General features: G+C 51.7%; 6 gene segments (V, D, J or C); all 6 read left to right on the plus strand.

Annotated features, from left to right (window-relative positions):
* The first annotated feature begins 2,639 nt into the window (after window positions 1-2,639).
* Window positions 2,640-3,215, plus strand: LOC128846223 (Ig heavy chain V region 3-like). The segment is given in 2 exon segments: window positions 2,640-2,685; window positions 2,779-3,215. Coding segments are annotated over 2 exon segments (483 nt in total).
* An 11,248-nt stretch (window positions 3,216-14,463) lies between these two features.
* On the plus strand, window positions 14,464-15,104 carry LOC128846224 (Ig heavy chain V region 3-like). The segment is given in 2 exon segments: window positions 14,464-14,571; window positions 14,665-15,104. Coding segments are annotated over 2 exon segments (486 nt in total).
* A 4,740-nt stretch (window positions 15,105-19,844) lies between these two features.
* LOC128846225 (Ig heavy chain V region 3-like) lies at window positions 19,845-20,418 on the plus strand. The segment is given in 2 exon segments: window positions 19,845-19,955; window positions 20,093-20,418. Coding segments are annotated over 2 exon segments (372 nt in total).
* A 4,375-nt stretch (window positions 20,419-24,793) lies between these two features.
* On the plus strand, window positions 24,794-26,704 carry LOC128846226 (Ig heavy chain V region 3-like). The segment is given in 3 exon segments: window positions 24,794-24,903; window positions 24,997-25,369; window positions 26,458-26,704. Coding segments are annotated over 3 exon segments (666 nt in total).
* A 14,797-nt stretch (window positions 26,705-41,501) lies between these two features.
* LOC128846227 (immunoglobulin heavy variable 4-59-like) lies at window positions 41,502-42,255 on the plus strand. The segment is given in 2 exon segments: window positions 41,502-41,595; window positions 41,687-42,255. Coding segments are annotated over 2 exon segments (615 nt in total).
* Window positions 42,256-46,846: 4,591 nt separating this feature from the next.
* On the plus strand, window positions 46,847-47,324 carry LOC128846702 (Ig heavy chain V region 914-like). The segment is given in 2 exon segments: window positions 46,847-46,907; window positions 47,002-47,324. Coding segments are annotated over 2 exon segments (369 nt in total).
* The last annotated feature ends 24,224 nt before the right edge of the window (window positions 47,325-71,548 follow it).

The following is a 71,548-nucleotide window of genomic DNA, read 5'->3' on the forward strand; positions in this document are numbered from 1 at the left end:
GTCTATGCCAAAGGTTACCAGCTTTTCTGCTGACTTACTCTTAACCTATTATACTTTTAGCTATATAGCAGATCTGACCAGACTTTATAGGCCCCGTAGGCTTCTTGCATTTCAGCAAAACTTATTATTAGGAATCACATGCCTCAACACAGCCTAAATTCAAAGGAATTAATACTGATAAAATATAAGAGTGAAATGGATTCATTCAGAAAAAAAAACATATTATTTGATACGGCTGGCTGGATTAGTAGGATATAATAGCTTGCAAAATAATCCTATGGGCTACACAGTTGGGTGGGATATGGCTCTGTTTTCATGCCCGCTCCTACACCTTTGATTAAGGACAGTTTGGGGTCCCCACCCTAGTGCTGACATCAGCCAATGTGCAGAGTGGGGGGAGAATTCCATGGAGTCAGGTGAGTAGAGACACAGCAAGAATAACCCGACTGATGAGTGTCCCCAGGGCACAAACAACCAACATTTTCAACCTGAACCATCAGGACCAGCTCTAGAGAGACAGAAAAGCGGCGCCATTGCACAAACAATTCCCCGAGCCGAGAAGAAGCGGCTCGAATGGACACCAGTGTTATTCCCCATGTCTCTGCTTCCCAGCACAAGGGGGAGTTTGGGAAGAAATACAAACATGTGTCCAAAGGCCATTCCTGTCCCATGGGCACAGAGTGCCTGACTGCCCCACTGCTTTCAGACATGCCACAGGAAATACATTATTTCAATAGCATAAAAGCCAATGAATTCTCCTTTGTTCTCTCGCCTTACAAACGGACCAGCTGTGTCCAATGGCCAGCGTGCCCCGTGTAGGGGACCCATATTGCTGCACCTGCCTGGAGGTGCTGACCGCCCAGCTTCTCAACATCAAACTCAGGGACACTAAATAACTAGTTCCTTTTAAACAGCTGATCCTGTGTGCATGGTAGGAAAGTTGGTGTTGCAATGACAGAGGCCCCGGTATTGTATGCTAAGGATGATATATGAGTTGACCAGGGCTTTGATCAAGTATCAGGTGCCGTGTGAAAGATACAGTCACTCGATCCTTGCTAGACACTCTAGTCCGTCACTCTCCTCCGGGAGCTCGGAGCTGGGATCTGGAGTCCATTCGCAGTTGAATTGATCAGTCTCTTAGGAAAACGGGAAGATGCAAATGCGGCTACTCACCTCCCCTGCTCTAAACAATCCTGGTTCCCAATCCTGCTGGAAAGGTGTAACGAGTGGGGTTCCGCAGGGGTCTGTTTTGGGACCGGCTCTGTTCAATATCTTCATCAACGACTTAGATATTGGCATAGAAAGTACGCTTATTAAGTTTGCGGATGATACCAAACTGGGAGGGATTGCAACTACTTTGGAGGACAGGGTCATAATTCAAAATGATCTGGACAAATTGGAGAAATGGGCTGAGGTAAACAGGATGAAGTTTAACAAAGACAAATGCAAAGTGCTCCACTTAGGAAGGAAAAATCAATTTCACACATACAGAATGGGAAGAGACTGTCTAGGAAGGAGTACGGCAGAAAGGGATCTAGGGGTTATAGTGGACCACAAGCTAAATATGAGTCAACAGTGTGATGCTGTTGCAAAAAAAGCAAACATGATTCTGGGATGCATTAACAGGTGTGTTGTGAGCAAGACACGAGAAGTCATTCTTCCGCTCTACTCTGCTCTGGTTAGGCCTCAGCTGGAGTATTGTGTCCAGTTCTGGGCGCCGTATTTTAAAAAAGATGTGGAGAAATTGGAAAGGGTCCAAAGAAGAGCAACAAGAATGATTAAAGGTCTTGAGAACATGACCTATGAAGGAAGGCTGAAAGAACTGGGTTTGTTTAGTTTGGAAAAGAGAAGACTGAGAGGGGACATGATAGCAGTTTTCAGGTATCTAAAAGGGTGTCATAAGGAGGAGGGAGAGAACTTGTTCACCTTAGCCTCTAAGGATAGAACCAGAAACAATGGGTTTAAACTGCAGCAAGGGAGGTCTAGGTTGGACATTAGGAAAAAGTTCCTAACTGTCAGGGTGGTTAAACACTGGAACAAATTGCCTAGGGAGGTTGTGGAATCTCCGTCTCTGGAGATATTTAAGAGTAGGTTAGATAAATGTCTATCAGGGATGGTCTAGACAGTATTTGGTCCTGCCATGCGGGCAGGGGACTGGACTCGATGACCTCTCGAGGTCCCTTCCAGTCCTATAATCTATGAATCTATGAAAACCCCTCATTCCCTGGATCTTGAAGCTCTGGCACTGAGAAGCCACAGCCTTGTGGGTTCAAGCAGTCAAGTCGTTATTTACCCTGGGCCTTTCCCCAAATACAAAAACCAGGGGTCACCAGATTAAATTAATAGGGGTCCGAAAGTCTAATGAGGATCCTAATGCCCTGTGCCCGTCGCTGCACAGACACACAGGACGGGACAGTCTGACTCCTGCACCCAGAGCCCTGGGGCGAGTCAGTCAGATCACTGGCAGCAGGAGTGTGTGTCTCTTATAAGAACGGAAATATGCAAATGAGGTAGACATTTTCTTGTTTAAATCTGTGTCTTTCTGCCCAGGCTGCACCCGGAGACACAATCCGCAGCCCCTGGGTCTGTGCAGTGACCAGCCAGTCCCCTGAGAAATTTCCCCTCCAGCACCAGGGAAAATGGGATTTTTGCTCCTTGTAATTTTCGCTGTAGCAGCTTTGGAAGGTATTTTCCTCCTCTGAAGAACTGACAGAGTCAGAAGAATATTGTGTTACCGCTGTTTTTATACTGCTATTAATGGTCTGTCTTTATCCCCAGGTGTCCGGTCCCAGGCTCTGGTGAAGTCCGGAGGGGATGTGAAAAAGCCCGGAGACTCTCTCCGCCTCTCCTGCAAAGCCTCCGGGTTCACCTTCAGCAGCTACTACATGGATTGGGTCCGACAGGCTCCCGGGAAGGGACTGGAATGGGTCGCTGATATAAATCCCAGTTTGGGTATTGTATACCTTGATTCAGTGAAAGGCCGATTCACCATCTCCAGGGATAATCCCAAGAGTGAGCTGTATCTGCAAATGACCGGCCTGAAACCCGAGGACACCGCCCGCTATTACTGTGCGAGAGACACAGTGAAACGAAGCCAATTTGTGATCATACAAAAACCCAGGCTGCGGAATCGCCCTTCTCCCGGCAGCCGCATGCGGGCAGCAGTGACACACACGCTGCTCTGGGCTCAGACAGGAGACCAGACAACCTGGTGAATGTAACACAAACCTCCTGTCAGTTTTAACCCTTCCGTTCCCAGGTAATGTCTCTGTAACCTGCCCAGAGCCCAGCTGGGCCTGTGGTACAGAGATACCTCGCTTCATCTGTGAACCCCAATCCAGAGTGAGTCTGGTTCTGAGTCGCTCTCCCCTCGCAGACCTGGCACGTTGGCTCTCCTGGGACCCGTCTGGGTGTCAGATTCACGGGACAGCTCTAGGGGACAGGCGCATTGCTGGATTGATCCAGTGCCCATCAGAAAGAACAAGATTCATCCTCTTGCCCTCATTGGGTTTGCATCAGACCCAACGGATGGAGCGAATTCCTCATGGGGCCAAATCCTCAGCTAGTGTAAAGTCACTGCAACTGCTTCCACTAGACTCAAGTTACTCCGGATTTACACTAACTGGGGATCTGGGTGTAACTGTGCCTTGGTGGGTGACAACTGAGAATATCAAATTCAGGACAAACTGCTGAGAAATAGGACAAATACACCCTAAATCTGGTAGTTATTATCCCATAAGATATACCAAATTAGCAACAAAGGTAAACTGCTGTTTCACCACACTGGCTAACAAGAAGTCAGAAAAGCAGTTTCCTTAGGTTTTCCAGTCCTTGTATCACCACCAAAACCACTAGACTTAAAGATGAGTTGTTCTTTTAAAGAGTTTCATCTAATAAAATCCAGATAACGTCACACCCCCAAAACAAAATTGATTCAAGGGATGTCCCAGGCACTGCTGAATGCAGGATTGGATCTTCCCATTCTTCGTTCTGTATTACTACCGCTTCTAACCCAATAGTAGAAGTGTCAGTGTATAACAGAAATCATAGAATAATCGAATATTAGGGTTGGATGAGACCTCAGGAGGTCATGTAGTCCAATCCTCTGCTCAAAGCAGGACCAACACCAACTAAATCATCCCAGCCAGGGCTTTGTCAAGCCTGACCTTAAAAACCTCCAAGGAAGGAGATTCCACTGCCTCCCTAGGTAACCCATTCCAGTGCTTCACCACTCTCCTAGTGAAATAGTTTTTCCTAATATCTAACCTAGACCTCCCCCACTGCAACTTGAGACCATTGCTCCTTGTTCTGTCATCTGCCACCACTGAGAACAGCTGAGATCCATCCTCTTTGGAACCCCCCTTCAGGTAGTTGAAGGCTGCTATCAAATCCCCCCTCATTCTTCTCTTCTGCAGACTAAACAATCCCAGTTCCCTCAGCCTCTCCTCATAAGCAGGGGCAGCTCCAGGCACCAGCGCAGTAAGCGTGTGCCTGGGGCGGGAAGCCAAGGGGGGGGGGAGGCGGCCTGTCAGTCGCTGTGAGGGTTAAATGCATAAATAAATACCCCCTTCAAAATATTCATTTTCTGGTTTTAATAATAACACAAAACAGGGTTCAGTAAGAGAAAGAGAGAGGGGCTGCAGAGTCCGCTTCTCCTGTCAACCACCAGGGGGAAGCAATGAGCAAATAGCACACCACAGCCTTGGGGACAAGACTAAAAGGGGCATTGGAGGTTGGAAAACAGCATTTTCCAAACCTGTACCACAGTAACTGCTCCTTTGCACATAGGACCCGCAGGTGCACTTTGACTCCGCCTCGCTTGTAAAGTGTCCGGGTTCCACTTCAGTGCTGGGTCCGTCAGGCTCCTGGGTAGCATCTGGAGTGTTATTTTTTAAAACCTTGGCCCATATGCACACTAAGCAAATTTATATTTCCGTGATAAAGGCCAAAAAGTTCTCTGCTAAGAGAATAAAAACAACAAGGGGTCCAGTAGCACCTTAAAGACTCACAGATTTATTTGGGCATAAACTTTCATGGGTAAAAAACCCACTTCTTCAGTGAAAGCTTATGCCCAAATAAATCTGTGAGTCTTTAAGGTGCTATGGGATTTCTCTTGTTTTTGTCTAGACAAACTAACACGGCTACCCCTCTGATACTTGTAACTCTGCTAAGGATGTTATTTTAACAATTTACCATCTTGCTGATCAATTTATCAGGCTGTGTGTTATGGACACAGTCACTCAGCCAGAGACGGATCTCTGGATAAATCACTCTCCTATTTGAGCTCTGAGTTGGGGATTTCAAGTCAAGCAGGGGATGAATTTATCAGCCCCTTACAAAAAGCCAGCGTATGCAAATGCGGTGACTTAGCTCCCTGCCTAAAACCCTGCCATGTGAAAGTATAATCAGGGTCTCACCTGGATGTTCCCGGCGCTGCACAAACACGCAGTGAAGAGTGGCAGGGGTAGGCAACCTATGGCACGTGTGTGCAGGCGGGATGGGAGCTGGTTTTCAGTGGCACTCATACTGCCCAGGTCCTGCCCACCAGTTCGGGGAGCTTTGCATTTTAATTTAATTTTAAATGAAGCTTCTTAAACATTTTAAAAACATACAACTTTACATACAACAATAGTTTAGTTCTGTATTATAAACTTATAGAAAGAAACCTTCTAAAAACGTTAAAATGTATGACTGGCACGCAAAGCCTTAAATCAGAGTGAATACATGAAGACTCGCACATCACTTCTGAAAGGTTGGCGACCCCGAAGGAGACTCCTATCAGAGACTCAATGACAGTAATTCAGACCATTAAGGGAGGTGTTTGTATCTCTTATAAGGAGTGGGATATGCAAATAGGGGTGGCAGGTTCCTGTTTAAATCTCTCGCTCAGTCTCCCCACGCTGCATCCGGAGAGACAATCCACAGCCCCCTGTGTCTGGGCAGAGACCAGCCAATTCCCCGAGATGTTTCCCCTCCAACATCCAAGAAAATGAGACTTTGGCTCCACTTACTTTTCATTGTAGCGGCTCTGTCAGGTATTTTCTCCCCCTGAGCACATTGGACATGCTGGCGGATGTGATATTATTGGCATGAATGTAGTTATATTGTAAACATGATTTTATTTCTTTCTTTGTTTTTTATTTATTTTATTCCTGTTAATTGATGGAGAATGTATTTAACCTGACTGGTTCCTTCCCTGTTCCCTCTTTTCCCTCCTCCCCCCTCTCTCCAGGGGCCCGGTCACAGGTTGTTCTGACCCAATCAGGTCCCGAAGTGAAGAAGCCCGGAGAATCCACCCAGCTGAAATGCGCCGTGAGTGGGTTTGTTCCTAATGACCGGTGGATGGATTGGGTCAGGCAGCTGCCGGGAAAGGGCCTGGAGTGGCTGGTCCACTATCGCCAATCTTCAGTCACGAATTACTACTCCCCCTCCATCAAGGGGCGATTCACAGCCTCCAAGGACAGCGCCAACTTCTACCTGCAAATGACAGGCCTGAAACCCGAGGACACGGCCGTTTATTACTGCACGAGACACACAGTGAGGAGAAGCCAGTCTGAGCTCAGACAAAAACCTCCCCCTGCAGAGACCGGGGAGGGCAGCTCTGTTCCACAGCACGGAGAACAGGCACAAAGGATCTCCCCTTACGGACACCGCACAGAGCTGTACGAGGAGACAGAGGCTCTGCTGACTCCATCTCCCCCGGGGAGCGCAGGGAGCAGATGCCCAGAGTGTATTTCACGGAGCAGGAGGAAAGAACAGGTGCATCCGCCCTCGCGCTGTGAATGCCCCCAGTGACCCACCAGAGCTTTCTGATCAGATACTCCTCAGTTTACGGGTCTCTCCTTCTCCTACTGAAGTCAATGGAGACGCTGAGCCCTTAGCGAAGAGCAGTGGGAATGTGGAGCCCTGAGGGAGGATTATGGACTGGAAGGTGTGTGGGGGAGGGTGTCAGTGATCTATCGCTTTTGTACTGAGACTGATAATTCTCTGTGGTTGAACTTCACCCCTTTTTAGAGGCGCCAGCAGAAGGTCATCTCCAGCTACCGAGCCCCACCTAAGCCTCCTGTAGAATTTATCCACTGGCGGAGCCTTATGCTGCCCTTCTGCACAGGGATGGTTTTTATCCCATCTCCAGAGCTCTGACCCTTCTCCTCAGACCAAGCTACAGTGACTTCAAAATTATTTCCAGCAATGTAGCCAAAAAACCAGAAATATTCCAAAGCACCTTTGCAAAGTCTGTTTCCGCACTCAGTGACCAGGTTACCCTGAGAACAGAATGGTTCTATAATGTAACTCGCTCCTAAATGATAACACCAACAACAACATTAAAGAGGGCATGGGGGAAGAGAGGCAAAAATCCAAAGCCAGGTGCTTCCAAAGGAATGAACAGAAACAGGTAATCATCAAGTCATCCATCCACTATCTCCCACTTCTGGCAAAACAGAGACTAGGGACACCATCTCTGCCCAACCTGGGGAATAGCCATTGATGGACCTATCCTCCATGAATTTATCTAGGGGTTTTGGACCCTGTTATATTCTTGGCCTTCACAACATCTTCTGAGAAAGGTAGAATATTTCTACCTAGACTCCTGCTGTTACCACTACAGACTTCTTCCCTTGTATAGCTAAGGAGATAAACCAGGAATCTTTACTCTCAGTTAGCCTGAGATAATCACTGTTACCTTTGAGCAGCCACCAGAAACCTGGGACCCTAAGAATTGCCAGCCCCAATACTCTCCCAAGGGCCCACCTAGCTCAACCCTCTGTCTCCCAGAGGGGCCAGCACTCGCTATTTTATAAGGAAGCAGCCCAATATTTGGAAATTAATAACTCACCTGCTCAAAAGGAGAAGATTTCTCATAATCCGCCTCTTTCCGAGATTCATCTCACTCTGAAAGGAGGGGAGTTTATCTCCTTCCCAAAATTGCTCAGCACACCAGCTTGAAGTTCTAACTCTTCCCTGTTTTAACCAGAACAATAACTTTGTGCACTAGCAGAGTCTACATGGGGCATTTAAACCACAATGGGCTGCTGCGCTCTGCAGGTTACAGCCCTGTGGTACACACTGCCACACTATGGAGACAAGACCTGGGGCTGCAAAGTGCATACTCACAGGCAGAAATATAGGTACCCAGGGAACTTTTACTGCAAAATCTGAGGTGCAAAGTGAGTTCAGTTGTCAACAGAATTCAGGGACAGCTGGGGTGGGGTTTCAATCCCATTTTAGGCCTGGTTGTGGGATTGCGGTTTCTAATGTGGTCATTAGGCTCCTAAATCTGTTGGTGAATCTATCCCTTGGTATTTAGGGGGCTTAGGGAGGAGAAGAAGATGATGGATTTCCTGTTAAAAGACTGATGTCCTAAATATCTTACAGAGTCTCCTACTGCTTCATTTAGAGACCTGTGTGGTTATGTCTCTCTACAGAGAAATGAATTAATTAGGCCTCAAATTTCAAAGATGCTGTCAAGGCTGCTTCCCCACTCTGAACTTTAGGGTATAGATGTGGGGGCCTGCATGAAAACTTCTAAGCTTAACTACCAGCTTAGATCTGGTCCGCTGCCACCACTCCCAATGTGCTAATTCCCTTCCCTGGGTAGCCTTGAGAGACTCTTCACCAATTCCCTAGTGAATACAGATCCAAACCCCTTGGATCTTAAAACAAGGAGAAATTAACCATCTCCCTCCTCTCTCCCACCAACTCCTGGTGGATCAAGATCCAAACCCCTTGTATCTAAAAACAAGGAAAATCAATCAGGTTTTCACAAAGAAGGCTTTTAATTAAAGAAAAAGATAAAAATCATCTATGTAAAATCAGGATGGAAAATAACTTTACAGGGTAATCAAACTTCAAGAGCCCAGAGGACCCCCCTTTAGCCTTAGGTTCAAAGTTACAGCAAACAGAGGTAAACACCCTAGTAAAATGTACATTTACAAGTTGAGAAAACAAAGATAAAAACTAACACGCCTTGCCTGGCTATTTACTTACAAGTTTGAAATATGAGAGACTTGTTCAGAAAGATTTGGAGAGCATGGATTGATGTCTGGTCCCTCTCAGTCCCAAGAGCAAACCACCACCAAAACAAAGAGCACAAACAAAAGCCTTCCCCCCACCAAGATTTGAAAGTATCTTGTCCCCTTATTGGTCCTTTGGGTCAGGTGTCAGCCAGGTTACCTGAGCTTCTGAACCCTTTATGGGTAAAAGGATTTTGGAGTCTCTGGGCAGGAGGGATTTTATAGTATTGTACACAGGAGGGCTGTTACCCTTCCCTTTATAGTTATGACAGATGCCTTAGGGAGTTAAGAGCTCCTTTCCACCATACCAAGAAGGACTCTCACTACAGGACCTCTTCTACTTAAACACCCACTACAAACAAACAAACAAACAAACAAACAAACAAACAGAAATCTGGAAAAAAACAAATAAAAAAACAGAAGAGACCTGAAGGGAGCCCATGGCATGAAGCAGGGGCCTTAACGCTCTAAGTTTTGGTCCCAAGAGGTGGTGAAGCCAAGTGGCTTACCTTAGTGAGAGTCTGACCCTCTAGGGCCTGACACACTGAAGGGGTCCTCCCAGTGACTGTTCCAGAGCTGTTCGAGAGCACCCTATCTATGGATTCGTGCCCCTTTTGCCAATCTTATACTATGTGAAGATTTATTAAATAGGAAAAGGAAACAAGAGAGTTCTTTACAAGGTTAATGCAGGTAAAAATATACATAAATGAGTTACATTCTTCAGTTTCTCAAAGTAATAGAGCAATTTATAATAAGGAACTTCTATACGTCCTATACGGCTAACCCAGACTAAGCAGTTGGGGATCACTTGCTTATGCCTAACCCCCCTCCCCCACCACCCCCAGTCCAAGCAGTGTAGAGATAACCAGTTCCTTCTTGCTGGGGGTTTCTATTCCCTCCCCACCCCCACCATATGCTCTGAACAGCAAGCTCAAGGGATGAAAGGAATTTGCATGTCTTATCTTCATTGGGGGGCAGAGCAGAAAAAACAAGTATTTTGTTCTCTTTAATGTTCCACAATAGACCGTCTGGCAGTGATGGACACTTCCTGTTGGGAAGGAGGTAACACTTTCTCTTGATCTTCAGCTTATCACTCTAATTAATGTGTCTCTCCTGTCTGGTGATTCACAGTCACAGAGGCTCAGAATACAACCACTCAAACATTACTTTACTCTGTGAGATATATTTGTTACAAGTGACATTAATGCGCGCAGCAACTCACAAGCATTCAATAAAGCCTAAACACTAAACACATTCTTATCATTCTGATACCTAATTTAGCAATACTAGCACACAGGTGAGACAGACCATTCCAATGTTTGTCAGTGTTCAATTTCGACATGGGGACCTTGGTATAAGCTGGCACCTTTTCTGTCGGTGTGATAGATAGATAGATAGATTAGATAGATGGGGTGGATGGGGATAGATAGATAGATAGATAGATAGATAGATAGATAGATAGATAGATAGATAGCTGAAATTGCACCCTACAGCCATAGTTCCAAAACCCTCTTGAAAGAGCCCATCGGCTTTCACACACCTCTGACCCTGGTACACAGAGATTGTCAGCTGTCTCTGCCCTGCTTTCTAGCCAAAGTTGCCCGGAAAGCCTGATCCCAAGCCTATAATGGAGGCTTTAGGGTGAGTACAACAGACACTGGACCAGACACTACAGTCATAGATATGCATTTCAGGCGGTTGTTCATTTCTCTCTTAGGCAAATGTTTATTCAGGAGCCCAACGCAGGTTGTTAGTTGAAGAAATACAGAACGAATCTGACTCATCACGGAGCCCTAGGGAGGGTAATTCACATGGTTGATGGAAGGAGTCTGACTCTTATAAGGAAGGGGATATGCAAATCGAGGAGACAGTTTCCTGTTTAAATCTGTCCCTCTCTGCTGAGACTGCACTCGGAGAAACAATCTGCAGCCCCCGGGGTCTCTGCAGTTGCCAGCCAGTCCCCCTAAGAAGTTTCCCCTCCAAAACCAGAGGAAATGAGACTTTGATTCCATTTAGTTTTTATTTTTTCCAGGTTTTGGAGGTATTTTTGTCCCCTGAGTAATTTGCTATTACTGTGCAAGGCAAGTATCAGAGGAGTAGCCGTGTTAGTCTGAATCTGTAAAAAGCAACAGAGGGTCCTGTGGCACCTTTGAGACTAACAGAAGTACTGGGAGCATAAGCTTTCGTGGGTAAGAACCTCACTTCTTCAGATGTGCGAGGCAAGACACACAGGAGGGGAAGCCGGTCTGAGCTGAGCTCAGACAAAAGGGGAAGGGATTTCCTAGGGGTGGCGCTCTGGTTCCACAGTAATGAGAACGGACACAAAGTATCTCCCCTTATGGACACCGCACACAGCTGCAATAGGAGAGAGGCTGACTCCATCCCTCCTGGGGAGCGCAGGGAGCAGATGCCCAGGGTGGATTTCAGCAGAGCAGGAAGAAAGAACAGGTGGCTCCGCCCTCGCTCTGTGGATGCCCCCAGTGACTCTCTGATCGGACACACTCCAGGTTAAGGCTTCCCCCTTCTCCCAGTGAGGTCTGTGGAGAAGCTGAGCCCTTAGTGCAGGGCAGGGGGCGTGTGGAGCCCGGAGTGAGGGTTGTTTGACAGGCTGGGGGGTCACTAATCGCTCAGTGATCTCCCCCCTCAGCCCATTGATCATTCTCTGGATAAAAATCCACCCTTTTGTAGAGGAGGCAGCACAAGCGTCTATGCACCTCCTGAGTGGCACCGAAGCATTTTAGTTGTTTAACATTATTTGAGGGTCTGATGCCCAGATCCATATTCCCACAACAATCCAAAGGAAACATGTCTGTGAGTTCCATGCTCCGTGGTGGGAAGAGGAAGGCCAAAGTGGGTATGAATCCAAACAGAAATATGAATGGGAAGGGGAATCGAAATGGAAGTATCCAGGGGGTATTAATTTGAATATGGATATGAATGGGGATATGAAGTGGAGTATAAATGGGACTACAAAGGGAAATAGGAACAGTATGTCTGTGCATTAATATTTTTCATTTCCACTCCGTTAAAAGTGTCATTAGGAGAGTATGATACTGACACGCCCCCTCACACTAGAACTCTCCCCTCCCCTTTACACCTCCCCCCACTACCCCCCATGGCCACGCTCACCTCATAGAGACCCCTACGTTACTACCTATTTTCCTTCTCTCTGCACCTACCTACCATGGCTACCCACAGCCTCCCTCACCCCACAGAGACCGAAAATGCTGGGTGCACTCTCTGCCTTCTATACCGGACATACTGTGGGGTTCAGTTACTGTCATCACCCCATAGAGACCCGCTCACCCTGGCCTGTTCCCCTCCCTGCTACCGCTAATCCAGGCTCCCTCTTCATTCGAATAGTGGTGACCTCTGGACATCTCTCCCTCCCTGGGGATTGGATCCCACATATCAATGTGCTACAGCAACTCCTGACAGCAATATGCAAAGCCCAGGAATCTTGGATCCTCCCCTCAAAATACCCAACCCCACAGCCACGCCCCCCACACAAAGTCCAGGATCCGGTTTAGGAATTACACTTCAGCTCAACCCACCCGAGACCCACTCCTGAACTGCCCATCACTGTTATCCCCATTATACACAGGCATTGCACTGGCCTGCCTCTAAGCTGCAAGTTCCCACCATCAACCCGAACCCAGAGAAGCCAGGTAATGAGGAGTTAAGGGTGAAGAACCCCCCAGGCTTTTCTAACCACACTGAAATTCTCCCCTGTCAGTGACATTCTGTGACCCGCCCCACCCCCGAGACATTCTGCCCTCAGCACATTCACCGCCCTGGTGCTGGGCATCCAGCTGTGAACTCTGGCCTCAGACTTTCCTCCGAGCACTTGTGACCTGACCCCAGTCCCTGACCCCACAGAACCACCGCCCCACGGTGTATGGGGAGTGCGGGCTTCAGAGCGGAATCTCCCACCAGCTCTTATGACTAGAACAGATTTTGTATGGGGCCCTAAATCCCCAGGTGAAGAATTCTAGTTATTCAAGGGAAGTGTTTATTTCTCCCATATACAAATGTATAAGGAGCAGTCTGACCCCTCTCTGAGCCAGTGTATTAGTCATTTACATCTCGGAGGAGAGGAGTTTGTGTCTCTTATAAGGAGTGGGACAGGCCAGTGGTTCTCAGCCGGGGGAAGCAGAGGTCTTCCTGGGGATGCATCAGCTCCTCCAGACATTTGCCTAGTTTTACAACTGGCTCCATAACAAGCACTAGCCAAGTCAGTACTCACTGTATGTGTGTATATATATCTCCTCATCATATGTTCCATTCTATATGCATCCGAAGAAGTGGGCTGTAGTCCACGAAAGCTTATGCTCTAATAAATTTGTTAGTCTCTAAGGTGCCACAAGTACTCCTGTTCTTCTTTTTGCGGATACAGACTAACACGGCTGTTACTCTGAAACTTGTCAGTACTCACTGAAACTTCATACGGACAATGACTTGTTTCTACTGCTCTATAGGCTGAAATTTAGTACAATATTTATATTCTAATCGATTTATTTTCTAATGATATGATAAAAATGAGAAAGGCAGCAATTTCTCGGTAATGTGCTGTGACACTTCTGTATTTTGATCTCTGATTTTTAAACACACGGTTTTTACGTGAGGTGAAACTTGGGGTATGCCAGACAAATCAGACTCCTGATGCAGGACAGTCTGGAAAGGTTGACAGCCACTGAACTAGGCCATTTTCCTGTCTCTATTACTAGCCAGAACCAATTGCAAGAAATCCTGGACACGCCGCTCTCGGCCCACTAATCCCAGGCAGGCTCCACTGCAAAACTTAACTCTGTCCTCAGACTACCCTCTCCCCAACTTATCCTACCTGCACCCACAGGCAGCCCCCTGACCTGGCCCAAAGCATGAGCCAGGCTTGCTCACATCACGTTCCTAGTGTAATGGATCATTTCAATGTAGCCGGTCACTGCTGGGAAGGGAAAGGGGCTTCCGTCCCAAATCCCTCCCAGCGCCCTGGGAAATCTTCCCTCTCCAGCGGGTGGCCCAGCCCAATGGATCCCTGGGACACGACCCCTCCCCAGACACTGACTCCCTCGACCGGACGTTACCTGGCCCTTATCTGCCTGGAACGGGGCTCCAGATCTGAGTACCCCCAATCCCCAATATCACCTCACAATATCCAGGCCCTCAGTTCCTGGGTGAGGAAATACAGTCACTGCATGGAGATGGTCATTCCTCCCATGTGTCCAAAAGTGTCAGGAGACCCCAGTGCCCTGTGCCCGGCGCTGCACAGACACACAGGACGGGACAGTCTGACTCCTGCACCCGGAGCCCTAGGGCGAGTCAGTCAGATCACTGGCAGCAGGAGTGTGTGTCTCTTATAAAGCGGGGACATGCAAATGAGGGAGACAGTTTCCTGTTTAAATCTGTGCCTCTCCCTGTCCAGGCTGCACCCGGAGACACAATCCGCAGCCCCTGGGTCTGTGCAGTGACCAGCTAGTGCCCTGAGAACTTTCCCCTCCAGCACCCGGGAAAATGGGATTTTTGCTCCTTGTAATTTTTGCTGTAGCAGCTTTGGAAGGTATTTTCCTCTTCTGAAGAACTGGCAGAGTTAGAAGGATATTGTGTTACTGCTGTTTTTATACCGATATTAATGGCCTGTCTTTATTCCCAGGTGTCCAGTCCCAGGTGCTGGTGGAGTCCGGAGGGGACGTGAAAAAGCCCGGAGACTCTCTCCGCCTCTCCTGCAAAGCCTCCGGCTTCACCTTCAGCAGCTACTGGATGCACTGGGTCCGTCAGGCTCCTGGCAAGGGACTGGAATGGGTCACTGCAATAAACACTGGTGGGAGTAGTACATACTACCTTGATTCAGTGAAAGGCCGATTCACCATCTCCAGGGATGATTCCAAGAGTGAGCTGTATCTGCAAATGACCGGCCTGAAGCCCGAGGACACCGCCCGCTATTACTGTGCGAGAGACACAGTGAAACGAAACCGATTTGTGATCATACAAAAACCCAGGCTGCGGAATCGCCCTTCTCCCGGCAGCCGCGCGGGGGCAGCAGTGACACACACACCGCTCCGGGCTCAGACAGGAGACCAGGCAACTGTGTGAATGTAACACAAACCTCCCATCAGTGTTAACCCTTCCATTCCCGGGCAATGTGTCTCCCCTTCCTGCCCAGAGCCCCACTGGGCCTGCGGTGCGGAGATCCCTCGCTTCATCAGTGAACCCCAATCCGGAGTGAGTCCTGTTCTGAGTCGCTCTCCCCTCGCAGACCTGGCACGTTGGCTCTCCCGGGTCCTGTCTCTGTGTTAGACTCACAGGACAGCGTCTGTCAGTGTAAAGGGGACAAGCGCATTGGGGTTTGCGTCTGACCCAATGGATGGAGCAAATTGCTCCTGGGGCAAAATCCTCCGCTAGTGTAAAGTCACCGCAATGGCTTCCGCTAGACTCGAGTTACTCCGGATTTACACCAGGGAGGCTCTGGCCCTTTCAGCAAACTGGGACGTTTATCGCATTAATGCAGTGGAAGGTGATTAGTTCATTATAACCGATGTGGGGCTCCTCACCGTGGCATCTCCGCCCTTCACAAGCGGTTATTGCCTTTATCCCCACAACACTGTCCCTTATCCCCCCTTATCCCATGGGCCGCAGAGGGCTGCAGATCCATAGACAATGCCCCACTGGGCGCAGGAATAGGAAGTGTCACCAGGCCAGGAGTAAAGTCAGGTTTTATGTATATAATCCCCAGACAATATTCCATTGAGTTGCCCATCGCTCCATAGTGCGTGTGATCTCTGGTCAAGTATCAGGCAATGTATTAAAGAGAGACCCTCACAGCCTTTGCTAGATTCTCTGGCCACCCACCAGAACCCAGCACTCCACACACCTACCCAGGCCCCACACACTCCCTGCTTCCAGCTTAACCCCCTTCGGGTCAATCCAGTACATGCAAAGCTGACACCTCCCACGTCCTGGTTACATACTGACAGTAGCACCTCAGACAAAAGACCTGACTCACTGGGGCTCCCTTCCCGTCCCACCACGATGCTCTTTGCATTAGGAAACTTCATTTGACCGACTGGACGCTCACGTCGATTTTTGGAACGTACAGTTGAACTACACTTTGAGGACAGAGTCATCCCTGCTCTAACTCAAGGGACGGGCTGTGATGAAGTGGGGGGGTTCTTGTTTTCGGTGGGGTTTCAATGGTTCGCATGCGGAGGGGGTGGGACTCAGTTTCCCTGGGTGTTACTGGTTTAACGAGGTGAGGGGAGAGGGCGTTTGTTGGTACAGAGGATCGGAGAGGGAACGTGGGACCCCAGCCAATGGCCTGGAGGATGGATACCCCAGCGACCGGTGACCTGAGACCCCGACTGGAGACCCAGCTGAGGAGATGCAGCCGGTTCTGGTCAGTGGGAGAACAATGGGCTGCAGAGTGAGGACCCAGTGACCTAACCAGCCGGTTCCAGCCAGAGGACAGAAGCAAGGAGAGGAGGCCCCAGTTTACAACCCTGTTTCCCTGGAGAGAAGACAATGGACAGAGGCAGGGCCTGGGGCCGGTGATCTCAGAGGCCCAGCTGGGAGCAGGGGGGCTCTGGGCTGGAGAGGGGGAGCAGGCAGAGCCCACCTGGATGCAGAGAGACTGGGATGTGCTGGGCTGTGGGAGGCCAGGCCTGAGGCCCTGAGAGTTTCCTGTGCTGTGTTCAACTCTCAATAAATCCTCCTGTTTTACGCTGGCTGGGAGTCACTCCAGTCTAGAGAACAGGGTTGCATCATCCCCTTCGGGGGGTGAAGGCCCCAAAGGGTCCAGAGCGAGTGGACTCCCTGAGGGGGCCCACGGCGAGAAACAGGTGTGCTAATGCTCAGAGAGGTGCGGCTCCAGGAGGTGGAGGGGCCTGACCCTGGGAGAGAGTGGACCCCCGAGAAGAGCTGTCTCACTGAAAGGGGCACCCCCCACAGACCGCACGGGGCCACGACTGGGCGCGATCTGTGAGTTCGTGACACTGGCCCAGGAAGTTGATTTGACACAAATGAAACATCATACAACTCCTCTGACACCTAAGGAATGTAAGAGCAAAGTGGGTGCAAATCATTCCTCCCTCCTCTTTGTACAGATGGGAATGGCCTCAGAAGGTTCACATCAAGGCAGAGTCGGGCCCCAGACATTTTTAATTTAATTATTCATTATTCATATCACTTTTCACCAATTGCTTTCCTCTCCAGGGCGTCTTCTGGCAGATTGTCCTGACCCAATCTGATCCAGCAGTGAAAAAGTCTGACATGGATGTAATGTGAACCTCTACATCATGCCTTGGATCCAAAAGGCTTCCGGGAAGAAGTGGGAGTGGACGCTTTACTATCATACTTCCTTTACCAACAGCTTCTGGCCTAAAACCCCAAGGGGTGGAGGGCATGGGACGGACTCACAACCTCCAAAGACAGCTCCACCTCTATTTACACAAGCAGCCTAAAGGAAATGTACACAGAAAAGTTAGCTCTCTCTCTCTCTCTCTGACACACACATGCAATATTCTTCCTGAAAGGCAGAGACTTTATAGTACTTTATTACTGTTCAGAATCCAGACCCCTAACACACAAGAACCAAAGACAGAGAGAGACAAAGCAGGCTGCTCCCGAAGGGAGAGAGGCACAACCCATCCCCATCCTGACCTACCATGGCTCTTTGCGAAGAGACTGTTAAAAATCCAGATCACAAGCTTCCCTCCGGAGCCCAACAGCCTGCATGCAGGAGAAGGAAACTCCTTTCAAACTGAAAGTGATGGCTTCAAACGTTAAAGCAGTTCTCAATAAACCACAATGGACTATTGACACTTCTGCCTCCAAGGCTACTAAACATTATGTGATTCTATTTATTCTGCCCCCCTCCATTAACATTATCACATAACTCCTATCCGCCCATCTATTAAGGCTACAGTTTAAGGTATAGACTTTAGGGTTACGGCAAGACTTCAGGCCTCCGGGTAGGATTAAAATTAGCTCTAGGTTTAGGGATAGAGTTAAGATTTATGGATACAAATAGGGTTAGGATTTAGAGACAGAGAATAAATTTGAGGTTCAGGTTACAGTTAAAGGTTAATGTGACAGTTCATGTTTAATATTAGGGCCAAATTTAGGATTATGGTTTGCTTATACATTTAAGGTTGGGGTTAGAGTAAATGTTAAAGATTACGGTTATTTGTTACCCTTAGAAATAGGGTTACAGTACAAATTTAGATTTGTGTTCAGTTAAGAGTTAAATTGTGGGTTTGGTTTTATCTTTATCGTTATGTTTTAGGTCGGGCTTTAGTGTTAGTTTCAAGATAGTGATGGGGGGGGGTGAGTGTTAAAAGTCAGGGTTAGATTTACACTGAGGGTTAGAATTGCCTTTGGGGATGAAGTCAGGATTTAGTGATAGAACTAGGTATTCCTTTAGCTCTCAGGTTGAGATCAATATAAAGGTTAAGGTTCAGGTTTATGCTTAGGGTTAGTGTTAAATATGGGAGTTAGGGAGAGGAGAAAGAAGATGCCAACTGGACTCCTTATAGTCCAATAGGAAGCTCTAATCCAGTGGTGCTAGGACCCCGACTAGGAGAGGGGGGTACCCCAGAGATAAATTGCTTGCCCTTCTCTCAGCCACACACAAAGAAACTGAGTTTGTTCTAGGAAATAATTGGAGTCTCTTACCAGAAGGGAGATATGCAAATAGGGTGAGAATTTCCTGTTTGAAGCTAAAACAACAAAAAGTCCTTGTGGCACTTTAGAGACTGACAAATTTATTTGGGCAGAAGCTTTTGTGGGCTATAGTTCACTTCATCAGATGGATGGAGTGGAAAATACTGTAAGCAGGTATAAATACACAGCAGATGAAAAGATGGGAGTTGCCTTACCAAGTGGGGGGTCAGTGCTGGTGAGGCCAATTCAATCAAGGTGAATGTGGCCCATCCCCAACAGTTGACAAGAAGGGGTGACTATCAACAGAGGGAAATTTATTTTTTGTAGTGACTCAGCCACTCCCAGTCTTTATTCAGGTCTAATCTGATGGTGTCAAGTTTGCAGATTAATTCCAGTTCTGCAGTTTCTCATTGAAATCTGTTTTTGAAGTTTTTTGTTGAAGAATGGCGACTTTTCAGTCTGTTATTGAGTGTCCAGGGAGATTGAAGTGCTCTCCTATTGGTTTTTGAATGTTACAATTCTTGATGTCTGATTTGTGTTCATTTATTCTTTACTTTACTTTGCTGAGCTTTGGACAAGCCCGACAGAAGGACAATCGTTCTGGGGTCAGAGCCTAACAGGTGTGAATTCTGGAAGCTCCACAGATCCCAAGGCTGCTACCCCGACTGACGATAGCTGGTGGTCTGGCCCATTCATTCAAACAGATTAAAACATTGGTAACAGAAGGGATCTAGTGATACAATGAGATGAGGACCAGGCAGCCACCCAGTTGAAATGGAAAGTCTGATTTAACAGGTATTCTTATCTATACATGTACGGATTTTTTCAGTACCCAACAACAATCAATCAGCACTAAGCAAAATGGAATAAATAAGAACCTTTTACTGTTATCAACATGCAGTTCTCAGTTATTGATTATTGATAGCATACCAACAACCAAGACTGGATTTCTGAAAAATCCAAAGAGGCCCCCTCTATATGATTTGGGAATGGGTTTTTAAGAATGAAGCTCCCTGCCAAAGATACCCTTTTCTCAAATGTCACTGACATCTAGAGAGCAGGCAAGACATTTGTGCCTCTTATAAGGAGGGGAATATGCAAATGGAGGCATCAGTTTCCTGCTTAAATCTCTCTCTCTCTTTCTGCCCAGGAGGCACCCAGAGAGACAATCCGCAGCCCCCTGTGTCTGTGCAGTTACCAGCCAGTCTCCCTGAGAATTTCCCCCTCAAACACCAGGGAAAATGAGACTTTGGCTCCATTTACTTTTCCTTGCGGCTGCTCTGGAAGGTATTTTCTCTGCACAAATCCACTGCAGAAGCAGGAGACTATCACTGCTTTTCTGCAATGATATTAACATAGATTGCAAAGTGCGATTACTTATTTTATTCCCCCTCATTCTTCCCTCCTCCCCTCTCCTTACGCAGGGGCCCGGTCACAGGTTGTTCTGACCCAGTCCGGTCCAGAAATGAAGAAGCCCGGAGAATCCACTCAGTTGAAATGCGCCGTAAGCGGGTTCACTGTCTCCGGCTATTACATGGCGTGGGTCAGACAGGAGCTGGGAAAGGAGCTGGAGTGGCTGGTCAGCTATTACACACCTTCATCTACAAATTACTACTCTGACAGCATCAAGGGGCGATTCACAGCCTCCAAGGACAGCTCCAATTTCTACCTGCAAATGACCAGCCTGAAAGCAGAGGACACCGCCGTGTATTACTGCGCGAGGACACACAGTGAGGGAGAAACCACCTGAGCTCAGACAAAAACCTCCCCCTGCAGAGCCTGGGGAAGGGATTTCCTGGGGGAGGCGCTCTCGCTCCGCAGCAATGAGAACAGACCAAAGTGTCTCCCCTTGTTGGCACTGCACAGTGACTCTGCTGACTCCATCTCCCCCTGGGGAGCGCAGGGAGCAGACGCCCAGGGTGGATTTCAGTGGAGCAGGGAGGAGCAGGTGCGTCCGCCCTCGCTCTGTGGACACCCGCAGTGACTCCCTGGGGCTTTCTGATCAGACACGCTCCAGTTTCAGGCTCCCTCATTCTCCCACTGAAGTCACTGGAGAAGCTGAGCCCTTAGCGAAGAGCAGTGAGAACGCTGAGCCCGGAGTGCGGATTATGGGCTGGAAGGTCTGGCCAATAAACTAGAAGTGACCTTCCCCGGCAGCCCATTGATAAACCTCTGTGTGAAATTCTCCCTTTGTAAAGGGGCATCCCAAGGGCCTGTCCAGCTACTGAGCGCCAGGGGTGACTTTTCTCCTGCCCCTGCAGTACTGACCCTTCTCCTCTGACTGAGGAGTTTGACTCCAAAATCCTTTCCAACAATACAGCCCCCAACAGAACATTTCCCGAATCATCTTTGCACAGTTTGTCTCCGTCCTAATTTTCCAGATTCCCATGAACAAGGAATGGTTCAGTGATGTACCTGGCTCCTAGGTTATACCATTGACACCAACATCAAAATGAGGGATGGGGCAGAAACAGACAGACAGACAGACTGTCTCCAGTCAGTAATTTCATGGTTGCCAATCTCCGGCGGGCAGAAGAAATAGCAGAAGGGAACATTCCGTGTTACAGCTGGACTCTGGAATCCACCTGCCGTGAGACTTAACAACGCGACGCTGCGTCACACACTGGATGCACTGGGTCCGTCAGGCCCCCGGGAAGGGGCTGGAGTGGGTCGCCCGTATCAGCTGCGGCAGTGGGAGCAGCACATACTGCGGCGATGCAGTCACAGCGCGATTCACCATCTCCAGGGAGAATCCCAACACCCTGCTGTATCTGCAACTGACCGGCCTGAGAGCCGAGGACACCACCCGGTATCACTGCGCGAGAGACACACCCTGCACACTGAGGGGAAGCCGGTCTGAGCTCAGACAAAAAACTCCCGTGGCGGTAACCAGAGAAAGTCCCAGCTGGTTTGATGCTGACAGGCCGCGCGCTGGGAGCTCACAGGAGACAGTAATTTCCTCCCTTTGAAATGGGTAAAATGAACCCGGCTGTTCAGTCAGATCTAGATCTACAGGAGGCGGAGATACTGGGAACAGGGTGTCCCGCACTGGGTGTGGGGGGGTGTGACGTTATGCAGTCTATATGGTTTTATAAAAACTTGATAATAAGTCAATATAATGTAACTGAGATGGTTTTAGAGAAAATACGGTAATAAGTGAATGTAAGTAACTGGGATATGCCTCATGCAAAAGGTCTCTTGTAAGGTATCATTACAAAGCTTATAATCTACTGAGTGTGATCATCTGATTTGTATAAATGTACCACTCTTGTATCTAAAACTAGAAATATAAAATGTAACTCTGAGGGCCTATTGTAATTATGTAAAGTGTGGACCATTAATGATGGTTTGGAATCTTGATGACTCCCATTGTCTGCAGATGGCTGTATTTACCTGTGAGTCTTCCTGTATATGTGTGTGCTGGCAAGTGAGTAATGAAGTCTTGCAGTGACATGTGATCATGTCACCTGAACTGGAATCCATCTTTAACCTGGTGCTTTTCCAGTGAGGGGGGGTGGAAACCCAGAGAGACAAAGAGTTCCCGCCTTATGCAAAAGATATATAAAGGGAGGAAGAGAACAGAGAGAGAGAGGAGCCATCATGAAGAATCCCCTAGCTACCACCTGAGCTGCAACAAGAGCTGTACCAGGGGAAAGGATTGTGCCCAGGCCTGGAAGGTGTCCAGTCTGAGAAAAACTTACTGAAGCCTCTCTGAGGGTGAGATTATCTGTATTTAGTTTGATTAGGCATAGATTTGCGCATTTTATTTTATTTTGCTTGGTGACTTACTTTGTTCTGTCTGTTACTACTTTGAACCACTTAAATCCTACTGTCTGTATTTAATAAAATCACTTTTTATTTAGTAATTTACTCAGAGTATGTATTAATACCTGGGGGAGCAAACAACTGTGCATATCTCTCTATCAGTGTTATAGAGGGCGAACAATTTATGAATTTGCCCTGCATAAGCTTTATGCAGGGCAAAACGGATTTATCTGGGTTTAGATCCCATTGGGAGTTGGGCATCTGAGTGCTAAAGACAAGCACGCTACTGCGAGCTGTTTTCAGGTAAACTTGCAGCTTTGGGACAAGTGATTCGGACCCTGGGTCTGTGTCTGGAGCCAGACGGGAGTGTCTGGCTCAGCAAGACAGGGTGCTGGAGTCCTGAGCTGGCAGGAAAAACAGAAGCAGGGGTAGTCTTTGCACATCGGGTGGCAGCTCCCAAGGGGGTTTCTGTGATCCAACCCGTCACAGGGGGATTCACTCGGTCCCAATTATTCTATTACACGCATTGATATGGGTTAAAAGGAATTATTATCTGCCAAAGAAAAATCCAAATAGTCCCATGTTCACCTCTCAGTTCCCGTGTGGGGATAGAAAGCAGGAGAGGTGAAAACACAAACCCCGGCAGCGATAAAAGGGAAAAAGGCTGTTCCCCAAATCCCTGTTGGTCAATGCCATAGAGCTGTGCAGTGTCTGTTTATAGATTTATTTGACTCCCTGCCCTGTAGATTGTCTCCCTTCTATTAGCCTCGTCACTGAACTGGTCTCCAGCCAGTCTGAGAGCCTAGGACCATGGCGCATTATGGAGCCAGCCACCCACCCACCATCATCCTCTGAGTGTCCTTCAGTGAAACTGTCTATGGAACATTCCCCGAGAACATTCTCTCTCTCTCTCTCTCTCTCTCTCTCTCTCTCTCTCTCTCTCTCTCTCTCTCCAGTGTGTGGGAATGAGTGTGGGGCTATGAAAGGGAACATGAGTGGTAATGGGAGTGGAGATCTGTGTTTCAGCGTCAATGCTGATACTTGTCTGAAAGTCAGTGGGAACGGAAATGTTGTTGTTGTTTTGTTTGTTGTTATCCCTCAATATTACATCCTGGGGATGGTTTAAAACACGTAGCGTTCATAACACACAAGTTCTTTAAACACAACCAGGAGAAAGCTTCTGTCTACACTTTATTGTTTATTAATAATTAATTAAGTAAATGATCTGGACGATGATGCTTAACGGTTATAGATTTGGTGCTCGTTGTGGTCCTAGCCCCTAGGGTCTCCAGAAGCTGGGAATGGGCGACAGGGGATGGGTCACTTGGTGATTCCCTGTTCTGTTCATTCCCTCTGGGGCACCTGGCACTGGCCACTGTTGGGAGACAGGACACTGGGCTAGACGGACCTTTGGTCTGACCCAGTCTGGCCATTCTTATCTTCTTAATAATAGTGTAGGCTCCCATAGTCCTAGGCATGGTACAAACACAGACCATAAAACCTCTCTCAGTCCCACCGAGTTTACAACCCGAGTGTAAATGGGAAGTGGAGTGTGACTGGGAACAGGAATATAAACACCAATATAAATATCAGCCGTGCAGAATAATCTTCCTTCACTGTTGCCTGAATCCCCCCTCGACTCTCCCCTAAAGAAAAGCTCCCAGACACGTCCCTCTCGGCCCACCAATGTCAGGGAGGCTCCATTGCAAAGCCTTAACTCCGTCCTCAGACTCCCCCCCACCCCGCGAGCTTCTCCCACCTGCACCCACAGGCGGGCCCCAGACCTGGTCCAAAGCACGAGCCAGGCTCACTCAGATCACATTCCTAGTGTCATAGATCATTTCAATGTAGCTGGTCACTGCTGGGAAGGGAAAGGGGCTTCTGCCCAAATCCCTCCCAGCGACATGGGAAATCTTCCCTCTCCAGCGGGTGGCGCAGCCCAATGGATCCCTGGGACACGACCCCTCCCCAGACACTGACCCCCCTGACCGACGTTGCATGGCCCTTGTGCACGTGGAATGGGGCTCCAGAGCTGAGTCCCCCCAGTCCCCAATATCACCTCACAATAGCCAGGCCCTCAGTTCCTGGGTGAGGAAATACAGTCACTGCAGGGAGCTGTTCATTCCTCCCAGGGGTCCGAAAGTGTCAGGAGGACCCAGCGCCCTGTGCCCGGCGCTGCACAGACACACAGGACGGGACAGTCTGACTCCTGCACCCGGAGCCCTAGGGTGAGTCAGTCAGATCACTGGCAGCAGGAGTGTGGGTCTCTTATAAAGCGGGGACATGCAAATGAGGGAGACACTTTCCTGTTTAAATCAGTGCCTCTCTCTGCCAGGCTGTACCCGGAGACACAATCCACAGCCCCTGGGTCTGTGCAGTTATCAGCCAGTCCCCTGAGAACTTTCCCCTCCAGCACCAGGGAAAATGGGATTTTTGCTTCTTCTAATTTTCACTGTAGCAGCTTTGGAAGGTATTTTCCTCCTCTGAATAACTGGCAGAGTTAGAAGAATATTGTGTTACCGCTGTTTTTATACCGATATTAATGGCCTGTCTTTATTCTCAGGTGTCCAGTCCCAGGTGCAGCTGGTGGAGTCCGGAGGGGATGTGAAAAAGCCCGGAGACTCTCTCCGCCTCTCCTGCAAAGCCTCTGGGTTCACCTTCAGCAGTGCCTACATGAGCTGGGTCCGACAGGCTCCTGGCAAGGGACTGGAATGGGTCGCTGCTATATACCCCGCTGGGAGTACATATTACCCTGATTCAGTGAAAGGCCGATTCACCATCTCCAGGGATAATTCCAAGAGTGAGCTGTATCTGCAAATGACTGGCCTGAAGCCCGAGGACACCGCTCGCTATTACTGTGCGAGAGACACAGTGAGGGGAAGCTGGTCTGAGCTCAGACAAAAACCTCTCCCTGCAGTAATCAGAGAAGCAGTTTGGTGTTGGGGGCGCCCAAGGCCTGTCAGTGAAAATGAGATCAGTTCTGGGAAAGGGACTAGCAACAACAAACCCTTTTATTGCTATTATCATTCCTCTTCTTTGATTTTACGCAAGGGGAAGGAATTTATATAGAACATTCATAGTTGGGTCCCTTCCTCTTTCTTTCCTCTCCAGGGGACAAATTCTGAGCCCCCACACAACCTCCCCGGGATAGGTGAAAACACAAACTCTGGAAGCTATAAATGGGACCGAATCCCTATTCGTCGATGCTATAGAGCTGTGTGGGGTATGTTTAAGATGTTATACATGTATTCGACTCCCTGCCCTGTACATTGTCTCACTCCGATTAACCTCATCAATGAACTGGTCTCCAGGCAGCCTGAGAGCCTATCACCATGCATGGTGCATTATGGATTCAACTATCCATCCCTACCGTCTGAGCATCACTCAATAATACCGTCTGTTTAACATTCCCTTGCCAAATATCTGTTTCCCCATACACCCCCTCTATCTGTCATCTATCAACAGTTATCCTTCCTCTCTCTCTCTCTCTCTCTTTCTCTCTCTCTCTCTATCCCCATCCACCCCCCTCTATCTATCTATCTATCCCCATCCACCCCCTATATCTATCTATCTATCTATCTATCTATCTATCTATCTATCTATCCCCGGTCACGATGTTTGGCCAGAGGACCTCTCTCTTATATGAAGGGGTCTCTATGCAAATCAAGAGCTAATCACCCGGTTTAAATCCTGCCAATCTCTGGCCCCGCAGCTCCTCCCAGAAGAAGACGCGGGTTTTCCCACACTCTCACTTTCACTCCTCCTCTCGGAATTTCTTACACAAAACCCAGGAAGATGAGATTTTGGCTGAACTTAATTCTCACTCTGCTAGTTCTCCCAGGTAACTATTAAAGTACAAAGTGCACTCCCCTCCGGGTTCCTGATGTGATAGAATCAGGGGTCTAAACAAATCTGTATTTGCAGGGGCCAGGCCTCAGGTCCAGCTGGTGGAGTCCGGAGGGGATGTGAAAAAGCCCGGAGACTCTCTCCGCATCTCCTGCAAAGCCTCCGGGTTCCCCTTCAGCAGTTATCTCATGGATTGGATCCGTCTGGCCCCTGGGAGGGGGCTGGAGTGGCTGGCCAGAGCTGCTGCCCAGGGGAGCACCTACTACGCTGATACCGTGCAAGGGCGATTCACCATCTCCAGAGACAACGCCAACAGCCTGGTGCATTTGCAAATCAGCAGCCTGAGAGCGGAGGACACCGCCCTGTATTACTGTGTCAGAGACACACAGCCAGGGACCTGGGACAAAAACCGAGCGCTGTCTTAGCCACGCTCTGGAGTTGGCTGGTTGGGGCGCTCAGGGTTTGCAAAGCTGGGGAAAGACTCAGACTACATTTAAACACCAGACTCACCCCACTGGGGCACTGGCTGTGTCAATAATCTAGGGAGTCCTGGGGTACATGCAGGGCCACCCCCCCCCAGTGCCGTGCCGCTGAAACACCCCCCACCCCCCCCCGGAGCACCGCACCACCCCGGAGCGCCGCGCTGCCGAAACACTTGCACAGGAGTGCCATGCCGTCAAAACAAAATCAACCCATCCCCCCCCCCCCAGCACCGCGCCGTCGAAACACCCTCTCCCAAGCGCCATGCCACCAACCCCCCCCGCGCCGCGCCACACCCCCAAAACAAAAATAACCACCCCAGCGCTGCCCACCCGAAACAAAAACAATAGGAAAAAAACCCTTGAGTTCCCCCCGCCACCCGAAGATTGGCCTCCCCTTACAAGGTGCCACCCCAAGCACATGTTTGGTCGGCTGGTGCCTGGAGCCAGCCCTGCTTAAAAACAGGGGGGATAAAACGCGAGAAACAAAACCAGAAACACTGACAGCCTTAACAAGGCACGGGGCTACCCCCAATGATGCAATCGATCATTGGGTGTTTGTGTAATATTTGCTTACAGGTATAAAACAACGAACATAGCTAATGGACTCCCTGCCCTGCGCACTGTCTGACGTGCATGGGCCTCATCAAACAACGCCCGTCCATCCGGTCTGAGAACCTAGGGCCGTGTCCCGTAATGGATCTCTCATCCACCCAACTTCCTCTCTCAGTATAATTCAATTAACCTACCTGTATTTAAACAGGACCCCCCTCCCCATCTCAGGGATTTCCATGCATGTTTCACCCAGGGAGGTTGGAGGTTGAACGGGGCTGTCAGCAGATGCCCCAGGTAGATGGGCTCACTCTATCCAGGCCACAAATGGGCAGCTCCTCGGTACCAGCTGTTGACGTTTTACCAGATGATGTTGCTGGAGAAATTCTATAGATCAGACTTGCCCAAGGAAAGGACTAAATTCAGGATTTATCAGTCAGAAATGTGTGACCTGAATGGGAGGAGCGGGGGTGGACTGTGGGCGGGGCTGAGGGCAGCCCAATGTGTCCCCACATTTTACTGTTGTGATCTGGTTGTCACCCTAGGTGCACTGGGCCCGCCAGCAAGTGGGGAAAGGACTGGGATGGATGGGAGTTTTATGGGATGATGGAAGGAATAACTATAATGATACTCTCAAAAGTCGCCTCACCATCACCAGAGACACCTCCAAAAGCCAAGTGTTCCTGCAACTGACTGGCCTGCAACCCGGAGACATCCTCAGAGACACACAGGGAGGGTTATAATGTAACTTGCTCCCAGTTGGTAACACTGACACCAACATTAAAGAGGGCGTGGAGGAAGAGAGGCAAAAATCCAAAGGTAGATAGATAGATAGAGGGGGTGGATGGGGATAGATAGATAGATAGATAGATAGATAGATAGATAGATAGATAGATAGAGGGGGTGGATGGGGATAGATAGATAGATAGATAGATAGATAGAGGGGGTGGATGGGGATAGATAGATAGATAGATAGATAGATAGATAGATAGATAGATAGATAGAGGGGGTGGATGGGGATAGATAGATAGATAGATAGATAGATAGATAGATAGATAGATAGAGGGGGTGGATGGGGATAGATAGATAGATAGATAGATAGATCGAGGGGGTGGATAGATAGATAGAGGGGGTGGATGGGGATAGATAGATAGATAGATAGAGGGGGTGGATGGGGATAGATAGATAGATTAGATTAGATACAACTGTTAGCTTGGCTGTTGTTTTACATATGTAATAAGGGTAAAATAAAGACCTTAAGGGAAGGTTCGCTGCTAAGGTTCGACTCTCTAAACCACCTGTATTAGATTTCACAACGAGCTACAGTGTCACACACCTTCTTGGTCCCCTGTTATATTGTCCCCAACCCCTGGTCCATGGAAACGAGCCCCACAGGGCCCTGTTCATAGCCCAGTCCCGGCCGCTCACCCTGCTCAGAGCCAGTGCCGGGCTTCAGCTTCCCATCCCGCCTGGGGAACGATCCGCCAGCCGCAAACATGACCCCCAGCCTGGCCATCGCCTTCCTCCTGCTGCTCCCTGCGGGTACGGGTGGGACCTGCGCTGCCGCTGGGCGCCCGGTACCGCATGTTCCCTAATAACTGCGCCTCCGGGAATCACTACAATATTTCCCCTTTATTCACCCCTCTGCAGGTGTCTATTCCCAGATCAGCCTGGTGGAGTCTGGTGGGGGAATCAAGAAACCTGGCGAGACCCTCAGACTGACCTGCACCGTGTCTGGATTCTCTCTCACTACTTACGAGGTGCACTGGGTTTGCCAACCAGCGGGGAAAGGGCTGGAATGGATGGGAGGTACCTGGGGTAATGGGGCCACTGCCTATAGTGATGCTCTCAAAAGTCGACTCACCATCACAGGAGACACCTCCAAAAGCCAAGTGTTCCTGCAACTGACTGGCCTGCAGCCCGGACACACCTCGGTGTATTACTGTGTCAGATATACACAGTCAGGAGAATCCTATTAAAGCCTGCACTAAAACTAACCTTGCAGAGAACCAGTCTGGCTTTACGAGCCCCAGGGAGGAGTAGCTGTCAGCACAGCGGTTCTTTCTGCTTCTGCCTCATGTTACAAGCACTCCATAAATCTAATCCCTTAGGCAACCATTGCATCAGAGCTCCCAAGGCTGGGAGTGGAACCCAGGAGTCCCGGCTGCTGCATTTTGTCTATGGTGCCTGTAAGAAGTGAAGGGAAAGACCCCAGGAATAAGAACATGAGAACAGCCAGACTGGGTCAGATCAAAGGTCTATCTAGCCCAGTGTCCTGTCTTCCAACAGTGGCCAGTGCCAGGTACTTCTGAAGGAATGAACAGAACAGGGAATCATCAAGTGATCGATCCAACATCGTCCATTCCAAGTTTCTGGCAAACAGAGGCTGGGGACACCATCCCTGCCCATCCTGGCTAATAGCCATCGATGGACCAAACCTGGGACCCTAAGAATTGCCAGCCCCAACACTCTCCCAAGGGCCCCTCAGCTCAACCTTCTGTCTCCCAGAGAGGCCAGCACTCACTATTTTACAGGAAGAAGCCCAATATTTGGCAATTAGTAACTCACCCAATCAAAAGGGGAAGATTTTTCATAATCCATCCTCCTTCCGAGATTCATCTCACTCTGAAAGGAGGGGAGTTTATCTCCTTCCCAAAATTGCTCAGCACACCAGCTTGAAGCTGTAACTCCTCCCTGTTTTAACCAGAACAATAACTTTGTGCACTAGCAGTGTCTACATGGGGCATTTAAACCACAATGAGCTTCTGCGCTCTACAGGTTACAGCCCTGTGGTTTGCACTGCCACATCATGTAGACAAGACCTGGGTCTGCAAAGTGCATACTCACAGGCAGAAATATAGGTGCCCAGGGAACTTTTACTGCAAAATCTGAGGTGCAAAGTGAGCTCAGGTGTCTACAGAATTCAGGGACAGCTGGGGTGGGGTTTCAATCTCATTTTAGGCCTGATTGAGGTTTCTAATGTGGTCATTAGGCTCCTAAATCCATTTGTGAATCTATCCCTTGGTATTTAAGGGGCTTAGAGAAGAGAAGAAGATGTTGGATTTCCTGTTAAAAGACTGATGTCCTAAATATCTTACAGAGTCTCCTCCTGCGGCACATAGAGACCTGTTTGGTTATGTCTCTCTACAGTGAAATGAATTAATTAGGACTGAAATTTCAAAGATGCCTAAGTTCTCCACTTGTGAGGTAACTCCCTTCTCTTCATGTATAACAATGCCTACATCTGTAATTTTCACTCCATGCATCTGAAGAAGTGGGGTTTTTACCCACAAAAGCTTATGCCCAAATAAATCTGTTAGTCCTAAGGTGCCACCAGACTCCTCGTTGTTTTTAAGGGAGTGAGGTTCTACTTTGCAGCTCCTTTCCCCCACAGCAAGAAGGACTCTCAGTGCAGGACCTCTTCTACTTAAACACCCACTCCAAGCAACCAAATAAACAAACAAACAAAAATCTGCAACAAACCAATCAACCAACAGAAGTGAACAAACAAAGCATACCCCAAGTGCAAATTTTACCTCCAAAGGGAACATAAACTAGTGACTTCAAGAACTCAACTAGTATCCGTTTAAGGAACTTCACTGTGCATTGCTCCCTTTCGGAGTACAAGTCTTCCTCAGGTGTCCACTCAGGTGGACTCACTGAAGGGAGCCCATGGCATGAAGTAGGGGGGCTGAACACTCTAAGTTTTGGTCCCAAGAGGTGGTAAAGCCAAGTGGCTTACTCTAGTGAAAATTTGACCCTACGGGGACTGACACACTGAAGGGATCCTCCCAGTGACTGTTCCAGAGCTGTTCGAGAGCACCCTATCTATGGATGTGTGCCCCTTTCGCCAATCTTATACTATGTAAAGATGTATTAAATAAGAATAGGAAACAAGAGTTATTTACACCCTCCCATTCATATTGCCAGTTCCATCTACAGGAGTTCATAGTCATATAACTGTTCCTATTTCCCTTTGTAGTCCCATTTATACTCCACTTCATATCTCCATTCATATCCATATTCAGATTAATACCCCCTGGATACTTCCATTTCGATTCCCCTTCCCATTCATATTGATGTTTGGATTCATACCCACTTTGGCCTTCCTCTTCCCACCATGGAACATGAAACTCACAGACATGTTTCCTTTGGATTGTTGTGGGAATATGGATCTGGGCATCAGACCCTCAAACAATGTTAAACACTAAAATGCTTTGGTGCCACTCAGGTGGTGCATACGTGCTTGTGGTGCCCCGTCTACAAAAGGGTGGATTTTTATCCAGAGAATTATCAATGGGCTGAGGGGGGAGATCACTCAGAGATTACTGACCCCACCCTGCCTGTCAAACAACCCTCACTCCAGGCTCCGCTCGCCCCCTGCCCTGCACTAAGGGCTCAGCTTCTCCCCGGACCTCACTGGGAGAAGGGGGAAGCCTTAACCTGGAGCGTGTCTGACCAGAGAGTCACTGGGGGCATCCACAGAGCGAGGGCGGATGCACCTGTTCTTTTATGCTGCTCCGCTGAGATCCACCCTGGGCATCTGCTCCCTGCGCTCCCCAGTGGAGATGGAGTCAGCCTCTCTCCTATTGCAGCTGTGTGTGGTGTCGATAAGGGGAGATACTTTGTGTCCGTTCGCATTGCTGTGGAACCATGGTCACCCCTAGGAAATCCCTTCCCCTTTTGTCTGAGCTCAGATCGGCTTCCCCTCCTGTGTGTCTTGTATTGCCCAGTAACAGCGGGCGGTGTCCTCAGGTTTCAGGCCGGTCATTTGTAATTATGCCGTGGTGACGGAATTGTCTCTGGAGCTGGTGAATCGCCCTTCGGCAGCCTTAGCATATCACTGGTTCAACCAGCTTCCAGAGCTAATTCCAGCCACCCACTGCAGCCCCTTCCCCGGAGCCTGGCGGACACAGCTCAGCGTACCTGCTGCAGGTGAACCCGGAGGCTTTGCAGGAGAGGCAGAGAGAGTCTCCAGGCTTTTTCACATCCCCGCCGGACTCCACCAGCTGCACCTGCGAGCGGGTACCTGGGAAGAAAGACACAATAGAAATCACATAGAGCAATAGTATAACAGTCACTTGACTGTGCAAATTACTCAGGACAAAAATACCTCTGAAAGGTTCAAAATGAAAGTCTCATTTCACCTGGTTTTGGTGGGTAAAGTTCTCAGGGGGTTGGCTGGCAACTGCAGAGACAGGGGACTGCGGATTGTGTCTCCGGGTGCAGCCTGGGCAGAGAGAGGCACAGATTCAAACAGGAAACTCTCCACCCCTATTTGCATATCCCCCTGCTTGTAAGAGACAGACTCCTTCCATTAACCATGTGAATTACTCTCAGTAGGGCTCCAACGGGAGTCAGACTCTCTGTGTTTCTGCAATTAACAACCTGCGGTGGGCTCCTGAATAAACATTTGCTTAAGAGAAAAATGAACAACCGCCTGAAATTCATATCTATGATTCTAGGGTCTGGTCCAGTGGCTGTTGTACTCACTGTAAAGCCTCCAGTATAGGTTTGGGATCAGGCTTTCCGGGCGAAGACTCTTTGGCTAGAAAGCAGGACAGAGGCAACGGACAATCTCTGTGTACCAGGGTCAGAGGTGTGTGAAAGCCGATGGGCTCTTTTAAGAAGGTTTTGGAACAGTGGCTGTAGGCTGTGATTTAATCTAGCTAACTAGCTAGCTATCAGTCACACTCATAGAAAAGGTGCCAGCTCATACCAAGGTCCCCATGTCTAAACTAAACACTGACAAACATGGAACTGGAACCGGTCTGTCTCACCTATGTGCTAGTATTGCTAAATTAAGTATTAGAATGATAAGAATGTGTTTAGTGTTTAGGCTTTATTGAATGCTAGTGAGTTAGTGCACGCATTAATGTCACTTGTAACATATGTATGCCATAGAGCAAGGTCATATTTAAGTGGTTGTATTGTAAGCCTGTGTGAATCACCAGCCTGGAGAGACATATTAAATAGAGTGATACGCTGAACCTCAACAGAAAGTGTTATCATCTTCCCAAGAGAGTTCATTCCTCCCAGGGGTCCGAAAGTGTTAGGAGGATCCCAGCGCCCTGTGCCCGGCGCTGCACAGACACAGGACGGGACAGTCTGACTCCCGCACCCGGAGCCCTAGGGCGAGTCAGTCGGATCACTGGCACCAGGAGTGTGTGTCTCTTCTAAAGTGGGGACATGCAAATGAGGGAGACAGTTTCCTGCGGCGGGGAGGGATAGCTTAGTGGTTTGAGTATTGGCCTGTTAAACCCAGGGTTGTGAGTTCAATTCTTGAGGGGGCCACTTGGGGCTCTGGGGCAAAATCAGTACTTGGTCCAGCTAGTGAAGGCAGGGGGCTGGACTCAATTACCTTTCAAGGTCCCTTCCAGTTCTAGGAGATGGGCTATCTCTATTATTATTAAAAACCCAGGCTGCCGAATTGCCCTTCTCACAGCAGCTGCGCGGGGGCAGCAGTGACACACACACCTCTTCAGGCTTAGACAGGAGACCCAGAAACCTGGTGAATGTAACACAAACCTCCCCTCAGTTTTAACCCTTCAGTTCCTGGGCAATGTGTCTCCCCTTCCTGCCCAGAGCCTCGCTGGGCCTGCGGTGCAGAGATCCCTCGCTTCACCTGTGAACTCGAATCCGGAGTGAGTCCTGTTCTGATTCTCTCTCCCCTCGCAGACCTGGCACATTGGCTCTCCAGGGCCCGTCTCTGTGTCAGACTCACAGGACAGCGTCTGTCAGTGTAAAGGGAACAAGCGCATTGGGGTTTGCATCAGACCCAACGGATGGAGCGAATTGCTCCTGGGGCCAAATCCTCCGCTAGTGTAAAGTCACCACAACTGCTTCCACTAGACTCGAGTTACTCCGGATTTACACCAGGGAGGCTCTGGCCCTTTCAGCAAACTGGGATGTTTATCGCATTAATGCAGCGGAAGGTGATTAGTTCATTATAACCGATGTGGGGCCCCTCACCGGGGCATCTCCGCCCTTCACAAGCGGTTATTGCCTTTGTCCCCACAACACCGCCGGGAGCCCGGAAACGATCCCAGCCCCTGGTTCAGAGACGGGACACTGAGGCACAGAAACATGGAGGCTGGGATATGCAAATGGGCCATTCAGAGTCTGGGTGGGGCTGGGGGACAGAAATCACCCAGCGCCTGAATAAACCCCACACTGCTGAGCCTGGGAATGTGGCACCGCCGGGATTTTCCAAAGCGGCTTGTGGATTGTTTTCTCGATTCTGGGACTCCATCATGGTCACCTGTGCTGGTGAGCTCGCCACGCTGGCGAAACAGGAAATGAAATTCAAAAGTTCATGGGACTTTTCCCGTCTACCTGGCCAGTGCATCTGAGTTGAGAGCACTGTCCAGAGTGGTCACCTTGGAGCACTCTGGGATAGCTCCCAGAGGCCAATACTGTCAAATTGCATCCACACTACCCCAAATTCGACCCGGCAAGGCCGATTTCAGCGCTAATCACCTCGTCGGGGGTGGAGTAAAGAAATCGTTTTTAAGAGCCCTTTAAGTCGAAACAAAGGTCTTCATTGTGTGGACGGGTGCAGGGTTAAATTGAGGTAACGCTGCTAAATTCGACCTAAAATCATAGTGTAGACCAGGCAGAAGCCTCTAGCTGGCATGATATTCCAGGCAGGACTAAATCTTCATTAGACAAAATTTACAGAAGAGAATGACCTGGAGTCATTCCCATGTCTGCCCAGGAGCCCCCAACCAACCTCACCGTGGTCGGCCAGGAGCACCCACGGGACTACGACGACGGCTAGCAGTCGTTTTGCACCGTCTGCTGTGTAGCTCTGCAGTACCACATCTGCCAGCAGCACCCAGGAGACATACGGTGACAATGAGCTGAGCGGGCTCCATGCTTGCCGTGGTATGTCATCTGCACGGGTAACCCAGGAAAAAAGATGAGAAACGATTTTTTGCCGTTGCTTTCATGGAGGGCGGGCAGGGGGCCTGATGACAAGTACCCGGAACCACCCGCGACAATGTTTTTGCCCCATCAGGCATTGGGAGCTCAACCCAGAATTCCAATGGGCGGTGGAGACTGCGGGAACTGTGGGATAGCTATCCACAGTACAATGCTCTGGAAGTTGACGCTAGCCTCGGTACTATGGACGCACACCGCCAACTTAATGTGCTTAGTTGGGACACACACAATTGACTGTATCAAATTGATTTCTAAAATAATCAGATCTTATTAAATCGACCTAATTTTGTAGTGTAGACATACCCTGAGGGCCTGACCCACAGTCCGCTAACGCCAGAGGTGGGTCTTTCCATTCCCTTCACCAGACTGTAGCTCAGCCCTTACATCTGGAGGGATGGGAGAGAATTCAAGGGAGCTCTTTGGGCACCAGTATGGTCAGATGGCCCGCACTCGCTGGGCGCTGCCCAGACACAGAGGTAGCGCCAGTCCGACTCCCTCCCTTAGAGCCATCGGCCAAATAACTCTGAGCATTTGGGGAAAGGGTTTGTGTCTCCTATAAGCAGCAGGATATGCAAAGGAGGGTGAGAGTTTCCCTGTTAAATCTGTGCCTCTCTCTGCCCAGGCTGCACCCGGAGACACAATCCTCAGCCTCTGGGTCTGTGCAGTTACCAGCCAGTCCCTGAAAACTTTCCCCTCCAGCACCAGGGAAAAGGAGACTTGGCTCCATTTCGTTTTCATTGTAGCGGCTCTGGAAGGTAGGTTATCCCCTGAATGCCCTGCAGAATATTGAGCTATTGAATGTAAGACCAATTTTTTTAAGTAGGGCTGTAGATTAATCACAGTTAACTTGTGTGATTAAATCAAAAAGATAATAAGCACAATTTAAAGAAATAATTGTGATTAATCACACTGTTAAACAATAGATACCAATTGAAATGTATTAAATATTTTGGATGTTTTTGTACATTTTCAAATATATTGATTTCAGTTACAGCACAGAATACACAGTGTACAGTGCTCACTTTATATTTATTTTTGATTACAAATATTTGTGCTGTAAAAAACAAAAGAAATCGTATTTTTCATTTCACCTGATACAAATACTGAAGTGCAATCTCTTTATCGTGAAAGTGTAACTTACAAATGTACATTAATTCTGTTACATAACTGCACTCAGAAACAAAACAATGTAAAACTTTAGCGCAGACGTTCTCCAAGTTCTTTGCACCATGACCCCCTTCTGACAACAAAAATTACTACATGACCAAAGGTGTGCGGGGTCCAAAGCCTGAGCCTGCCCAAGCCCTGCCACCCTCGGCAGGAGGGCCAATGCCCAAGCCTTGCTGCCCCAGGTGGGGGGGGAGGGGCAAAGCCGAAGCCCCAGGCCCCAGGAACCCTAACACCAGCCCTGGCGACCCCATTAAAATGGAGTCATGACCCACAGTTTAAGAAACGCTGCTTTACAGCCTACAAGTCCATTCAGTCCTACTTCTTGTTCAGCCAATCACTAAGATGAGTCAGGGGGTGGAGGTGGTGCTCCCACCCTGGACCCCACCATGCAGAGGTGGCTCGAGCCCCACCAGTCCCTGCCCCCCAGTACCGGGTTTACCATGGCGCCGGGCCCAGGCTCCAAAGGGGCCCTGGCCCACTCTTCTCCGCCACCCGCTCTCTCCTGCAGATACCAGCACGGACTGGCGGGGCCCTTTGGGGGCGGGAGCCATCAGCATTAGTGCACAGCTGATTTCACATCCATTGGACTCACATAAATCCCTCTCCGGTGTCCCCACACAGCACTGCCATCACCCCTTCGCTAGAGATGTGAAACTTGATTGACAGGTGTGATCGCTCTGATCGACAGCAGTATGTGGAGAGGCTGGGGTCCCCCCATCCCCACCCCCCACTCCTCTCCCCTTGGTGTTGAAAGGGGACCTGGAGCTCAGCGCCTGTTGCATTCCACAGGTGCCGGGAAGGCAGAGCGAGCTGAGATGGGAATCCACCTGATCACTTTTAGTCACAGCCCCAGCTCCGTCTGCCTGCTGGGCACCAGTGTAATTCCTGCTTCCCCCGGAGATCAGACCCGCTCCATGTATCCGACCCCACGAAGCGGAGAAATCAGAATAATGCAGATCCCAAGGCCAGAAGGGATCATAGAGAGATAATCTCATCTGCCCTCCTCTAGACCAGCCTAGAGACCTGCCCCCAAATCGTTCCTAAGAGAGCTTTCAGAAAAACATCCCATCTTGATTTAACAATGGGCAGTGAGGGAGAATCCACCAGAACCCCAGGTACATTGTTCCAGTGGCTAATTACTTTAAAATAGAAAAGCACTTGAGTTGGTTTTCTTTCTAATAATGTTTCTGCCACTGTACCCAAGCAGGCAACTAGTGGAATGAGACCGGAATCCAGGGGAGGAGGTGTATGAGCCAACGCAGCCAGTGGTTTATCTGAGCATTAATGTCAGGATTTGGGTTGCACCAGTTGTTAGGCAGGGGCAGTTTAACCAACATTTCAGCTGGGAGCATTTCTAGTTTGTGCATTTCAAAGTCTGCCTTTGCTGCAGAAGAAACCCTAAGAAAACCCAGCTAGTGATCAATCTCTGGTCATTATTTTGAACAAGGCTTGGGGATTCAGAGGGGCAGTGTTTTCCCCAGGAATTGAAATTAGAGGGGGTGTTTGAATTTACGGGGGCGGGGGTGTCAGGGCTGATGAGGGGTGAGACTGTGAGGGTGGATGTGGGCTGTATAGCACCATAGTAAAAACTGAAAAGTGTAAGCCATCATGGGATATGAGGAAAGTCCTCTCATGGATCAGTAACTGGTTAAAAGATGGGAAACAAAGGGTAGGAATAAATGATCAGTTTTCAGAATGGAGAGAGATAAATAGTGGTATCCCTGAGGGGTCGGTACTGGGACCATTACTGTTCAACATATTCATAAATGATCTAGAAAAAGGGGTAAACAGTGAGGTGGCAAAATTTGCAGATAATACAAAACTATTCAAAATAGTTAAGTCCCAGGCAGGGCCGGCTCTAGGTTTTTTGCTGCCTGTAGCGGTCTGGATACCCGCTCCTGCCCCAAAGAGTGGGGCTAGATGGTGACTGGCAGTAGCCTGACACTGAGGCGAGGTGGGGTTAGTGGGTGGGGGTTCCCCTGGGAGGGGAGACCCAGCGTGTGTGGGTACTGCCAGGGGGAAGAACCCAGAGCAAGGGGCACCGGGGTCCTGGGAGGGACACGGGAACCAGTAGGGACAAGGCGGATCACCGGCCTGCAGAGGGCGCTCCAGGCTGGATTGAGCTGATTCCCCAGAGTAACCAGCAGGAGGCGCCGCAGGGGTAAGTCGGACCTCTTGCACTGCCCTGCCCCAAGCAAAAAAAAACTGTTGCCCCCCCCCCCCCCGCTTTTTGGCTTTTACAGGTTTGCTCTTTGCATTTTTTGTTTGTTTTATTTTGTTCCTATTATTTAGGAAACTGGAGAAAGACGTGGGGTTGCATGGAAAGACACACTGGCCAGTAGAAGAGTAGTGTAGGAGTTTAATGTTGTCGGTGAGCTTATCACAGAGTGAGACTTGATGTGTTTAAAGATACGTGTATTATTGTGAGATGCGCCTGACGTTGCAAGGTGAAAATGCAGCAGTGGTTGATCCTGGGTTACTGGAGCACACCAAAGCGCCTCGGGCGCTAGAAAGGGGAAAGCGTAGGGAGAAAAACGTAAGGCTCTTTGGATCCACTTCTCATCCTGAGTCAACTCCTTCAGGTGACAGTTTTCTCAGCCCCAGACCCCCCTGAGCCAGACTTGCGGCTCAGATCACAGCCTGGAGAACAAAAGCCACAAGCATTGGCGGGGGCAAAGAGCAGATGCATGCACAGTGGGGGTGGGGGGGTTCTGTCCAGCAGCGCTGACCGCCTGGATGTAGAAATACCTGACGGGCATCGTGAGCTCCGGTTCCGGACCGGGCCCCGAACCAGGCTCCTCTCTGCACTGACAGGGGCCGGAGGAGCCTCCGCCATGTGCAAGAGCAGCAAGAGGAGAAGCTGCAGCGTCAGAGCCTCTCTCAGCAGCTGCTACTGCCATGATGGGCGCACCGAGGCACAGCTGCGCCCCATCCTCCTGCCCGGCACGGAGGGGAGCTCGAAACTTTCGGGGACGGGGCGCTCAGGGAGAGACGAGCTGGCTGTCTTTGATTGGAGGTTGCTTTGACCAATCGGGCGAGAGAGCAACAACCTCGCTCTTCCGCTGCCCAGCGCAGCCCACCCGGCGGTGGATCGCGGGATCTGCCCGCGGAGGGGCCAGGCCCTGCGGGTGGCGCACACCGCGCTAGCGCTGGGACGGGACAGGGCCCGAGACGCTGGGTGGAAGGGGATTATCCCCCTCGGTGCTCTCCCCACCGGCCAGTTCCTCGCTGAGTCCCCTGGCCCCGCTGCAGCCCCAGCTTCCGCCGGCCTCCCTCAGCCCAGGGGTGTTGTAGTGAGGTCAGGCTGGGCTCATGCTCCTGTGACTTCAGCCTGGAGTGCCGCCCCTGGAAATGTGCCGCCCCAAGCACCTGCTTGCTTTGCAGGTTCCTAGAGCCGGTCCTGGCTGAGGATGTGAGAGAATCCACCCTCCACATCCGGTCTCGCCCTGGTCTCCAACAGAGATTGGGTAAAACCAGCGACACCCAGACTGTGGCTCTCCAGCCGCAAGGGGCTTTCTAATGTGTCTCCTGCCGCCCTTTGCAGCACCTGGTGTGATTTAATTACTAACCCCTCCAAGTTATTAACCAATCAGGATGTGTTTACTATGTTATTAACCAACTGAATTATCGACTTGCACTAAGTTATTAACTTACTCCGGGAATTTTATAGATATACAGATATATAGATAGATATCTGAATAAAATATATTATATTATATATAAATATTTGTGCACATATACTAAATATATAGGGAAAGTGTGTCTATATGTATACATACACTCTAAATATTTTCCCTGTCATTCACACTACTGTGGCTCTTTGGGTAATACTGATGGATAATTTGGCTCCTGAACCCCTGAGGTCTGAGTATCACTGGTTTGAACCAGGACAAGGTTTAACATCCCCGCCAAATTCTCCCCCTCCCCCCACCAGTGTGTGTTCCAGCCCCACTCCTGACCTACCACAATCACAGGCCTCCTGTGGATACAGCCCAGAACTTTCCTGTCTCCCAACTTCCCTCCCTCCTGCTCCTGCCCGGAAAAGCTGTCGCCTGGTGCTACTTGGGAAAACCCAACCTTTCTCCCGCTCCCAGTTAGACAGGGCATCCTCTTAGCTAGTGAGATCCAGACAGAGGGAGCTGGCCCTAACCCTCCCAGGACCCAGCCCCCTTTCCCCAAATCCCCGCTCCATTTACTGAATCCTCTTGCTTCCCCTGCGCTGGCTTCTCCTGTGTTTAGTGTGAACATCTGCCTGTTTCAAACCATGGGATTTATTTCCAAGTTCTCTTTCCCACCCTGCAGAAATGAGGTGAACAACTCAACAGGCGCCCAAATCCAGTGGGTCTGGGGATCCTAATTCCCTTCACTCTCGTTCCAAACCCAAAACCATATGTGCAAATTCCACATTGACCTGCCCCCGACGCCGGAGTACAACATGCTGTAGATGGACTCCATGGAGTCAGGCTAGGGGTTATCAAGAAACCTGCGGCATTTCGGAGACAGAATCTCACTGGGTTTCACTGGCAGTTGGATGCCCAGCCCCCAACCGGTCTCTGCTCTTCTCTGCCCCTTGTCACCCGAGTGTTTGAGCGACTCACAACCAGTCCTGGATTTTCCCCTCACACGTGAAGCAGGGAAGTGTCATTAGCCCCATTTTACAGAGGAGGAACTGAGGCACTGGCTAGGGGATTTGGGCACCCACCTAGGGGATTTGGGCACCCACCACCCACTGACACGAGTGGGAATTGTGCACACAGAGCCCCTAGGTGGAGTCACACAACGGCAACAGGGAGCGAGTCTGTGATGTAGGAACCGACCCTGTGACTTCTGTCCGGTCTCCTAGGGCCACAGGTGAATCACCAAAGGCTAATGTACAGCCGCGCTGAGCTGAACGCAGGGTCTCTCTGGGTGTAGAGGGGACCCCTGTCCAAAGGGGACATCGCCATGTACTGAGCGCTCACCCCCTGCCAGCTCTTATACCCGCCCTGGGAACCCACATGCAAATCCCTCCCCGGGGGTTCCTGTTAAATACCAACCCCTGGTTCTAGGAGCCTCAGTCTCTCCCCAGACACAGAACTGCCTGGTCCTGCCCCTGAGGAGTTTCCCTCATTGCGTGAAAACGAGGATGAAATCTCTGCTGCTTTTCCTGTCCCTGTTCTCTGCCCCCTCCTGTGAGTGTTTAGTGAGAGCAAGAAAATCAGCAACAGATCCACAGATTCTTTCCGTAGCTAATTCTGTCCTTGTTTTGTTTCCCTCTCCCAGGTGTCCTGTCCCAGGTGCAGCTGGTCCAGACCGGCCCGGGGACGGTGAAGCCGGGAGCGACCCTCAGTATCACCTGTAAAGTCTCTGGAGTCTCCGTCAGTGACTACTACTGGAACTGGAACCGGCAGCCCCCTGGGAAAGGGCTGGAGTGGATGGGGTTTATCCGCAGCACTGCACAGGGGGGGACCACAGAGTACAACGCGGCTCTCAAACCTCGTGTCACCATCACCAGGGACACCTCGAAAAACGAAGTTTATCTCCAGCTCGGCTCGCTGACAGCTGCAGACACCAGCACCTATTACTGTGCCAGATACACAGTGACACAGAGCAAAGCCGGGACTGGCACAAAAAGGGGAAGCGAATTTCTAATCAGCCGACATGAACATTCAGTTAGTGCTGTAGGGGATGAGACAGACGAGGCATTGCCGACAGGGGGATCTCAGCAGCCACCCATGTTTCTCCCCCTGCATCCCACCCTCCCAGCCCCTTCCACCAAGGGATTTTACATGCTCCGCTTCCCAGCGCTTCCCCCTGAAATGGGCACCGGGGACTCACTGAGACCGGGGTGACGGTGACATTAATGGTGAGATACTCTGGGCCTCAATAGCAAAGGTCCATGTCTGCATCTCTGAGTGACATCAGCTCCAGCTCTGGGCGACTGTCCACTTCTGGGAGTCAGGCTCCCTGTGACTCCCGTTGGGCACCGAAATATTCAGACTCTCAAACTCAGACACCGCTTCAGGAAATGTTGCCCCAGGGGAGCCAGTGTCAGAGGCGCTAAGCGGGCACTGCTCTGCCTGACCTCAGTGAGAGCTGCAGGGGCCCAGCACCTCCAAAAATCAGCCTTCGAGCTGCAATGCATTATGGGAGGAGGGACAGGTTGAGGGGAAACCCAAGGATACCGCGGTATATTACTATGCGAGAGACACAGCCAGGGGAAACCTATTATGCTTCATACAAAAACCAGCCACTTTAAGGTCCCTGAATCACATTGATGGGGAGAGGGCAGCAGTTACACAGAGGACAAAGGAAAGATCTCACAAGGAGTTTTCATGCCCCTAGCAACCGCGATGGAAACTGGGACCACATGTTCCCTCTTTTTCCCCTCCACTGAACAATAACTTTTGTTATGTCAACCGAGGTATGTGCGGATGTGCAGCACCAGTGGAAACAAACAACAACAAAACCCTTAGCTAATATATATACAAAGTTACAATAGGGATAATTCCTACAGCCAGGACAGGTTAGGCACTTTAGAACTCACTACTCAAAGAATGGAAATTAAAGTGTAAGAGAAATAAAAATTACGAAATGTACAGGCCAGTCAAAACACTAAAATAACACACTTTCAAAAAATAAAATTACAGGGGCTATATGTGCACTGCAGGAACTACCAAGAAGTAACAACAACAATAATACAAGTATGTGTTGGGAGGTGAGTGTGAGACAGAGATAGGATAGTGTGTGTGTGCGTGTGAGAGAGAGAGACAGAGACAGAGATACAAAGAGAAAGGACAGTGTGTATCTTTGTGTGTGACACAGAGATGGCAAGGAGTGTCTGTGTGTTTGAGTGTGTGTGTGAGAGAGAGAGAGAGAGAGAGAGAGGCAGAGAGAGAGACACAGAGACAGAGGCAGAAACAGGAAAGTGTGTGTGTGAGAGAGAGACAGACAGGACAGTGTGTGTGTCTGTCTTTGTGTGTGTGTGTGTGTGAGAGAGAGTGTGAGACAAGGAGTGTCTGTCTTTGTGTGTGTGTGTGTGAGAGAGAGAGAGAGAGAGAGAGAGAGAGAGAGAGAGGACGACAGTGTTTTAAAAAGGGAGAGCCAGAGCCAGGACAGAGTGGGTGTGGGTGAGAGAGAAGAGAGAGAGAGACACACACAGACAGAGAGAGAGACAGAACAGTGTGTGTGTGTGTGTGTGTGTGTGTAGGGTGACCAGACAGCAAATGTGAAAAATCAGGACAGGGGTGGGGGGCAATAGGAGCCTATATAAGAAAAAGACCCAAAAATCGGGACTGTCCCTATAAAATCAGGACATCTGGTCACCCTATGTGTGTGTGTGTGACACGGTGACAGCCAGGAGTGTGTGTGTGTGTGTGAGAGAGAGACAGACAGGCAGGCAGACAGACAGACAGATACAAAGAGAAAGGACAGTGTGTGTGTCTGTATGTGATACAGAAACAGCAAGGAGTGTCTGTGTGTTTGAGTGTGTGTGTGAGAGAGAGAGAGAGACAGGACAGTGTGTGTGAGTGTGTGTGTGTGTGTGTGTGTGTGTATGTGAGAGAGAGACAGAGGCAGAAACAGGAAAGTGTGTGTGTGTGAGAGAGACAGACAGACAGGACAGTGTGTGGGTCTGTGTGTGTGACACAGAGACAGCAAGGAGTGCCTGTGTGTGTGTGAGAGAGAGAGAGGGAGAGAGAGAGAGAGAGAGAGAGGACAGTGTTTCTGTGTGTAACCCTTCTGCCCATCTAAGTTGGCAGCAACAAGGGCCGGGTTCTGTATCTAGGGGTTCCGTTTCAATAATGCAAAGCAAAACCGGCTCGAGCCCCCACCCAGTGACCTGGGACAATTACATACCACCCCCTGGGTGCCTCTAAGAGGCAATACTTCCCCTCTCGCAAGCACAGAGTCTGAGTGTAACAGAAAATGTTTAATAACATGAGGTAAACGACATCAGCATTAAATTGGAAAAACACCACAAACAGGATTCATAACACAAACCAGGAGCAAAAAACCCACCCCAGCAAATTGGGCTGTGTCCTTTCCCTTTGGTTCTTGAATCCAGCAACCCAAGGATCACCAAAGTCCCAAAAGTCCAACAACCCCCCAAAGTCTCTGTCCCTGGTCAGTGCAGCCCCAGAGTAAAAGGGGGGCACACAGGGTGTTAAGGGGCACCTTATGTGATCCGAGGCCGGCCGGCCGTCTCTCCGTGGGGTTCCGCCACAGCCTTCACCATGAGCCAGTCCACTTCCTGCCGTCCCACGAACTGCTCCGCTCTACAAGCTGCTCCGCTCCAATCACCGACCTGTGAGCCACTCCAGCCGTCCCCGCAAACAGCTCTGCTCGCCGTTCCGTGGGCCGCTCCAACCCTCCCCGCAAGGCTCTGCGCCGCTCACTGCTCCGCCAGCTACTTAGCAATATAGCTTCAGGCTCCCCCACTATTTAAGACAGCACTCAGTGATCTCAGCTCTTAATAACTTTAGCTCTTTCTAGATGAGTTCATGGAGGATAGGTCCATCAATGACTATTAGCCAGGATGGGCAGGGAGGTGTTCCTAGCCTATGTTTGCCACAAGCTGGGAATGGGAGACAGAGAAAGGTAACTTAATGAAGACAGGCCACTGGGCTAGATGGACCTTTGGTCGGACACAATATGGCCATTCTTATGTTCTTATGGCCATATTTGAATGTGGCCTTATCAGACACCAAAGTAAAAAGGAACACAACCTCCGGGACAGTTACAGATTCATAGAATTAAAGGCCGGAAAGGAGCAGTATGATACTCTAGTCTGATCACCTGCATAATACAGGCCATAAATCCTCAACCAGATTAATTGGGGTTCAGTCTAGCACCCTCTTTACTTCAGCATGCTGGGATTCCGCTTCCTTCCACCACTGTCAGAGATACAGTCAAGCCGAAGGGCCGAGATCTCTCAGCTTTGGCACTAGAACCCACCAAGTTTGTTTGTTTTGTTTTTCTTTTTTGTTTGTTTGCTTTTCTGGTTAGTTGAATAATTTTTCAGCAAAAGCTGCCTTTTTGTGGCACAAGGAGCATTTTCCTAGGAGCAAAAATATCTTGGATTAAAAAAATAAATAATCCCCAAATATTTATTTTCTGCTTTAAATGATAATACAAAAGGGGGGGTCAATGAGAGAAGGGGGGCTGCAGAGTCCCCTTCTCCATTCCTCACCAGGGGGAGCAATGAGAAAACAGCACAGCCTTGGGGACAAGACAGAAGAGGGCCTTTGGGGGTTGGAAAACAAGTTTTTTTCAATTCTGTACCTACATAAACGGCTCATTTGTACATGGAACTTGCAGGTGCCCTTTGACTCCGCCTCTTCTACAGTCTCCGGGTTCCACTTCAGCGCTGGGTCCGTCAGGCTCCTGGGAAGCGTCTGCAGTGGGTCTCCAGGGCGCAGTATACATGAAACTGTTCCCATTACACTGATTCAGCCAAAATGCGATTCGTTGTCTCCCGAGACAATCCCAGCAACCCTCTGTATTTACAAAGGAGCAGCAGGAGAGCGGAAGACACCGCCCGGTATCACTGTGTGAGAGACTAGACCACAGTGACAAAGCCAAGTTTCAGAGTAACAGCCGTGTTAGTCTGTATCCGCAAAAAGAAGAACAGGAGTACTTGTGGCACCTTAGAGACTAACAAATTTATTAGAGCATAAGCTTATGCTCTAATAAATTTGTTAGTCTCTAAGGTGCCACAAGTACTCCTGTTCTTCTTTTAGTGACAAAGCCCATCACCAAAACCAACAGCGGGTTAACATCGTGTTTGGCTCCTAAAATGGCTAAATTTAAGAAAAGACAGGAACCAACCCCAACAGCCAACACAAAGGCACTGATTTGTGCTCAGTTTTATTTTACAGAATCCCCGTATGAATGGGAAGTGCAGTCGGAATGAGAATGGGAATAGAAGTGTGAACACGAATATGAATATCCATCGTGAATAACAATCTCCCCTCAGTGCTGCCTGAAGCCTCCCCAGACATGGACCCCACTGACCAGACGTTACGTGGCCCCTCTGCGCAGGGGATGGGGCTCCAGAGCTGAGTCTCCCCTCCCCTCCTCTCCCCATATCACTTTACAATAACTAGGCCCTAAGTTCCTGGGTGAGGAAATACAGTCACTGCAGGGAGCTGGTCATTCCTCCCAGGGGGCCGAAAGTGTCAGGAGGACCCAGTGCCCTGTGCCCGGCGCTGCACAGACACACAGGACGGGACAGTCTGACTCCTGCACCCGGAGCCCTAGGGCGAGTCAGTCAGATCACTGGCAGCAGGAGTGTGTGTCTCTTATAAAGCGGGGACATGCAAATGAGGGAGACAGTTTCCTGTTTAAATCTGTGCCTCTCTCTGCCCAGGTTGTACCCGGAGACACAATCCACAGCCCCTGGGTCTGTGCAGTGACCAGCCAGTCCCCTGAGAACTTTCCCCTCCAGCACCCGGAAAAATGGGATTTTTCATCCTTCTAATTTTCGCTGTAGCAGCTTTGGAAGGTATTTTCCTCCTCTGAATAACTGGCAGAGTTAGAAGAATATTGTGTAATTGCTGCTTTTTATATTGAGATTTTTAACCTGTCTTTATTCTCAGGTGCCTGGTCCCAGGCGCTGGTGGAGTCCGGAGGGGATGTGAAAAAGCCCGGAGACTCTCTCCGTCTCTCCTGCAAAGCCTCCGGGTTCACCTTCAGCAGCTATGCCATGAGTTGGGTCCGACAGGCTCCCGGGAAGGGACTGGAATGGGTCACTGCTATAAGCTCCGGTGGGAGTACATATTACCCTGATTCAGTGAAAGGCCGATTCACCATCTCCAGGGATAATTCCAAGAGTGAGCTGTATCTGCAAATGACCGGCTTGAAGCTCGAGGACACCGCCCGCTATTACTGTGCGAGACACAGTGAGGGGAAGCTGGTCTGAGCTCAGACAAAAACCTCTCCCTGCAGTAATTAGAGAAGCACTTTGGTGTTGGGGGCGCCCAAGGCCTGTCAGTGAAAATGAGATCAGATCTGGGAAAGAGATGAGCAACAACAAACCCTTTTATTATTATTATTATTCCTCTTCTTCTTTGATTTTACGCAAGGGGAAGGAATTTATATAGAACATTCATAGTTGGGTCCCTTCCTCTTTCTTTCCTCTCCAGGGGACAAATTCTGAGCCCGCGCACAACCTCCCCAGGATAGGTGAAAACACAAACTCTGGCAGCTATAAATGGGACCGAATCCCTATTCGTCGATGCCATAGAGCTGTGTGGGATATGTTTAAGATGTTACACACGTATTCAACTCCCTGCCCTGTGCATTGTCTCACTCCGATTAACTTCATCAATGAACTGGTCTCCAGCCAGGCTGAGAGTCTAGTACCAGGCATGGTGCATTATGGATTCCACTATCCATCCTTACCGCCTGAGCATCACTCAATAATACCGTCTGTTTAACATTCCCTGGCCAAATATCTGTTTCCCCATACACCCCCTCTATTTGTCACTATCAGCAGTCATCCTTCTTCTCTCTCTCTCTCTTAATCCCCGTACACACCCCTCTCTCTATTTATCCCCGTACACCCCCTCTATCTGTCATCTATCAAGTCATCCTTCCTCTCTCTCTCTCTCTCTTTCTCTCTCTCTCTCTCTCTATTTATCTATCCCCCCTCTACGCTCACAGTGCTTAGCCAGAGGAACCTCTCTCTTATATGAAGGGGTCTCTATGCAAATCAAGAGCTAATCATCCAGTTTAAATCCTGCCAGTCTCTGGCCCTGCAGCTCCTCCCAGAAGAAGACGCGGGTTTTCCCACACTCTCACTTTCACTCCTCCCCTCGGAATTTCTTACACAAAACCCAGGAAGATGAGATATTGACTGAACTTAATTCTCCCTCTATCAGTTCTCCCAGGTAACTATTAAAGTACAAAGTGTCCTCCCCTCTGGGTTCCTGAGTGTGATAGAATCAGGGCGGGGTCTAACCAAATCTGTATTTGCGGGGGCCAGGCCTCAGGTCCAGCTGGTGGAGTCTGGAGGGGATGTGAAAAAGCCCGGAGACTCTCTCCGCCTCTCCTGCAAAGCCTCCGGGTTCCCCTTCAGCAGTTATCTCATGGATTGGATCCGTCTGGCCCCTGGGAGGGGGCTGGAGTGGCTGGCCAGAGCTGCTGCCCAGGGGAGCACCTACTACGCTGATTCTGTGCAAGGGCGATTCACCATCTCCAGAGACAACGCCAACCAGGGCTGGCTCTAGGTTTTTTGCCGCCCCAAGCAAAAACATTTTTGGCTGCCCCCCCCTTTTTTTTTTGGATTTTACACATTTGCACTTTGCAATGTTGGTTGTTGTTGTTTTGTTTGTTTGACTGGGTGCGGTACTGATGCAGCATTGGGCAACGACTGCATCTGAATCTGCTGGAGCCGGGTGTATCTGCCTGAATTTCTTATTGAGACAGAGGAGCTGAAACGCCCCATGGGCCACTAGAGCATCTGACAGTTTTCAGAGTAGCAGCCGTGTTAGTCTGTATCTGCAAAAAGAACAGGAGTACTTGTGGCACCTTAGAGACTAACAAATTTATTAGAGCATAAGCTTTCGTGGACTGTAGTCCACGAAAGCTTATGCTCTAATAAATTTGTTAGTCTCTAAGGTGCCACAAGTACTCCTGTTCTTTTTTCTTAGAGCGTCTGAGTAACTCGTGGCCTGGGATATGTGCGCAGGGGAAATACAGACTAGAGAGGGACATTTCCAGAGGCTTAAATCCCCGCGTGCTTTGCTGCCCCGGTGTCATGCCTGGGTCTCTTGAAGGAAGGCTGCGGGGTTGTGCAGCCGCGGTCGGAGGCTGAGCGAGAGCCCTCAACAGGGGACAGTTATCTCCTGAGACAGCCCTGGGCTTTCCTGGGCACGCTCCGTAGTTCAGTCTTACTAGGAGCTGGGCTGCTGCTTCCGAGCGCTTTCTGCTCCTTTCCCTCCTTTCAAATGAGCCTGACGTTCCCCAGATCATTCACTGACATGGGTGAGGAGCGCGCTGGAGAATTGCCTGCTGTCCGATGGGGGCTAATCCCGACACGGCCACTTGATCAAAGGTCGGGTCATTATCTTTAAAAAGTTGTGCCTGAATGAAAGGATTTCTCCCGGCTCAGATTCGTTCCCAAGGGGGCGGGGGAGGGAGAGAAGAAGGGGAAAGCCGGGATAACCCTTGAAGGAGTATTTCATGGCACTCGCTCCCGGAAAAACACCCAACTTCAACTACTATCAACTACGGCACAGCCCTTCAAGGGACGCTTCACCATCTCCAAGGACAACCGCAACAAAAAACCTGATGTATCTGCAAATGACCGGCCTGAGAACCGAGGACACCGTCCGGTATCACTGTGCGAGACACACATTGAGGGGAAGCTGGGCTGAGCTCAGACAAAAACTTGCCCTCACTGGCTAAGGACAAAAAGAACAGGAGTACTTGTGGCACCTTAGAGACTAACAAATTTATTTGAGCATAAGCTTTCGTGGACTACAGCCCACTTCTTCGCAGATACAGACTAGGGCTACGTCTACACTATCCGCCTGAATCGGCGGGTAGAAATCGATCTCTCGGGGATCGAATTATCGTGTCTCGTCGGGACACAACATTCGATCACCGAATCAATGCTTGTACTCCACCAGCGGAGGTAGGAGTAAGCATCATCGACGGGGGAGCCGCGGAGGTCGATTTGCCGCCGTCCTCACAGCGGGGTAAGTCGGCTCCAATACGTTGAATTCAGCTACGCTATTCGCGTAGCTGAATTTGCATATCTTAAATCGACTCCCCCCACACACACCCCGTAGTGAGGATGTAGCCTAACACGTCTGCTACTCTGAAACCCGTCTAAGGACAAACTCTCCGCTGGGGGGCGCTGGAGTTCTACAGCTCTCAGCGGAGAGACAGTGAGTGAGAAAACTCCTGTTCTCAGCTGCCTGTCTGTGACTCTCACACACACAGATGCAGACACAGACTAACCGCACTGTTAGCAGAAACCAGCCCACAACTTTCCCTTTCCCCCAATACACTCTGTGCCCCTCACTCCGCTCCTCCCCGCCTTTCCTCACCCCTCTCCACCTCCCAATAGCCCAGGCTGAGAGAACCGACATTAAATTGTAGGAAAATGTGATATTTAAGCCCCCTCCCCCCAACAGCCAGGCGGAGGGTTTCCAAGCTGCCCTAGAGACACGGGCACCTCATGCCTATTATAATCCCTCGGGAGCTTTGGAAAATCTCAGCCTGGGCAGATAGGGTTGAATTCCGGACGGATCCTAGGAGCGCTGGACACCCACCTGCCAGGGGCTTTCGATGTGTGTTCAGGGCTAGATCCACAAAGGGAATTCAGCACCTAACTGCCGCCTTATGTGACTAAATCAGACATGCCACCGAGATCCTCAAAGCCTGCACCCTGTAGGCACCGAAATCCCCTCGGTGCCTGGCTGGTGACATGTACTGGGGCGGAGAGAGCAGGAAAGCGAGTCACTCTACAGCCCAGGGGTTAGGACACTCTCTGGGATTCAGGAGACTCAAGTCCCTGCTCTAATGAGCCTTTAATTATGTGTAGCAAGTGCAACAGCCTCACCTCAGCCATGACCTCTTGTGAGCTTTGCCTTTAATGTATCATTTCTTAGAACCCTTCACTGACACCCCAGTGTCGGTACCCAGCAACAACCAATCAGCAATAAGCAAAACGGAATAAATTAACTCTTTCTCCTTATGCTACAACTTCTAATGAAATGATCACATGCTATTTTCCCCTACAACTCCCAGTTTTCAGTTCCTATTATTATTATTACTAAAATCCTGGCTTCAAATGAGACTTAAGGAGCTCAGTCTATTCAGTTTATCAAAGTCTAGATTAAAAGAGGACTATATCATGTACTTATCAAATAGGTACTCTCTAGGTACCCACATACGGCAAAGGTCATTGCTTTTAAGGCAAGAAGGGACCATTATGATAATCATTTAATTAAATTTCAATCACGATATTACCTTTCCAGGAGATCAAACACCTTCCAAGCCCTCCATCTCCATTATGGAGTCAGAAAATGAGAGCATTGCTGCTTGCCTGGTGAAAGATTTCTACCCTAAAGAGCTGAAGATATTCATGAATTCTAACAGTGAAATTATATATGAAGCAACAGACCCGATCCTCACATCTAGTGGGAAATACAGTGCTGTCAAGATTGTCAAGTTCTCTTCAACTGAACTAGTGTCTTGCTACGTTCAACATAACGGCAAAATTATTAAGAAAACCCAAACAGCTGAGAAGCCGCCAGGTATGTTTTCAGGGTTTAAGGCTCAATAAGATAATACACCTTTGAGATTAATTCAGTTTTTATTTATCATATAGGATCACAGGGGAAGTTGGAATGGATCAGTGCATTCACCTAGTCCAGTATTCTGTCTCCAGCTGCTTCAAAGGAAATTGCAAGAAATCCTACATAAAATGTTTATTTAAGAAAATGTTTTGTGCCACTATTCAAGGACTCATATACTTCCAAAAAGGGCAGACTCTCTTTGACTTCACAGCACTATGGACCAGGCTAGAACTGTGCCCAGGGTGAATTTCCACGCTCTTGAATTTCAGATAGTTCAGTGGGATTATTTATATCTGTATAAATCATTTAGTTTGAGTGCGGTTTTCTGTCTTTCTTTTAGATTTCACATCTCCTGCTCCAACGATCATTGTGCCTGAGCCGTGCAGTATTTCAACCCCCAGCCTCGAAGGTTAGTACCCAAATGAGTGATTAACAGACCTACACTGTTGTGTGGAAGGGGAAACTGAGGCACTTTGCCTCATGGCATCGGTGGCTAAATGCCAAGACACCTTCATTTGAACAGATACTGCTATCTGCATTCTGTTAGTAATACAACACCCCGACATGTTTTCAGGCACCTGGGGACCAGGAACTCCGGACTTTGCAAGAACACCTATGAATGACATCCTAGGGTTTAAAGGTACTGGCAGGGGGTGTGACCAGAGACAAACAGGGATGTAACATGTACTGCCTCCACCATGGACAGTGTCCAAGACTCTGGCAGTAAGTTCAGGAGGAGGATGTGACGTTGCATTCCATATGTTTTACTGTGACGGGTTCAGTCAGAGAGATCGCCTTGGGACTGTCACCTGATGTGCTGAGATTACCTCTGAGCCCGTTTTCCACTGCCAGCCTGGGACTCCAGAACCCTGCCTTGTGGAGCCAGACATGCTATCCTGCTGCAACACAGACCCAGGGGCTGGGCCATGGCCCCAAAGCTGCAGACTTTAACTAAAAACAGCTCAGCAGGTCACCTATCTCCAGCACCTGGACACCCAGTTCCCAATGGGATCCAAACCCCAAATGAATCTGTTTCACTCTGTATAAAGCTTATACAGGGTAAACTCATCAATTGTTCGCCTCTATACCATGGAGGGAGAGAGAGAGAGATGCACAGCTGTTTGCTTCCCCCAGGTATTAATCACTTACTCTGGGTTTATTAATAAACAAAAATGATTTTATTAAGTATAAAAAATAGGATTTAAGTGGTTTCAAGGAATAACAGCCAGAACAAAGTAAGTCACAAAGCAAAATAAAACAAAATATGCAAGTCTAAGCCTAATACATTAAGAAACTGATTACAGGTAATATCTCACCCTCAAAGATATTCCAATAAGCTTCTTTCACAGACTAGACTCCTTCCTAGTCTGGGCCCAATCCTTTCCCCTGGTACAGTTCTTGTTACATGCAGCAGATATCTCAGGTGGTAAGCAGGGGTTTTCTCATAACCGGCATCCCCCTTTGTCCTGGTCCACCCACTTTTATATCTTTGGCACATGGCGGAAATCTTTTGTCTGTGCTTGTACACACCTCTGCCTCATCAATGGAAAAGTACAAGGATTAAGATGGATTCCAGCATCATGTGACATAGTCACATGTCACTGTAAAACTGCTAGTCTCCATTCTTCCTGGGTTGGCCCACACATACACTGGAAGGTTTGCAGATAAATAAACCATTTACAACCAATTGTCCTCGTGAATTGGAGCCATCAAGATTCTAAACCGCCGTTAAGGGCCCACACTTTACATAATTACAATAGGACCTCAGAGCTATACTTCTTATTTCTAGCTTCAGATACAAGAATGATCCATGCACACAAATAGAAGGAATATATTCTGTAGGTTATAACCTTCGTTATGATAACTTACAAGAGACCTTTTGAATAAAGCATTTTCCAGTTACATCAGATTCACACTCCTAAGCCTATTTCCATCAAACATATGGAGTGCAACGTCCCAGCGGTTTACTGTCTTTCTTTTAGATTTCACATCTCCTGCTCCAACAATCATCGTGTCCAAGCCGTGCAACATTTCAACCCCCAGCATCGAAGGTTAGTACCCAAACGAGTGATTATGTTGCTGCAAGACTTTATGGCCAACAGGCAACTTGTGAGATGGGGCGGGGCGGGGGGAGCTATTGACTTCAAGGTCAGCTGAGAATCTGGCCCTTGCTGTGTCTGGTAATTGAACTGTAAAGAACGTAGGACCAGGTTGTCCAACCTTTACTGGTGTTGGCGAGCAGCTGGTCACACAAGTGGACCCATTGCTGTGAATGGGGAGAAGTGCTGAGCAATGGTGAGCAGGGGTCCTGCAGTCTGGCTCCGAGAGTCCTGCTCCCATTGACGGCAACGGCCCCGGACTGAGAAACAAACATCTCCCCTGTGGTCTATTGCTACCATACGTTGTTAACTCCTTCCACATGGGCCCATTGCCCACTGACATCAATGACATCATCACATTCTTCTTCTCCTTCTCTAAGCATTTTGCATTGCAGAAGAGAGCTGCCCCTTGCCAGCTCCACTTCCTTACCCCTGCTCTCTAGCACAGAGAGAGGCTTGGAAGGATTCGATTGTTTATCAGTAAATGTCGATAAACATCAGTTCACCTCACAGACAGAAACCAACAACAGAACTATTTCTACTGATAGCAACTGAAATGTACAAAGTAAGGGAAGCAACATAAGAAAAATGCTGCATGAGAATGTATTAGAGTTTGACTTACGGGTATTTACTTGGTATATTTTGACATATAATACTGACAATCTGTGTTATAATGGTTATAAAGCTTTAATTTATTGAATCTCAAAAATACTGTCATTGAATAATTATTGTCTGACCCCCAGTCATTTCATACAATTGTGAAAACTATAAATAAATAGAAATAGAAAAAAAGCCATTGATGTTATCGGTCTAAATTATTTAAAATTATTAAATTATTTTAAAATATTAAAAAATATTAAATTTTTGAATTAAAAATTGTATTCTGACAAGTCTCTCTCTCTCTCTTTCTGTGTATATATATATATATATATATATATATAAAATTAATGGTTATATTTGGCTTTGTGCAAATATGAATTTTCATGGGCAAACTACAGCATTGTTTCATATTTTATAGATCCGAATGAGGAGAAAAACACAAAGACACTATCCGCTGCCCTGCTGGGTTTGGAAATTGTGCTTGCAAAGAGCGTCGTCTTTAATGTGCTCATGATTGCAAGATTAGTCTCTGAGGTACGTGATACTTTGCGGTGCAGACCGGGCTCTGGCATTTTTATCACAATGTCGGCTAATAGCGCCTAGGGCAGGTTTTTTAACATACTAGTAAAAATGTAGCTGGAGCCTAAGTCCTGCCTACACTAGCAGGAAGAGAAGAGGTAGGAGGAGAAGAATTGTTTTGTGGTTAGGGGCTTGGGCTCCGTTCCCGGCTTTACCATGTTCTGTGCAGGAGCGCCACCAGCTTTTTTGCCGCCCTAGGCAGCGGAAGGTCCCACCCCCAAAATGTTGCCCCCGACAGAGGTGGCGGAAGAGCCGGCCGCCGCCCCCCAAATGTTAGCTCCCCAGGCAACTGCCTAGGTCGCCTAATGGGTGCGCCGGCCCTGGTTCTGTGTCGGCTTGAGCAACTCCCACAGGTTCTCTAGAATGTTCTGCCTTTAGTCTCTCTCTGTCTTGGGTGTCCATCTGTAGAGTGGGAATAACAGCATTCCCCTACCTCACAGAGGGCTTGGGAGGAGAAATACCTAAAAGTTCTCAGCCATTACTATTGGAGGCTGTATAAGTACCGTAGGTTGACAGCATGCACACAGTTGTACCATTAGTCAGGAATGGTGGTTTGCAGTGTTGTAGTAGCCGTGTTGGTTTCAGGATATTAGAGAGACCAGGTGGATGAGGTAAAATCTTTTGTTGGACCAACTTCTGCTGGTGAAAGAGACAAGCTTTCAAGCTACACAGAGCTCTTCTTCAGGTCTCTTTCTCCAACAGAAGTTGGTCCAATAGAAGATATTACCTCACCCACCTTGTCTCTCTGAAATAATAGGACATTTCTCAGAATGGTTGTGTAATCAGAGATCTCCTGTCTCTCGTGTGGAAGTTTATATTTATTAGTACTGCACTAGTGCCTAGTATAGGGCCCGCTGAGGTGAGGGATCCATTAGTCTGGGCACTGCTCAGACACAGGATGAGAGATGGTCCCTGCCTATTGCTGACAACTGAAATAAAGAAAACAGAGAAAAGGATCAATATACCCACTTCTCCCAGGGTCCTGGTGGATTCTCCATCACTGAAAATTTTTAAACCAAGATTGCAAGCTTTTCTAGAAGATCTACTCTAGGAATTATTGTGAGGCCGTTTTCTGGCCTGTGTGACACGGGTCAGACTAGAGGATCACAATGCTCCCTTCTGGCCTTGGAATCTGTGAATCTCTTGTTCTGTAATTGATTCACATGTGAAACTCTCACAGATGTCACTATAACTTCAGCACCTCTATGATTAATATGCAATTGGGATTTGCCATGTGGAAAAGACCAGATAGTTTTGCTGTAATAAAATAAATGAACATATTAATTAATAGCAATGTCATTGTTGTTGTTCTAGGTTCGCAAGAAGGAGCGAGGAAGGACCTGAGAAATAAAGCAAAATTTCTGTCATCTTTGTTTATATTAATTATATCCACTGCTTTTGATACTGACAATTAGTCTGCATTTATTGTTGCTGTGAATAGATTTTTAACAAGCTAATTTTGCTTAAAGAATTGTAAAGTTACAATAGTGACTTCAGCATTAAGACTGGAGGAGAGTTTCTATTTTAAAGTTTATTTTGTATTCCCTCAAAACTTTCCCTGCCCCTTGGAAAAAAATCCTATCTTTAGTGCAAACCTCCCATGTTTCTTAGGCTAGAATAGGATGTTTGCCAACTAAATTATACTGATTGTGCAAGAATTTTTGAAAGAGTAGACTTTGAAAGATGATGGGCTTCTTAAAAATATCATCTAACTTTTTTGAATTCATGTATTTTCCTTGCCTGTTTTTAAATGATAGCAATGTTTTGTGTTTTGGTGCATGTTGCTTACACAATAAAAAAATGTTGCACAATAAGAGTTGTTTCTTTTAACAATATTGAATGATTTGAACCTATCAATGGCAGAGAGGCTTCTCTCTCCAGAGGTGCTAGCTCCCATCCAGCTCCATGTTGTGGGAGAGACTGGTTTGGGGGGGCAGGGAATGGAATACGGACCTTTCCTCTCTAGGGGCGCCAGCTGTCATCTCGCCCCAAGGCAGGAGATTGGCTGGCTCCGGGGGTGGGGAATGAAATACAAGACCTTTCCCAGCTCAGGGTGTTGGTTCTGATTTCATCTCAGGTCAGAGAGATTGGCTGGGGTGAGTGAATAGGCTACAGGGTCTCTCTCTTTTAGGACATACCAGTCTGGCTGCACACTGCAGGGACTAGACGTGGGGCAAAGGTGGGAGTGAGGGAATGGGATTTGGAGACTATTTCAAAAAATGAATATAAAGAAATGTGTTAGATTTTCCTTCTGCTCCATGAATAAAATGATGCTTCTGCTCTCTAAACCAGCGTCCATGAAACTCAGAGTGTTATGCAAATTGTGTCACTAATGGAAGGAAATTAATAAAATAAAAAGGTTCATGGATATTAGAAAAAAACACGCCTGGAAAGGCACTGGAATGGGTATCAACCATTAGCTATTGGGCCAGAGATACAAAAAATTACGCTGCTTCAGTGAAAGGCCGATTCACCATCTCCAGGGACAATCCCAACAACTTGTACTTGCATATGACTAACCTTAGACCCGAGGATGCTGCTGAGTATTACTGTGGTTGGACACAGTGTGCAGAAGGCACTTGGAGCTCTAGTTCCTTGGCCACATGTATCATGTCCTTTTTCTGGTGGCTCGGCCACAAAAGGAGGACAAGAGCTCACTACTGCTACCATCTGAGGGAGTTGCTGGGTTGAGATCAGCTGGTAGAAGGAGGCAATAGCCCGAGAATCTGGGACTTCAAGTCCCTAGAGTGACCTCTTACCTTTATAGACACCCCCCCCCCCCCCGATCATACAAAGCTATTTTAAAGTTCAGCGTGATAGTAAAGAGACCCCTTTTCAACCCTTCACCACACAAGAGAAAGCCGGCAGCATTTGTCATTAACTATTTATTTCTCCTCTCCTGGCTCCCAAACTGATTCTCCTCCCTACTGCCGCCAGCCACCTTCGAGTTCTCCCTCTTCTCTCCCCGGCTCTGCTCACTTGAGTGCAGCAGCTCAGCGGATGGTCCAGCTTTACTCCTTCACTTCCATTCTTCTTCCCTTCTTTGGGGGGCTGCATTCGCCATTGAGCAGGCTGACGGAAATCCCCGAGTGCTCGGCCTAGGCCAGGGGTCTCCAACACGCGGCCTGCGGAGCTATTTCTCTAGGTAAGCGGCTCCAGGCCAGAGCACAATGCCGTACTGCACCCCAACCCCCTGCCATGAGCCCCCTGCCTGCTCCCCAACCCTCTGCCACACCTCGCACTCCCGCCTGCACCCCACACCCCAACCCCCTGCCACACCTCGCACTCCCTCCCGCACCCCACACCCCAACCACCTGCCCTGAGCCTCCCTCCTGCACCCCACACCCCAACCCCCTGCCACACCTCGCACTCCCTCCTGCACCCCACACCCCCAACCCCCTGCCATGAGCCTCCCGCCTGCACCCCACACCCCAACCCCCTGACCTGAGCCTCCCGCCTGCACCCCACACCCCAACCCCCTGCCATGAGCCCCCTGCCTGCACCCCCACCCCAACCCCCTGCCACACCTCGCACTCCCTCCTGCACCCCACCCCCAACCCCCTGCCACACCTCGCACTCCCGCCTGCACCCCACACCCCAACCCCCTGCCACACCTCGCACTCCCTCCTGCACCCAACCCCCAACCCTCTGCCACACCTCGCACTCCCGCCTGCACCTCACCCCCAACCCCCTGCCACACCTCGCACTCCCGCCTGCACCCCACCCCCAACCCCCTGCCACACCTCGCACTCCCTCCTGCACCCCACCCCCAACCCTCTGCCACACCTCGCACTCCCTCCTGCACCCCACCCCCAACCCTCAGCCACACCTCGCACTCCCTCCTGCACCCCACACCCCAACCCCCTGCCACACCTCGCACTCCCTCCTGCACCCCACACCCCAACCCCCTGCCACACCTCGCACTCCCTCCTGCACCCCACACCCCAACCCCCTGCCACACCTCGCACTCCCTCCTGCACCCCACACCCCAACCCCCTGCCACACCTCGCACTCCCTCCTGCACCCCACACCCCAACCCCCTGCCACACCTCGCACTCCCTCCTGCACCCCACACCCCAACCCCCTGCCACACCTCGCACTCCGTCCTGTACCCCACACCCCAACCCCCTGCCACACCTCGCACTCCCTCCTGCACCCCACACCCCAACCCTCAGCCACACCTCGCACTCCCTCCTGCACCCCACCCCCAACCCCCTGCCACACCTCGCACTCCCTCCTCCACAACACCCCCCAACCCCCTGCCACACCTCGCACTCCCTCCTGCACCCCACACACCAACCCCCTGCCCTGAGCCTCCTGTCTCCACCCCACACCTCAACCCCCTGCCACACCTCGCACTCCCTCCTGCACCCCACATCCCAACCCCCTGCCCTGAGCCTCCTGTCTGCACCCCACACCTCAACCCCCTGCCACACCTTGCACGCCCTCCTACACCCCACACCCCAACCCTCTGCCCTGAGCCTCCCTCCTGCACCTCACCCCCAACCCCCTGCCACACCTCGCACTCCCTCCTGCACCCCACCTCCAACCCCCTGCCACACCTCGCACTCCCTCCTGCACCCCACCCGCAACCCCCTGCCACACCTCGCACTCCCTCCTGCACCCCACACCCCAACCCCCTGCCACACCTCGCACTCCCTCCTGCACCCCACCCGCAACCCCCTGCCACACCTCGCACTCCGTCCTGTACCCCACACCCCAACCCCCTGCCACACCTCGCACTCCCTCCTGCACCCCACACCCCAACCCTCTGCCACACCTCGCACTCCCTCCTGCACTTCACACCCCAACCCCCTGCCACACCTCGCACTCCCTCCTGCACCCCAACCCCCTGCCACACCTCGCACTCCCTCCTGCACCCCACACCCCAACCCCCTGCCACACCTCGCACTCCCGTCTGCACCCCACACCCCAACCCTCTGCCACACCTCGCACTCCCTCCTGCACCCCACACCCCAACCCTCTGCCACACCTCGCACTCCCTCCTGCACCCCACACCCCAACCCCCTGCCACACCTCGCACTCCCTCCTGCACCCCACACCCCAACCCCCTGCCACACCTCGCACTCCCTCCTGCACCCCACACCCCAACCCCCTGCCACACCTCGCACTCCCGCCTGCACCCCACACCCCAACCCCCTGCCACACCTCGCACTCCCTCCTGCACCCCACACCCCAACCCCCTGCCACACCTCGCACTCCCTCCTGCACCCCACACCCCAACCCCCTGCCACACCTAGCACTCCCTCCTGCACCCCACCCGCAACCCCCTGCCACACCTCGCACTCCGTCCTCCACCCCACACCCCAACCCCCCGCCACACCTCGCACTCCCTCCTGCACCCCACACCCCAACCCCCCGCCACACCTCACACTCCCTCCTGCACCCCACACCCCAACCCCCTGCCACACCTCGCACTCCCTCCTGCACCCCACACCCCAACCCCCTGCCACACCTCGCACTCCCGCCTGCACCTCACCCCCAACCCCCTGCCACACCTCACACTCCCTCCTGCACCCCACCCCCAACCCTCTGCCACACCTCGCACTCCCTCCTGCACCCCACACCCCAACCCCCTGCCACACCTCGCACTCCCTCCTGCACCCCACCCCCAACCCCCTGCCACACCTCGCACTCTCTCCTGCACCTCACACCCCAACCCTCAGCCACACCTCGCACTCCCTCCTACACCACACACCCCAACCCTCTGCCCTGAGCCTCCCTCCTGCACCCCACCCCCAACCACCTGCCACACCTCGCACTCCCTCCTGCACCCCACCCCCAACCCCCTGCCACACCTCGCACTCCGTCCTGTACCCCACACCCCAACCCCCTGCCACACCTCGCACTCCCTCCTGCACCCCACACCCCAACCCCCTGCCACACCTCACACTCCCTCCTGCACCTCACACCCCAACCCCCTGCCACACCTCGCGCTCCCTCCTGCACCCCACACCCCAACCCCCTGCCACACCTCGCACTCCCTCCTGCACCCCACACCCCAACCCCCTGACACACCTCGCACTCCCTCCTGAACCCCAAACCCCAACCCCCTGACACACCTCGCACTCCCTCCTGCCCTGAGCCTCCTGCCTGCATCCCAACCCCAACCCCCTGCCACACCTCGCACTCCCTCCTGCACGCCACAACCCAACCCCCTGCCGTGAGCCCCCTGTCTGCACCCCACACCCCAACCCCCTGCCACACCTCGCACTCCCGCCTGCACCCCACACCCCAACCCCCTGACACACCTCGCACTCCCTCCTGCACCTCACACCCCAACCCGCTGCCCTGAGCCTCCCTCCTGCACCCCACCCCCAACCCCCTGCCACACCTCGCACTCCCTCCTGCACCCCACCCCCAACCTCCTGCCACACCTCGCACTCCGTCCTGTACCCCACACCCCAACCCCCTGCCACACCTCGCACTCCCTCCTGCACCCCACCCCCAACACCCTGCCACACCTCGCACTCCCTCCTGCACCCCACACCCCAACCCCCTGCCACACCTCACACTCCCTCCTGCACCCCACACCCCAACCCCCTGCCACACCTCGCACTCCCTCCTGCACCCCACCCCAACCCCCTGCCACACCTCGCACTCCCGCCTGCACCCCACACCCCAACCCCCTGCCACACCTCGCACTGCCTCCTGCACCCCACCCCCAGCCCCCTGCCACACCTCGCACTCCCTCCTGCACCCAACCCCCAACCCCCTGCCACACCTCGCACTGCCTCCTGCACCCCACCCCCAACCCCCTGCCACACCTCGCACTCCCTCCTGCACCCAACCCCCAACCCTCTGCCACACCTCGCACTCCCGCCTGCACCTCACCCCCAACCCGCTGCCACACCTCGCACTCCCGCCTGCACCCCACCCCCAACCCCCTGCCACACCTCGCACTCCCTCCTGCACCCCACCCCCAACCCTCTGCCACACCTCGCACTCCCGCCTGCACCTCACCCCAAACCCCCTGCCACACCTCGCACTCCCTCCTGCACCCCACCCCCAACCCCCTGACACACCTCGCACTCCCTCCTGCACCCCACACCCCAACCCCCTGCCACACCTCGCACTCCGTCCTGTACCCCACACCCCAACCCCCTGCCACACCTCGCACTCCCTCCTGCACCTCACACCCCAACCCCCTGCCACACCTCGCACTCCCTCCTGCACCCCACACCCCAACCCTCAGCCACACCTCGCACTCCCTCCTGCACCCCACCCCCAACCCCCTGCCACACCTCGCACTCCCTCCTGCACCTCACACCCCAACCCTCTGCCACACCTCGCACTCCCTCCTGCACCCCACACCCCAACCCCGTCACACCTCACACTCCCTCCTGCACCCCACACCCCAACCCCCTGCCACACCTCGCACTCCCTCCTGCACCCCACCCCCCAACCCCCTGCCACACCTCGCACTCCCTCCTGCACCCCACACCCCAACCCCCTGCCACACCTCGCACTCCCTCCTGCACCCCACACACCAACCCCTTGCCCTGAGCCTCCTGTCTCCACCCCACACCTCAACCCCCTGCCACACCTCGCACTCCCTCCTGCACCCCACACCCCAACCCCCTGCCCTGAGCCTTCTGTCTGCACCCCACACCTCAACCCCCTGCCACACCTCGCACGCCCTCCTACACCCCACACCCCAACCCTCTGCCCTGAGCCTCCCTCCTGCACCCCACACCCCAACCCCCTGCCACACCTCACACTCCCTCCTGCACCCCACACCCCAACCCCCTGCCCTGAGCCTCCTGCCTGAATCCTAACCCCCTGCCACACCTCGCACTCCCTCCTGCACCCCACACCCCAACCCCCTGCCACACCTCGCACTCCCTCCTGCACCCCTCACCCCAACCCCCTGCCACACCTCGCACTCCCGCCTGCACCCCACACCCCAACCCCCTGTCACACCTCGCACTCCCTCCTGCACGCCACACCCCAACCCCCTGCCGTGAGCCCCCTGTCTGCACCCCACACCCCAACCCCCTGACACACCTCGCACTCCCTCCTGCACCCCACACCCCAACCCCCTGCCACACCTCGCACTCCCTCCTGCACCCCACACTCCAACCCCCTGACACACCTCGCACTCCCTCCTGCACCCCATACCCCAACCCCCTGCCACACCTCGCACTCCCTCCTGCACCTCACACCCCAACCCCCTGCCACACCTCGCACTCCCTCCTGCACCCCAACCCCCTGCCACACCTCGCACTCCCTCCTGCACCCCACACCCCAACCCCCTGCCACACCTCGCACTCCCTCCTGCACGCCACTCCCAACACTCTGCCACACCTCGCACTCCCTCCTGCACCCCAACCCCCTGCCACACCTCGCACTCCCTCCTGCACGCCACCCCCAACCCCCTGCCACACCTCACACTCCCTCCTGCACCCCACCCCCAACCCCCTGCCACACCTCGCACTCCCTCCTGCACCCCACCCCCAACCCCCTGCCACACCTCGCACTCCCTCCTGCACCCCACCCCCAACCCCCTGCCACACCTCGCACTCCCTCCTGCACCCCACCCCCAACCCCCTGCCACACCTCGCACTCCCTCCTGCACCTCACACCCCAACCCTCTGCCACACCTCGCACTCCCTCCTGCACCCCACACTCCGACCCCCTGCCACACCTCGCACTCCCTCCTGCACCCCACACCCCGACCCCCCGCCACACCTCGCACTCCCTCCTGCACCCCACACCCCAACCCCCCGCCACACCTCACACTCCGTCCTGCACCCCACACCCCAACCCCCTGCCACACCTCACACTCCCTCCTTCACCCCACACCCCAACCCCCTGCCACACCTCACACTCCCTCCTGCACCCCACACCCCAACCCCCTGCCACACCTCGCACTCCCTCCTGCACCCCACACCCCAACCCCCTGCCCTGAGCCTCCCGCCTGCACCTCAACCCCCTGCTGCACCTCAACTTTCTATCCTGAGCCCCCTTCTGCATCCCCCACCTCTTCTGCACCCCAACCTCCTTCCCTGAGCCCCCTGTCTGAACCCCATCTCTCTGCCACACTTCACACTCCCTCCTACACCCCACCCCCAATCCCCTGCCCTGAGCCTCCTGCCTGCACCCCAACCCTCTGCCACACCTCGCACTCCCTCCCGCACCCCAACTCCCTGCCCTGAGCCCCCTGCAGCTCAACTCCTGCCCTGAGCCCCCCCGCACCCCTTCTGCCCCCTCAGGCCAATGAACTAGTCCTCAGGCGGCCGTCATGGTCATTTGAGTTTGAGACCCTGGTCTAGGCTCACAGGCCCAGCAGCTAAAGCCAAGCCCCACTGGGAGCAGGGTGAGATTAGCCTGGAGTGTCAGGAGTGGAGGCTTGGCCCATGGGGACCCAGGCACTGCCGCTGCTGTCACCTTCATGGTGAATCCTCCAACGCCTCGCCAAAGGGCTCTTCCCCATTCTGCAAACTGGCCTCACGGGCTGACTGTCTAGGAGAACAGAAACCCTTTGTTAGAGCCGGAGAGGCTCTTGCCACGGCTCCCTGAGGGTCACAGTCAAACACCTGCGAGTCTCTAGGAGGCTCTCAAGCAGTTCCCTGCTCAGGCACTTGGCACCCATTAGCAATGGTCTCTGACAGCGGCATTGCCAAGGGGAGCTCAGCAGAGGGTCCCTTCTATGGCTTCCTGAGTGGGAGGGAGGTTGGTCTTGTCATTTAAGGCCTAGTGTCAGAGTCAGGGCTCCTGGGTTCTCTGACTTTGGAAGTGGCTGGAGTCTAGTGGTTGGAGCTGGACTGGTATCAGTCCCACGCTTCCTTCCTGCCTCTGTCAGGGACGTCGTGTGTGACCTTGCAGCCAGTTGCTTTCTATCCCTATGCCCCAGCGAACAAGGATAATACTGACCCCCCTCAGAGGGGCTGGCAGGGGCAAGGTGGGGCTCCAAGTGGCCCTCCCTGAGTGTTTCAATCACTTGATGAAGAACAGGAGTACTTGTGGCACCTTAGAGACTAACAAATTTATTAGAGCATAAGCTTTCGTGGACTACAGCCCACTTCTTCGGATGCATATATGCATATATGCATCCGAAGAAGTGGGCTGTAGTCCACGAAAGCTTATGCTCTAATAAATTTGTTAGTCTCTAAGGTGCCACAAGTACTCCTGTTCTTCTTTTTGCGGATACAGACTAACACGGCTGTTACTCTGAAACTAATCACTTGATGGTGGCAGCACTACTAAGGCAAGGAAGGAATTTGAGCCTTGGGGAAGTTTTTAACCTAAGCTGGTAGAAATAAGCTTAGGGGGTCTTTCATGCAGGTCCCCACATCTGTACCCTAAAATTCAGAGAGGGGAGGGAACCCTGACATGCACTCACCTTAGAGCCTAACCCCCGCGTAAGATGTGACTCCACTGTATTCATTTTTGATAGTTTAGCGACGCTCCAGGGGGAGGGGAGGTGGGAGGGACTGGCCCCTCCTTTTGCCTCTCAGTTAGGGCTCAGTCTATAGTCAGCTTGGCTAGGCCCCAGGCTGTGCAGCCCGGGGGAAAGCACCCTGTTACAGGCCTGCTCTGCCCGCTCCGACCCTTTCGTGGCCTGGGGTCCTTGCTCCCCATTTCACACCTGTTTTCCAGAGGGACTGAGGACACACAGGCCCCTCTGCCTGGAACTGGAGTTTGCTCGTTCTGGTGACTCTGACATTCAGAGGCTGACAGGTGTGGTGAGGGGGCTGGAGAAACCCCACTGCTGCGGGAAGTGGAGCTAGAGATCAGAGATGCCAGGTGATCAAGACTACCCGATGCTCTCTTCATGCCCCAAGGGCTGGAATCTCCTGCCAGAAATGCTCTCAGGAGTCCAGGTTCGAGGACGTCTCTGGAGAGCCCCTTCCTAGGAAGGAAACCTGGGTGGTAGGATGATGGAGAAGTCTCTGTCCCAGAACTGGGAGCCAGGGACAGGGGAAGTTCCCATACAGGCTATGCATCGGGGATGCCATTTCTCCCCCAAGAGACCCACACGCCCCAAGGAGTAAATGGCTCGTACCTCCAGGAGGGACTGGGGTCTTCCATCTAAGCCTCTTTGAGAGCCAGCATTGCTTGCTTGGATGGAACGAGGTGACCTGTCCCCACTGCTCCCTGACGTGGCTCAGCTACAGGATGCGCCCGTCTGGGAGGCTGTGCCAGATCCCAGGGCCTGGAAGACAGCTGGGAAGGAGGCTCCTATTCCTGTCATACCTAGAGACCCCATAGAAGGGCCAAGGGGAGAATAAAGGGCAGCAGATGAAGCTAGCCCTGAGCCTCTGTCCCACCCCCACCTCCCCAAAAGTGGAGCTTTCCGAGCTCCAGTGGGGCTGTGACCCTGACACAAGGGCCTTTCTGCACCACATGGGCGCCGTGGGAATGGGAGGGAGGTAGACCAAGGAAAGGGGGGAGGGGAGAGGGTGCAAGGGAAAGAGGTCCTGCCCCATATGAAGGAATTTGGGGGGCAGAGGGAAGAACCCTGCTCCACAGAGAGGGGAGAGAGTTTCTGTGAGTGCCAGGGGGCTCCATTTCCACTAGCTCTCCTTCTCGCTCTCCCACTCCGAGGGAGGCCACTCCGGCTGGCCCAGTCTGGTCCGGACCAAAGTCTGCAGGGTAACAGTGGGCCCACAATAGGGCTGGGCGGTTTTGACGGGGTTGGGACTCACCACCATGGCGCCTCCCGCTGGTCGCTCTGGGAATTAGTTCAGTCCATGGGGAACACCCTCTGCTGGCAGCATCTCATCCGTCTCTTGTCCTCTGTTGGCATCTGGACCCACGTTGCTCACCACTTGAGAGTGTCCTTCAGGTCACTGCCTCTCCAGCAGTGCCCACTAGTCCCTCCTCACCCCATTCCAGGGGGCGGGGGTTAGCAACAGTCCTTGCACCTGCCTCGGTGGCCAAGCGCAACCCCCAAAGTCTAGCCCCTTGTCTCAAGGGCCGGTTACAATTTGTCTCGGCCATCGGATGGCCAGGTGCAGTACTGCCCAGCCCGAGATGCTGGTCTCCTGCTCTGGAGACAGACCTTCCCCCATGAAGTTCTGGGACAGACTACCTGCTGCTCTCCTGGACAGCCATTATATAGGGCCTAGCCTAGCCTTGATTGGCTCTCAGTAGGCCCTTCCCTGATTGGCTGCTGGCTTGCACAGCCATTCTGGCCTACTCTAGTCCTCTCTAACATGGGGGTGGGGCAGCTGCCCCACCACAAACCCTCCCCCTTAAAAATGCTCACGGGGGAGGGGAGGAAAGGGTTCCTATCGCCCCAGCTTCCTTCACAGCGGGGCCTTCAGGGCATCTCTTTCCTCTTGCAGGTCCTCCAAAGTCTGGAGCCACCTGCTTCCCACCTCTAGGGTCTGGGTTCCCACTGTAGAACGCCCTGGTCCTACGTGGGGTCCTACTTCTGTTTGAGTTCCCACATGGGCCCTCCTGGCTCCTATGTGGGTTCCCTCATTTTGGTGGGGCCTCTCTGCCCCAGCCCCTTTCTCTCTAGGGGCCTCCGTCTTCACCACCTCTTCCCTGGGGCTGGTCTCTGACTGAGCCCTTGTCTCGGACACTCCCCCTTTCTGCCTCAGGGGACAGTGCCTCTTTAAATGTCCCCCTTGGTGGCAATGGAAGCACTTTCTGGGTCTTTCCCCTGCAACGTCCCTTCTCCTGTTTGTTTGGGCCCGGGCCCTAGCCTTTCCTTCTGGGCTGGCCCGGGCCTTGGGAGTCCTGTAGGGGCACTCTCTCTTCAGGTGCCCTGGCTCCCCACAGACCCAACAAGCTGGGGACCCCCGTTACTCTCACAGGGGGTGCCTTTTCTGGGTGGGGCCTCTCTGCCCCTTCCCAGTAGGGACTCTCCCTCCTTTAGTGTCCCCAACGCCTATAGGCGAAGCAGTTCAGCGTTCCCGGTCCCGGCCTCTCGCCCTCGGTGCCGGATCTCTTCTTTGGTCTTGGTGCCGACCTCCACAGCCGTCAGAACAACTCCCTCTGCTGCTCGGCGAGCCATCCAGGCCCTCCAATAGAAGTCTCTTTTCTGCACCATTTTGTATCTCAATGTGGCACAATCTGCCTAGTCTGCTGGATGGTGTCCTTCTTCAGGCCACTGCCCTCTGGCAGTGTTCCCTAATCTATCCTCATCTCCTTCCGGCGGGGAGGGGGGAAGCAGGTTAGCAACAGTCCTTGCACCTGCCTCAGTGGCCAACCACAACCCCCAAAGTCTAGCCCCTTTTCTCAAGGGCCGGTTGCAGTTTGACTCAGCCACCGCATGGCCAGGTGCAGTACAAGAGGGAAGCGGGGGACCCAGGGCCACCCACTACTCTGGGATCCAACCCAGGGATCCTCCAGTAGCAGCCTCCCTGCTCTCCCCTTGTCCAACTGTCCCTGGGCCACTACCCCTCCGGGCCTCTAGGCCCTTTCTATCACGGCCCGCAGTCTGGCAGGTCTTAGGCCGGAGCTGTAGTATGCTCCCTTGAGCCTGCCCAGCACTGCTCTTTCTGAGATACTGGTCTCCTGCTCTGGAGACAGACCTTCTCCCACAAAGGTCTGGGACAGACTGCTTGCTGCTCGCCTGGGCAGCCTTTATATAGGGCCTAGCCTAGCCCTGATTGGCTGGCTCTAATCTCGGCCCTGATTGGCTCTCCTTTGGCCCTTCTCTGATTGGCTGCTAGCCTGTGCAGCCGCTCTGGCCTACTCTAGCGTCCTCTTGCATGGGGGTGGAGCAGCCGCCCCACCTCAGCGATCAGCTGTTGCAACCAGGTGCGGGGCCAGCTCCAGGCACCAGCGGAGGAAGCACATGCCTGGGGCGGCATTCCCTCCATTCCTGGGGCAGCACAGGCCGGGCGACTTTTTTGTTTTTTGCACTTCGGCAGTTCGGGCGGCGGCAGTCCGAGTGTTGTTGTTGTTGTTTTTTTCTGCTTCGGCAGTTCGGGTGGTGGCAGTCCAAGTGGTTGGGGTTATTTTGGTTTTCTTTTTGTTCGCTTTGGCAGTCCGAGCGTTGTTTTTTGGGGTTTTTTTTGCTTAAGGCGGCAAAAATGGTTGAGCCAGCGCTGCTGGGCTGAGGTCGCTCAAGTGGTCAGCCCCTCAACACAGTGTATCGGGGGTGGCTCAGGCCTGGGCGGGGCCCAAGCACCCCACAAACAACCAAACTTCAAGGGCGGGCCCTGGCCTGGGTGGAACCCTGGCAGCCAGCAAACAGACAGACTTGACAGGGCTGGCTCTAGCCTGGGCGGGGCCCCGGTGGCCAGCCAACAAACAGTTCCTGTCCTGGGCTACAGCCTCCTTGCACCGTGTAGGGGGTCAGCCACCCGGGGTGGGGTGGCAGGGGGACGCGGTCCCACCCTCCTCCCCCGTGTCCCAGCCCAAGGCACTGTCAGGGGCAGGATTGGTTGCCCCTGTGTCGGCGGGGATCCAGCCGCAACACGCCAACTGAGTCGCGCCAGGCTCTGCAGCCAGCAGCTCCCGGGCTGTCCCTGGGCTACTTCCTGCCTCCCCGGCCGGGGTTTGGTAGCTGTGACCTCCAGGCCTTTTCCGGCTCGTTGGGGTAAACCGCAGTGGGGACTCCTGGCCAGTCCTCGTCCATGCCTGGGGTTAGGGTTAGGGTTAGGGGCCTCTGGAGAACAAGTGTCCTCCTCTGTTGCAGGCTGTCTCTCAACTGTGGTGCAGGGCTGGCCTTTTATATTTCCGGCCCCACGCCCCGGTTCTTACGGCGAGGGGGGCGGGGCGATATAGGCTCCGCCCTCCAAGGAGCATGTAGGGGATCCCTCGCTCTCCTGCTCGGAGGGAGGCCGCTCAGTCGCAACAGAGTCCACCAGAGGCCCTGGTGGCCGGGCAACAAACAGTCCAACAGGCGAAGGGGGCGGGGTGATGTAGGCTTGGGTGGCTTGGAGGAGGTGGGTCTCCAGCTCCGGCTCCAGGGCAGGTGTCATGGTGCTGGCAAGAGAGAGGAGCCGGTATTAGACTGTGCAGTGCGGGGGTGGGACTGGGACCGACACGGACATGAAACTGCAGGGAAATAGGCAGAGGCTGGCGAGAATGGAAACTGAGGCACCGAGCCAGGGAATGATAAGGCCGAGGTTTCCCAGACCGACAGTGGCAGGGCAGGAATGGCGCCTGTTCCCTGGACCCTGCTGCCCCTCCTGTATCTGATCCTGGGAGTCAGCCTCTCCCCAAAGCCATTGCAATGTGACTGGAGTGCAAAGAACAGAGCAGCCAGGAGAGGGAGTGACCCTTCCCCCCACCTCTGCCAGAGGAGCCCCCCTTGGGAGGTGAGCTGGGAGTGGGAGGGGCCGTGACTCCCAGCCAGGGGCCTGAGCAGCACCGGGGTTAGGGGAACCGGGCGGGAGGGTCTCGGTACCTGAGGTTGGCCACAGCAATGAGGGAGTTGGCCAGGACGGTGCCGGGTGTAGAGTTAGGAGGAAGCTCCTCAATGAGCTCCTGTGAGACGCAAAGGAGACAAAGGAGCGTGTGAGATTCGGGCCTCACGGACACTCCCCAAGGAGGAGATTACACAGCCAGCAGGATCCCCCCAGCTGCCTCCCGCTCCTCCGATTCCTGCCCACAAGTTCTCCCGTCTCCTCTCCCCAATCTTCAGCCCCAGCAATCCCTGCCCTCAGCTGCCCTCCAGCACCAGCCATCCCCCAACCGTCGGCCCGAGGAGACCCCTGCCCCTCCCATGTCTCTGTCCACCCTCCAGCTGCCGGGCGCCGTGTCTCACTCACCACAATCCTCTCCGCCACAGCCGCCTTCGAGCAGTGTGGCTCCAATGTGTTCTCCCCTCTCTGCTGGGCAGCGAGGCACGCGGGGTAGATGGCGTGCAGGAACTCGAGCTGCTGCGCCTCGTCCTGCACCCACCAGGAGTGGGGTTAGGGGAGAGAGAGCCAGTTAGCCAGGGACCTCCCTGCCCCAGCCACACCAGCTGCAGGACTTAGGCCTGAATGGGGGATAGTGGGGACCCGCCTATTGTCCCAATCACCCACGACTCCTCCACAATCAGGGTCAGGAACTGGGACAGTGCCTGTGGGGGGAGGAGACCCCGGCTGGTGTATGACAAACACCCCCATCTTGGGGGTCCCAGATCATGAAGGAGAAAGGTCCCCTTAGGGCCAAGACCTTCTGCAGGGGGTCAGGATGCTGGGAAGGAGCAGGACAATCTCATTTCCAGCACAGCTGGGGAACGTTTGTACCTTTTCTCGGGCATGGAGCTGCTCTCGGATGTTCATGAGAGCAGCCTCCTCTGTTACCAAGTCTACCCATTCTTCTTGCTCCTCGTCATCCTCGGAGTCCCTGGCGGACGCAGCACCAGGGAGAGAAGGGGACAGGGTGACTCCTGCTGCCACTCGGGGGAAGGACAGGGGCATGGTGGGACAATGTGTCCCCTTCCCACCTCTGGGACATAGGGCAGATTGGGCCCCACACTCCCCCCTCTCAGTGATGGCATCAGCCCCCAACTCCTTCAGGAGCCCATAGCAAAGAGACCCTCCCCACTGTCCTGAACTCCCTTGGAGGTGCCTCCCCCCACCCCCGCCCAATGGAGCACCAAGGACCAAAGTGGCAGCATCTAGTGTCGGTGGGGT

This window comes from Malaclemys terrapin, chromosome 12 (genome assembly GCF_027887155.1).
Source record: "Malaclemys terrapin pileata isolate rMalTer1 chromosome 12, rMalTer1.hap1, whole genome shotgun sequence".
NCBI lineage: Eukaryota > Metazoa > Chordata > Testudines > Emydidae > Malaclemys > Malaclemys terrapin.